Source organism: Hyperolius riggenbachi, chromosome 10 (assembly GCF_040937935.1).
Source record: "Hyperolius riggenbachi isolate aHypRig1 chromosome 10, aHypRig1.pri, whole genome shotgun sequence".
Classification (NCBI taxonomy): Eukaryota; Metazoa; Chordata; class Amphibia; order Anura; family Hyperoliidae; genus Hyperolius; species Hyperolius riggenbachi.
The window spans coordinates 129489549-129561637 of NC_090655.1; positions in this window are offsets into that span (position 1 = coordinate 129489549).

Here is a 72089-nt window from a genome sequence, read left to right on the forward strand (position 1 = left end):
ACAGTTGCCGCCGCAGCTCCGCCGCAACTGTCGCTAGTCCGTGTGGGTATGCGGACTAGCGACAGCAACAACCAGGGAATACATTCAACTTCCGGCGGGGGGAGGAGCAACAGCGACAGCTTCTGCCGCATTAGTTGCCAGGTCTCTCCGCCGTGTGTATGCGGAGGGACCTGGCGACAAGCTGTCGCCGGCCCTTTCGTGCACAAGCTCCCGTGTGCTAGCGACAGGCCAGAATGTTACCGTGAGTATGGGGCATTAGTCTTGAACTATTATAATTAGCAACTAAGTTCTATAAGTATAATGGTCGTGAAATAATTACCAGTCTATTCAACATAACATAACGTAAATTAACAAACGTTCCCTACTTTTTAAGTTAAAGTGGGCCAAAGGCAATATGCGAATACATACTCGAATTTAAAAATCACTAACAAAAGTAGTGTTTAGTGATACAACCTTCTAGTCACTCATTCAGCTATATCTTAAAACTTTTCTCTTAAAGTGAACCTCCGGACTAAAAATCGACTCAGCAGCACTGAAAAGGCTTGGTGTTTCTTTAACAGTTTCACAGCATCAGAACTTTGTTTCTCTTATACAAGCCTCATTTTTAGCTGCACAGAAGAAAACTGCCCGGGCTTTTTTCCCCTTATGCTGTGCAAAGCATGATGGGATTTCTGATGCTGTTGTTCTCGTTCTGCTGTTTTGGTGCAATTTTTTTTTTTTTTACATTTTGAATTTGACATTTGAAGCCTAGCATGTGCAGCTGGGAGGGGTAATCAGGACACAGGATAGTTGGAACTGTGTCTCCTGCTCCTTGTCACCTCCTTTCAACCAAAAAGATGGCTGCCCCCATGACAAAGATGGCAGCCCCCATGAATCACAAACATTTGCCTGTTCTTTTAAAACAGGGTGGGTAAGAAATTATATTACCTATCTATTCTAATTAACATAACTAATGTAACTTGATGACAGTATGTTTGTTTAGGCTGAAGTTCCCCTTTAAGTTTTCTCTAAGGAGATATGTTCAAACCTTTCCAATAATAAATACCTTTAAAGCTGCGACCAAGCAAAACATTCCTAAAAATAAGTTTGATATTACTTCATGACTTACTTTTTAGATGAGATGAAAAATTATCTCCTGGGAGTAAAGTTAATTGGATAAGGGCCAATGTTTCTTTTCTACATATTCTATCCCTGCATGCAAGTTTAGACTTTAGGAAAAATTCTAACCATGCTGCATTTTTAGTTCTTTCTTTTCTGAACAGCAATATATTATATTCAGTTTTATGAACTTTCTAATACAGATGAAAAATGTCTTCTGAATTCCAGTAATTATTATTTTTTTTTTTCATTATATAGTATTTATATAGCGCTGACATCTTCTGCTGCACTGAACAGAGTATGCCTGTCTTGTCACTTCTCTGTCCCTTAGAGGGGCTCATAATCTAATCCCTACCATATTAATATGTGGGCACTTTTGTGCACATTTTAATAACATGTCAATAACAACTTCTATCACTCAGACCTCTGTACCATTGTCATGCACGATAGAAATCTTTCTACCCTTTCACAATTGCCAATAATTTGATCTTTTAGGCATCACGGATTACCACAGGAGAACTGGGCTCATCTTAAAATCATGTCAAGAGGTAACTAGAAGTTGACCAGTAGTTAAATCTGCATAACAAATGTTTACCATAATACACATGACCTTAGAACACAATGTAGAATTAATATTTCCTCGACATTTTCCATACAATGCCAAGTAACCTGTAATTCCACTTTGCTTCATGCTTTGAATATATGCAGTTTTTGACTTATACATCATGTGTCGTAAAACCTTAGTGGAGCTTATCCAACACCCTATGGTCCTTTTCCATTAAACTTTTTCTTCTAAATTTTCTCCCAGGAGTTAACTTTCGTATCTAAAAACGTTTCAACACTTAGCAATTGATAAAGTAGGTTAAAAAGGAATATTAAACTTATTTTTGAGCAATTTCTTGCTTGATTGGAGCTTTGAAGAGATTTTATTTTTAAGGTTTGCACTAGTCACGGGGATGGAGAAGCACCCATGTAAGAAGACTTCGGTGTGCCTTAGCTCACGGTCACAGTACCACGTGGCCAATCAGCAAACGAATCCACAGAGCTGGCACTAAGAAATGAATAAAACAATGCTCTTTTATTTCAACGTCATTAGCCCCCTTGGCATTCTGATTATTTCCGGATTTTAAGGTCTAAAAGCGGTGAAATTTTGTTGCACCCTTTCAGACCCTAACACCTGGAAAAAAATCATACTGCCAGGGAGATCTGCTGCAGCCCAGCAATCACTCAGCTCCCTGGTTCCAGCGCTGCAGTTAAGCCTCCATCCTCCGGGTGGAGCTGCAACTCTAAAGTGAGATTGGCCTCGATTCATAAAGCATTACCTCATGCGGTAATGCTGAAAACAGCAGACTTTACCGACCACTTAGCAAAATGTCAATTCATAAAGGCTGTTACCGCATGAAAAGCTGACATTACCGACCAGGGAGCTAAATTACCGACTTGGCTGCAGTTACCGACAACACATGTCAGTAAATTGTCTGCAAATGTGAAATCATAAAGCCTTCAACAAGCGGTAAGACTGACTGTAGTTACCGACACCTCTGGTGAGGTCTTAACAAGTTACTGACAGCTCTGACAGCTCTGATGAATGCCAAAGTGCAGAGATTCGAAGTCTGTTTGAGTCATCAGTGGAGAGAGCCAGAGAGCCCTCTGTGTGAATCATTTCAGCAGGCAGGGAAAGACTGTGTGACTCATCTGTCTGAGTCATCAGTGGAGAGAGCCATCTGTGTGATTCATTTCTGCAGGGCAAAGAGAGGATCGAGACACTGCTCTACTCTACCGCTCAATGGGCTGAAGTCATTTACCGACCTCCAAGGGCAGCTGGGGAAATCTTTATGAATTAGCACACAGACCGGGAAAATACCGAGTGCGGTATTTTCCCGACAAGATTTTTTTTATTGCACTGCTGTTTATGAATCGAGGCCATTGTCGGCTGTTGTCATGACGACAGCCGGCGATCTCACCAGCAGGAAGCAGAGCCCCAGAGGAGAGGAAGAAGAATGCCAGCAGATGTCGGGATCCCCGGGAGGTATGTAGAAACACTCCCGCTGTTGCATTGCTCTGCATACAGACCTCCCGGCAGCTACCTCAAGCAGAGGTAGGGATTACCGCTCTTAGCTGCGGTATTCCACCCCGACCCTAGCTCGGGATAACCGCCAAGGAGGTTAAAATGACATCAAGTCAGTATTCATAGCAATAGCAGTATGACATCATGTCAGTATTCTAGCGATGGCGACAGCCCGCTGTTTCAAACTTGACGTCCTTTGTCAAGCCATGCTGCTATGCATAACAGCATGGCTTGTCAAAGGACATCAAGTTCGAAACAGTGTGTTGTCACCATTGCTAGAATACTGACTTACTACTGCTATGATTACTGACTTGATGTCATTTTAATGGCGCTGAAATAAAAGAGTATTGTTTTATTAATCTGATGGTGCCAGCTCTGTGGATTCATTTTTAAGGGTTGAAATTATGACTTTGGAGAAAATGAATAGGATATAGTACTTTGGGCCATAGCCTATTTTTTCTCCAAGGAAATATTTTCAAACGTTATCAATAAAATACTTTTAAAAGTTCCCACCAAGCAAAATAATAATCAGAAAAAGTCAGATTTTACTTTTTTACCTACTTTTTAGTACTTTTTCAATTGCTGAAAAGTTTATTTTGGGTTATGATGAAATTTTATTTAAAGGAGAGAACTCAAGAGAAAAGTTAATTGATAAAGGCCTATGATTTTGACTTACTGGAGGTCCAGGACTAGTGTTGCTAGAATTCAGAACTTCCTGCTTCCAAGCTGGAAGTAGGAAGTATTGGAGTTAAATGAAATGCATCCCGCTGTTCAGTGCTTTTAAAAAAAAAAATTAAATTACTGAATGCGTGTGTTTTGGTTCCGAACCACGTGGTGCTGAACTTGAACACCAACATTATTAAGCACCACCTTCACAGAGACAGTCTTGAACCATATTGTTACATATATGCAGACTAGATGAAATCATACAGTATATACTGACAGATAATGTTATTGGAATGATAAGACAGCTTTTTTTTTCTTCAGGACTGTCAGATTGCTAAATGTTTACAGCAAGATACAGACACACATTAATTAATGGCTAGTCAGCTGGACTTGAGCAGACATTGCAAAACAGGAGCTGAGCATGACAGATTTCTTAGAGCAAGGCAGTTTGATTTATAATTCTGGGTGATAGCACTTTCTTAAAATAAAACCTCCTCTGAAATACTCCCTACAAGTGTAACTATTTGGTGCCCTGTATATGTCACAAATATATCTAAGATGTTTACCTTGTTTCATTGCTAAATCTAAAGGCAATTACTTCTTAATCTAAATTCTTAACTCTAAAGGCAATTAATCATACTTTCTGATCTGTTATCAGCTTTTGACATTGTTGACTGACTTTCGCTGCTCAGATTCTGTCCTCTTTTGCCATCAAGGTTTTCTCACTCTTTTGGCTCTTTGTTTTGGTTCCAAACCAAGTGGTGCTGAACTTGAACACCAACATTATTAAGCACCACCTTTTACCTGCTGTAAATAGTCGATATGGCAGAAATCTGCCAGAAAATCTCATTGTGTGCATTAGGCACTACTCTTAGGGTCAGTTCACAGTAAGTCCTCTACGGTACCATTTTACAAATCGGACAGCAGCCCATTCACAAAGGCCATTTTCAACAGATATAAAAATGTCTGTTGTACTACACAATGGACATTCCTGCAAATGTTCAATTTAACAGTTAGTGAATGTATTTCTATATCTGATTAATTGCATCCTTCCACTCCACAGTGTTAACACCTCAATGGGTCAATGGAGTGGGTACAGCTTATCAAGTAAACTACTAGCTTCAGCTGGGTCCATTTTAATGTGTACCAACCTTTAGTTCTCAGATTCCATCTCCAGTTACACTTCTCAGTTCCAGCTTATTAACTGGTTATACTTCCAAGATTACCAGTACATTGATTACACCCAAATCTATCTCTCTGCTCCTGAGTTTCCTATACGGATTATTGAATACTCATACTATCGTCTTCTTCATTAATTTCTTCTTACTTGAACTCAATATGCCCAAGGTGGATTGTAACATTATACATATACCTCTTTAGGAAGAGGGAAGCTTCTGGATCCTCCAGAGATTTCCGGTGTCCTTCCAACCAACACCACCGCCAAGGATGCTCTTTAAATTCGCACCTGCACTCCTATTCCTGCACCAGTGTAGCCATATTGCACCCACCCGAGTAAAGCCATGCCTGTGCAGTACCACAGAATTGCTTGTGAATGAGTGGATCTGGCTTTCTAAACAGACATAGCCATAATTGCACAGGCACAGCACAGTCAAGCTCACAAACACACACTTACTCCTGGACTTCCCTGCCACCATGGTGAGGTGATTTTCAATGATTTACACATCCTGTTGATATCCGGAGCACTCCACTGGGTAGCCCTCATGGTTCTAGTACTACAACATTAGCCATACTGGTCAAAGGGCAGGGAACAGACAAAGAGCAGGTCACTTTCTAAGTCCTCAATACAAGCTCAAGTGGATGAAAATTAGCTGCTAAAATAGAATAAGACTGCAGCAGGACTGTGACCTTCAGTTGTAACTTTCCACACTATTATAAAATCAGTCCTTGTGATAATAGTTGGGATGCCATTTGGGGGAACAGTAAAAAAGGGAGCAGGTGGCTAGTGGAAAAATCGGGCGCCGCCATTCACTCCCATATTAATTATCGTTTACTGGGCGCCGAACAGGAAAAAAGGGCACCCGAGAATAATGATTTCCAACGGCGCCCGAAGATTTTTCATGTTTTATAACTGCTTGTGATGATTTACGTTTTCTATTTCAATAAAACATTATTTTAAATGTTATCCCTTAGTGTTTGTAAAACATTATTATTCACGAAACAAAGCGATCAGTACGTAACGTAAATTGTAATATATTTTATCCCTTACTGTTTCTAAAACATTATTCTACACACAATACAGTGATTACTAAGGAGGGTCTTAGGTTTAGGCACCACCAGGGGGGTCTTAGGTTTAGGCACCACCAGGGGGGTCTTAGGTTTAGGCACCACCAGGGGGGTCTTAGGTTTAGGCACCAACAGGGGGGTCTTAGGTTTAGGCACCAACAGGGGGGTCTTAGGTTTAGGCACCAACAGGGGGGTCTTAGGTTTAGGCACCAACAGGGGGGTCTTAGGTTTAGGCACCAACAGGGGGGTCTTAGGTTTAGGCACCAACAGGGGGGTCTTAGGTTTAGGCACCAACAGGGGGGTCTTAGGTTTAGGCACCAACAGGGGGGTCTTAGGTTTAGGCACCAACAGGGGGGTCTTAGGTTTAGGCACCAACAGGGGGGTCTTAGGATTAGGCACCAACAGGGGGGTCTTAGGATTAGGCACCAACAGGGGGGTTTTAGGATTAGGCACCAACAGGGGGGTCTTAGGATTAGGCACCAACAGGGGGGTTTTAGGATTAGGCACCAACAGGGGGGGTCTTAGGATTAGGCACCAACAGGGGGGGTCTTAGGTTTAGGCACCACCAGGGGGGTCTTAGGTTTAGGCACCAACAGGGGGGTCTTAGGTTTAGGCACCAACAGGGGGGCCTAGGGGTTAGGGGTAGGTACAGGGAGGGTTACTTAGTAATTTTTTTTAAACGTTATTATACGTTTCACTTTTTAAACGGAAGATTAACGTTTTTACAATTGCCGATTTCATGCACATTATTTAATGATTTATAACTTTATAAAACATTCATTTTAAACAAAATACAGTACAATATATTTTTAAACGTTATCTATGCTTATCGTTTAAAACCCCGCGTCCTTTTTTCCCAGCGCCCCTTTATAACGTACGCGCCATTTGGGCTACAGCATGTGCACATATACTAAGTTGTTACATGCAAACTGCCATCAAGGCTTCCATAACTTCTGCAGAGATTGACTAGTGGTAAAAAAAAAAAAAAAGGGCTGGACTGCTAGATCAGGAAGTCCTAAACATAGATTATAAATTAAAGTTGCTAGATAATCCCGTAACACTTGGATTGAGAAAGGTGTTTCATTTACCAGCTGTAACCTCTACTGTACCCTCTATGCTCACCCTAATGTTGGGTACACACAATGTTTTTACGGTCGATTTCTAATTCGTTTTTCCGCTTGATTTCCCGCTCGATTCTCTAATATTTTCTTATCAATTTCCATTCACTTCTATGAGAAATCGAGCGGTAAAATGAAGTAATATCGGACATGATGAAAATTATCAATCGAACGCATCTATCGAACGAAAAAAAAACGCAACGTGTGTACCTAGCATAAAGGTGAAAGAGACTTCAGGAAATGTTGTAAACTTGGGTTCTCCTTTCTGGAATATTGCATTTGGCACCATCACCTTATTGCTGTTAAAATCGCAAGCACAAAATGAATATATTCATGAAATTTACCATGACATTTCCATATGAAATAAACTTGTCTATCGACTTCCTTCCCTTTGGCATGAGCAGATGCCTCATGACTCTTCATCTCCAACTGAATGACAATCAGCCACCTTCATCAGTTCCTATGCTCAAACTTTGGCTGCTGATGAAGGTTGAAAATGCACAATTCTATGCAGACATACGGTATGTTCTGAAGAAGAACAAGCTGATTTTGGTGGGCAAGTTTGATCACCATAGGCAATGAATGTGTAGAAAATGCAAATTTCAGCAGCAACCTTCCAAAGCAGATGTGCAATGCAAACACCAATATATTGTTTTACCACAAGTACTGTTACAGATAGTGTCCCGGTTTCGTTTTGAACTAACTAGAGACCACAGCACTGTAAGGCTACATTACCATGCTGTCCAACTAAAAGTATCCTTCACAGTTTAAACACTGGCATCTCCTGGAATGAATAATCACCCACTCTTGTGATAGTGATCATTATCACTACCATTTCTAGTACTATTATACTTTGATTGACCTCGTCCTCATCCTGGTAATAATACATATGTTTACCCTATATTCTATAGATAATAATATGTATATATATATATTTTTTACTTTATATTTTTGTTCTGTATTTTTACTCCATATTTTTACTCTATATATTTTTACTCTTTGTCCTTTTAGCTGTAAATAAGTTTGTACCTCTCTTGGTGACACGTTTGCCCTCCCCCGTCTTTCTTTAAATTTAGACCCAATACTGAATCAACAGGTAGCTCCCATTTATTATTATATGCCACTTGATCCCATTAAGGAACATATTAATTTACATGCATTTATTCACCTGATCAAATGTACCTCTATTTATAACTGTTGCATGAAAAGCAAAAGGAATACAGTGGCCAGTAGAGCTAATAGGCTAAATCCTGAGTTTTCTACATGAAAATGTTCTGCATAAAATCACTTTGCATAGAATTGCATGATTTAAGAGTGTTGCATAATAAGTACCTCTGAATATGTTTTGATGTTCATATAGTTATGTTTTGACATTGAATTGTTTGTGAACATGAGCGATACTCACAAAACCTGCCTTACACTATGTCCTCTGACACTTTGTTTTCAGCTGTATGCTCCTTTTTCATTGGCCTGATGAAGCGGGATTGAGCCCGTGAAACGCGTTGCCTATTTTTACTGTGGAGTATAAATAAATTGTTGTTTGACTGTTGATGCCACAGTCCTTCCTTTGTTTGCTTTGTCCGCATGGATGGGATAGGCCCACCACTGCTCCATCGGTTTTAAGCTCGTTTAAGTGACTTTTATTCTATTGGCGCCTCTGGAAAGCTTCTACATATTGCTAAGTCCACCCTTGGTGGAGGGTTGTACCCATCTTCTTCCCATCTACAGAGAGCGACTTTTAATCCTGAGTGGGGTCAGGTTAATCTCCCCACCTGCCTTCACAGTGGTTGCCTAATGGTAACCCTGGTTTGTGAGTATTAAATGGTTATATTACTCATTATTAATTATCATCTATACAATATCACACTATTGGGCTCTTGGTGTCCCCCCTCCCTTTATCTTGTGATAGACATCCACATAACAAGCCACATGTATTTCACATCCTTCCAGTGTACAAACCACTAAACCGTCTACAGAGTTTTGTATATTCAGTTTGCTTCTGGTCATCAAAGAAGCCCACAAATGAGGGGAAGAAGTTCATGTCAAAGCCCTCACATCAATGCATTTCAAAAACGACTTAATATTCATCATAATTCTTAAAATCAACTTACTGACTCTTCTTCATGCAAACAGCAATCAGGTGGGTGGAGGTGAAGTCTGTATAGCTGATGTCAGGACCTTGGTCCTAACAGTTTCCTATCTGAGAGCCTTGCTGCATTGTGGGAAATTGTCAGTCAACTGCCAAGCAACCATTATCTCCCTCTGTGCATCTGTAAAAAAAAAAAAAAAAAAAAACCTTTAGCCTTTCGCATTGTTAGGGGGTGTGATTATAGATTGGTGCTGTCTTTTTTTTCCATGTCTGCCAGTAGTAAAGATGATTATGTGCAGGCTCATTGTGCTCCTTTATATAATGCTATGTTTATGCTTAAAGAGAAACTGTGACCAAGAATTGAACTTCATCCCAGTCAGTAGCTAAAACCCCCTTTTACATGAGAAATCTATTCCTTTTCACAAACGGATCATCAGGGGGCTCTGTATGGCTGATATTGTGGTGAAACCCCTCCCACAGGAAACTGTGAGGACCATGGTTTCCTGCCTGTGAACCTTGTTGCATTGTGGGAAATGCTGTTTACAGCTGTTTCAAACTGCCAATAAAGCAAGCAGCAACTACTTCCACTGCCATCACCAGCCAGCAGTAAAAATGTCACCATGTGATAAATGTCAGAATGTAAATTAGGAAGAGGATAGATTTTACAATGGGCAAACACTGACTAAATCATTTATACATAATTATTGTAAAAATGAAGCACTTTTTTATTATTTTCACTGGAGTTCCTCTTTAAATGTACTGATTGATGTCCCATTGTTTATATTTAATTTGTAGGCCTGGATCTTGGTCTCCACATTCAGCTACAAGCCACTGTTTTACTTCCTCTTCCTGGTTTTGTGTTCCAGGGATGGAAGTTAAGCAGTGGGCAATTTGATGCACCCTATGACCCGCCGTTCTTATGACCTTAACCACTTATGCGGTTTCAGAAGGATTATCTACACCCTTCAGGACTTCAGTTCCTGCCCAGGGAAGTGGATAACAGTCTAATGCGGCGGATGGTCGCCGCTCATTCTAATGCAGGTATTCGTCGCCTCCCATTAGAGGGGGAGGCGACTGTTATAAACTGTTCTAATCACCTTGCTTCGACACCATCGTCTCACAGACTGTGAGATCACTTGACTCTCCACACCGCAAACAGGATATAGACTTTCTCAGGCTTCTTCAATGTTTACGTTATTTATTCAGGAAACAGGAATACAGATAGATACATACATCATATCCTAGCCATGCCAATCTTCATGTTGCATTACAAGCTCGTGATTAGACTCCCTGCTGGAGTCTATCAGGTACCTTCTTCCTAACTACGTTACACTAAACTACCTATGTACAGCATACATTATATCAGATTACAGAAAGGAAGAACATGCTTAGAAGTCGTCCCAGTCAGCCTTGCTAGCTAGTGCAGAAGGAAGAAGCAGAAGCAGAAGTGACCTCTTGTAGCTCCCTCAGCCTTTAATACTGACTAGGAAAGAGTTAAATATGACATCATCTTCGCCACCCCCTAGACCAGATTATTGGTGGACCCACTCGTGGTGTCATCATACACACCTACTTGATTAATAATCAATGAGGCATTTGGCCTATATGCAGGACCGTGGATGTTTAGTAAACATGGCCAATGTTTTCTGTTCCTGTGGTTGAGGTCAGAGTAGTCCGATGGCCTTCTTTTAGGAACATGTTCTCAGTATCTGCGTGTATCCTCTGCTACACGCAGACCCTGAGATGCCTCTGCCTGCATCACAAAACCTCTATTTATTTTAAAGGCATACACTGCGGACAAGCCTTTTACATAAAACTCAGGCCATGTAACTGAGACCTACTTAAATTATAACAATCCCCCCTAAAACGACTTGACCCGCAGATCCCAGCGTCTGAACCTCCCAGTACCTGGTTTCTTTTCTTTTATGTTTCACTTCTCGATGTTCGTGCTCACACAACTTCTCTGCTCTCGGCGATTACCCCTGGAAGAGAGAGAGCAAGACCTCTTGGTCTTCCTGTAACCAGGCTCTCTGGGGAGGCTCTACTTCTAAGTCCCTCTATACCACATGCTCAGCATTTGCGTCACTTCCATATCACTCACAAACTTGCATGACCACAGAAAAGTGAAACTCGTTTGGTTGTTACTCAAGGGAGCAGTGCCAGGTGCCTTCTAAAAGAACGCCTTTATACAATCAGCTCCATCACAGGTACTACTAAACCTATACCCGTAACCCTGTATATCCCTTAATTTGAAAATATCGGTTCAGGAGATTGTTTATGAGGCACCAATCTCTGAACCAGGTTAATTTGTTTTACGTAATTTTAACACACAACCTCACCTGGATAATGATGCCTAAAGTTGTCATCCCCATCCAGACGACCAGTGGGTGTAGAAAGAACTTTGGAACCGCAGAGGCCCAGTCCGAGTGTCCCTGGAACATCACCGGAACCTTTGTCCACCAGGTCAGACTGGAACTCACCTGCTCATTTTTGTATTCTACCTCGTGAAGATCACCTGTATCATGGTGAAATCTTACCTCTAACTTAGTGTACTGTTTGTTTAACCTTTGTAACAAAATGTGGTCGTCTTGGATCAAAACCTGTTCCCCTTTGTCCCATGTCATGTTCTCTTTCAGGACGGGAACTACCCGTGAAACTTTGCACTTTAGAGTTCTCTTAACAATTTGAGAAACAACGTCATCCAACCTGGATGACTGGATCCATATGGGATCTCCGCTCCCACAATATGTTCCCCTTGGAAACTCCCCCTTATCGGAACAATTACGAGAATATACCTTGAATGTATCATTAGAACTTATGTTAAAAAACCAAACCTTTCCTTCCGCCACCGGAACTATCGGTTGGGCTTCAGGGTGGATCTTTTGAATGGTAGCCTCGCATTCTGCGTTATTGAGCCTGCAGGCTTCTTCACTAAATTTGACTTGCCCCGGCCAACGCAGGTACTTCTGCAAGAATTGCCCGCATGAGGACAACTCTACTTGCTTCACCTCCCCGTCTCGTACCAAAAAAGGTTGACCTCTCAGGTCCTGGTGTAAGACCCGGGTTGAGGTGGGAACTAAGGAAGTGGCGGTGCCTAAAGGAATGTTGCACCGTTTCCATTTGTTCACCCAAACATCTCGAAGCTGCCATGCAAAAGATCCTTCTCCAGAAAAATTAATATACCTCCCCTTGTCCAATCTCTCGCTGACAAAATATGTCCCCAGCTGTCCTGATTGGACCTCTTCCCCCCTTATCTCCTGAGGCACACTATGTACCTGAGGTCGGGAAGATTGTACTCTCTGCAATCGTTCGATTAAGAGTACCTCTTCACTTACCCAACTATCATGAGGATAAGCTGTTGCATATGGACTGTGTAATATCGTCCCCTGTTGTGACCCGTGTGGTGTGAATGGGGTTCCCTGTGTGGGCTTTCCCTCCCCCGGGACCGCTCTCCCCAACCTCTTTGTCACCTGGAAATGTGGCTTGATCTCGATTTTTACTTCTTGTTTCGAGAACCACCCACCCTCGGCTTTCCAGCCTTTACGTGTGTAAAGTTGTTTCAGAGGCACTCTCTGTTGGTAGCTCCAGAGTGTGATGTTGTCCCCCGCGTCTCTCCGGCAGGAGAATTGATGCCTCCTACTCGTTCCTCTCCAATCTGGAACCATCTCACTCTGCATAACCAAGACAAGGTACCCCTGAATCACACACTCCACCTTTTGCACGTACCCATTGTACTGCAATGTACCTTTTAACAAACCTTTGGATCGGTGCGTCGATTCTGGGAGTGTGGTATTAAATAGCAGATTTACACTGCCATTCAATCCCCACTGCCCGCACACCTGACCCTTCAGACCTTTCACCCACATTGTGCCATGCAATTTGTTTTCTCCTGGCACAAGTGCTCTTTCCCTCCATCCCTGCTTGGTCCATCTGTGCCAATCAGAGGGAGGTGTGAAAGGATCAGTACCTTTGTCACCCAACATTAACATGCTTGGGCCTTGCATTCTCATTAACCCCTTATTATACATGAGAATGTCCTCTCTTCGTTCTCCTAGGACGGAATGGCAACCTAGGATCACCATCAGCATGGTACTCTTCATTATAAAAGCACCACCTTGGGAAAGAAAAACATTAGCACTTTGCATTATGCTTTGCTCAGACAGTTTTGTTAGTCTCTTTCCGATCTCCGAAATCTCGTGTTTTAGTCTCTTTCCAATTTCAGGAATCTCGTGTTTTAGTCTCTTTCCGATTTCAGGAATCTCGTGTTTTAGTCTCTTTCCGATTTCAGGAATCTCGTGTTTTAGTCTCTTTCCGATTTCAGGAATCTCGTGTTCCTCCAAGCTTAGATTGGCATCTGGAACCTTTCGCTTATCCGACTGATATCTCCATCCTTGCTGCCAGCACTGCAGCTGTCTCCATTCCATATTGCCAAACACCTGAAATCGAAATACAAACAAATCAATTCTTATTAATGATTTGGGATTCGCCCTGCGGCTTGTACTCTTTACCCTTTAAAATGATCAATATATACCGTAATTAATCTCGTTGTTTTATGGTTCTCATGAACTCTGTTTACTCTTATTGGTAGATTGGAGTTAAACTTCACCCCCCTACCTCAGTACTATCCTCAGTACTTATCTGTTTAAAATATGCTCCCGCGGACTTCACCTTTGGAAGCTCGCTTCACCTTTGGAAGCTCTCACCCCATTGCAGCTCACTCCACATCCCCCCTCATCTGTCCATGCGCGGCCGTCGCATGCACAGATTACGGATGCCACACCTGATGCTGCTTTGCAGGTGAGCCTGCAATGCTCTTACTCATTATCGCATTTACTTATCTAGAACTTCCTCGCGATACCAGCTCTGCTAGAAGTTCTGTGTGTTGTACCCTCTGATCAATGTTTGCCGTGCCACTACCTAGACTACCAAAAAAAAAACCGGCTGCCTCCCTGTAGGAAGGAGCACTTTGCACTTAAACTACACAGGGTGCAGGGCTAAGCATACCAGCGTTGCATGCCTGTATGCAGATCCCTGAATACCCACATGGTAGGTAGTCACATGGCAAACTGCGTACTGATACACTGTCACTCTGTACATGGCAATTCTATCATCTGTATAATTGCCCCAAGAACTGCGGTCAGTTTTTGTTCTTTGTGTTACAATTGATAGGAGCTGGAAAAAACATATTTGACCAATCAGTGGACGAAAAAAAACGCACAAAAAAAAACAGCCCCAGCCCAGCATAGACCACTCAGTCAAGCTCTGGCCCTGTCCATGACAAAAACCGGAAAAAAACGTTACCGCTCTGCAGAAGTGGCGACGGAAACCCGAATTGGTCAACTCCCTTTTTTCCAACTCCGGCACCCCCCTGATGCCCTGTCCCCCCCTATACTCTATTGGGAACTCATGCTGCACCACCCATTAAGGTGCCCCACTTACAGGAATAATCCCGTAAGCAACTCAGTACAGACACTTCCCTGACCTGCACTGCTATGTGTGTCCCTGCACCTAGCTGGGACACTTTTCCTATCCGTGCTCCTGCTAATCATACAGTAATAGCTTGTTGCACGTATCCTGGCATTCCTTTCCACGGACTCAGGGAAAACCTCTGGGGAAATACTTTGAGACCCGAGACACACAGTAGCATGTCTCTGTATTTCTACCCCCCTCCCTTTCAGCTGCTCTGCCCGGAGCCGCGAGCACAGCCTGACGTGACATGGATCCCCCAGCCCCTCCTCCCCCCCTGCCATGACGTGTGGGGGCCCTGACTCTCGGGGGCGGGCTCTCTCCACTGCCGCCATTTTGAGTCCTGGACTGCCAGCTAAGATGGCTGCTCCCATAGCAGCCTCTCGTTCCTATATCTTAGGAGATAAAACAAAATACAAACAGAACAAACATTTTATGCATAATTACAAAGCATCTATCCACAATGCAGAGTAAAAAAAAAATCATACAATCCTGGATGTCCGTAAAAACCTAAGGAGAAATCCTTGGGACGTGGAAAACTCCCTCTCTCCACAAATCACCTGCAGCTTATCTCAGCCATAACTCAGAACTACTACAGCACGCCGCATAACTCTAAACCACATTAACGGCTAGTACTGCTGTGACGAACAACAGACGAGCTGGCTGAACAACATAACAGATGCGGATATGTACAAGCATGTTAGCAACTCTGACTGGAAACGCACGGAGGAAAGACAAACAAAAACCTCACCCATTATCTCAGCTGTCACTATGCGAACTTACACAGCTACCCAGAGACAAGGGCTGTCCACCCAGCTCCCCGAAAAAAAAGAAAAAAGAAAAAAAACAGCTCACCGAGAAAAAACTTACTTCTAAGTTTTACAACTGTTCTCTCCTTCCCTCTCCTGTCTACTCGGCTACCTCTCTCCCCTGTCCACCACTAACACTGTTGGTTTCCCTCTGCCGCGGGGGACCCCCCCCCCCCCTTTATCTATCATCCTGCCCAGTCTCTGGACAGGGAGAGAAAAACAAAACAAAACCCAAAGAGAGAGAAAACAAAACATCTGCCACACAGGAACATCGAATCCTAAGAAACAATCAAAGCGCATAAACTCTGAAAACACATTCTGTATTTACAAGATGCGAAACCCGCAGCCTCCACGCTGCAATTAACACAAAACACAGAACACATTATCCTCCTCTCATACAATAAAGATAATGCAACATAACAACGTAAAACATACTTGCCTGAGCAGAGGACTTCGTAAGCCTGCGAATTCGACCAGCTTATGGCAACTTTTTCACGACACTGAGTGGATCTCTGGAACTCCTGAGCGTCATCTCTGTGTACCCACACTGGCTCAGTGGATCGATATCCAGCGGCAGCTGCCAGCCGGCCTCGGAGCGTTCCAGTCACCTGCGATCCGGTTTAGGCTATGACTGATGTGCACTTACAGTCAAAGTTTAACATCCACGAGTGTCGCCGCTGGTTCCCTCGAATTGCAGCCCGTGTGTGCTCGGCTCCCACACACTCACCCCAGCTTATCAGTATCAGCTTGATAAGCTTTACAGTCCGTGTCCGTCTATTCCGCTTGTTTTGCTGTGGAATATCTTGAAAACTTCTTCGGCCCCGGCCCCGTCTGCCTGTTTTGCTAGGCAGGGAAGGGTTTCAGCGCCACTGTTATAAACTGTTCTAATCACCTTGCTTCGACACCATCGTCTCACAGACTGTGAGATCACTTGACTCTCCACACCGCAAACAGGATATAGACTTTCTCAGGCTTCTTCAATGTTTACGTTATTTATTCAGGAAACAGGAATACAGATAGATACATACATCATATCCTAGCCATGCCAATCTTCATGTTGCATTACAAGCTCGTGATTAGACTCCCTGCTGGAGTCTATCAGGTACCTTCTTCCTAACTACGTTACACTAAACTACCTATGTACAGCATACATTATATCAGATTACAGAAAGGAAGAACATGCTTAGAAGTCATCCCAGTCAGCCTTGCTAGCTAGTGCAGAAGGAAGAAGCAGAAGCAGAAGTGACCTCTCGTAGCTCCCTCAGCCTTTAATACTGACTAGGAAAGAGTTAAATATGACATCATCTTCGCCACCCCCTAGACCAGATTATTGGTGGACCCACTCGTGGTGTCATCATACACACCTACTTGATTAATAATCAATGAGGCATTTGGCCTATATGCAGGACCGTGGATGTTTAGTAAACATGGCCAATGTTTTCTGTTCCTGTGGTTGAGGTCAGAGTAGTCCGATGGCCTTCTTTTAGGAACATGTTCTCAGTATCTGCGTGTATCCTCTGCTACACGCAGACCCTGAGATGCCTCTGCCTGCATCACAAAACCTCTATTTATTTTAAAGGCATACACTGCGGACAAGCCTTTTACATAAAACTCAGGCCAAGTAACTGAGGCCTACTTAAATTATAACAGCGACGAATACCCTGTTCCCATTCATTATCTAAGTCCCCGTATCTATGATCGCCGGGATCAATAAGATGCCTGCGGTCATTGTAACAAAGGAAGTAACGTGTCCCTGCATTACTTCTAGTTTGCGCACTAATATACTACGCTAACAGGAAATAATGCGTGATTAAAAAGCCAAATAGTAAAATTACACCGACATACATTTATTTTATAAGACCCACTCACGCATTTATAATTAACCCCTTGCCTCCCACACTCTCCCATAATTAGCCAAATAAAAAACTTTTGCATAAATAAAAAAAATAAAAATTACTTAAATAGTTACCTTAGGGACTGAACTTGCTTAATATGCATTTCAAGAGGGTGTATTACTGTAAATTTGGAAAATATGTGCTTGTAATATGGGATGGACTCAAAACTGAAAAAAATGCACATTTATTTCCAAATACAATATTGGCACTATACATTTTACTTGGGAAATGTTTTAAACGTTGCAATAACCGGGACAAATGGGCAAATAAAATGTGTGGGTTTTAATAATGGTAGCATGTATTATTTTAAAACTAATAAAGGCCGAAAATTGAGAAATAATACTATTTTTTATTTTTTCCCCCGTTAAAATGCATTTCGAATAAAAATTCTTAGCAAAACGTACCACTAAAAGAAAGCTTAATTGGTGGCAAAAAACAAAACAAAATATAGATCGTTCTGTTGTGATAAGTAGTAATAAAGTTATAAGCAAATGAATGGTAGGAGCGCTGAAAGGTGAAAATTGCTTTGGTACAGAAGGGGGAAAACCCCTCAGTAGCGAAGTAGTTAAGTTGCATCAGTGCGCCGTCTGGACATGCATTCCAATGGAGCGAATGCTGACCATTGAGCCAGCCACAATTTCCCAGCGTGCTTTCCATCCCCGTCCATGGCAATGTCAAGCAGCTCTCTCTCAAGCGGCACTGCATGCCTGTTACTACTTTTAAAGTGTTCCATCAAAGTACACATTTTAATTGAGATTTGCACTTCTGCTCCAGCTTTTTGTTTTCTTGTTCTCATATTAGGTTAACGGACATCTAATGTGTCCCTCACAGATGAAAACTTAGATGCACAAAGCATGACAATTTATATCAGCAAGATTCAAATCTAAGTCCGTTTAGATAAAGATTATAAACGGAAACTTATAAAAATAGATAGTCCACCATGAGTACAAGCAAACACTATTTTAAAAGCAAGCACAATACATTAATGCTGCTTGAAGTGGATCGCCCAAGGTTGAATAAATATATTATATTTTCTACTCAGCTATTATCTTGCTTTTAAAAAATGAAAAGTAACAAGTTGTAGGCATTGCCTTCCTCCATACTAGGATGGTCACCATAGGTAAGGAACATAATATAGCATATATATTAGAGGTGAAGCCCTAGAACACCAGAGAAGTCATATGGGGAGGGAGGGGGAAAGCACAAAACAATAGGGAGTGCCCTTATTGTGTATAGGGGAGGATGGGGGCTTCCAGATATCAGGGAACTGAACGGGGAGGGAGGACCACTAGACACCAGGTAATTGTATAGGGGTTGGGGGGGGGGGGGGGCATTAGACATCAGGGGACTTTATAAGGCAGAAAGGTGACCAGTAGACATTGAGGTTGGCCCACGACTAGGTCCCAATAAACAATTATGGCCCACTTTATATTAGAGTTTGACACCCCCAGCATAGAACAATGGTATTTAAGAGGAACTGTTGTGTAAATTTTAAAATGTAAAACACATACAAATAATAAGTACATTTCTCCCAGAGTAAAATGAGCCATAAATTACTTTTCTCCCATGTTGCTGTCACTTACAGTAGGTAGTAGAAATCTGACATTACCGACAGATTTTGGACTAGCCCATCTTCTCATAGGGGGGTTCTTAGGGTTTTCTTTATTTTTAAAAGCACTTAGTGAATGGCAGTTGCTCAGTCCAACTGCCAAAATAGTGTGCAGTGAGCAGGGAGGCTGGTCAGCATCTTTTTATTAATCATTTTCAGAGAATGTCTTTATAAAGAATAAAGGCCATGCTGAGAATCCACCATGAAGAGATGGACTAGCCCAAAACCTGTCGGTAATGTCAGATTTCTACTACCCACTGTAAGTGACAGCAACATAGGAGACAAGTAATTTATGGCTCATTTTACTTAGGAAGAAACATACTTAAGATTTTAGACTACTGTGGTCCACAGATCACTTTAAAATGACTTACACGTCCTGAAGACCAGCTGCATCTATTTCTCAACCTGTAATTGTGATGATCCGCTCTGCTGGCTGCAATGGCAGACAGCTGTTTGACCATTCCTCTAGTCTGTGGGCTGCAGGTCTCTGGAAGAGAGACCTGTCTTTCCATTGCAAGTTTCTGGTCTGTTCTGCTGCTGAGGAATTTGCATACATTCGTTATGCAAATCCCCTACCTGCCTCCTTTGATGACTGGCAGTCATCCCAGAGTCCTTTGCTGGTCATTCCTTCAGGGTTTGTAGTAAACACTCCTAGAGTGTCAGCCATGCTACTTCTTGTTAAAGTTAGCTTAGAATAATTCATGGGACTGCACTAGGCAGTTTCCCTACTGCAGTTAGGATTGCATATCTGTTTGTTTGTCTGTTGCGATTGTCCTGTCCCAGCGGTGGTCGACAGGAAATCGTTCTGTGTGTCTGGGTGCTAACCGGAACAGCGGTTGTTACTGGTAGCCCCTTCTGATCTGTCTTGCCTGGATCACACTCACCTTTCTCTAGTGCTGTGGATCCTTCTGATCTGTCTTGCCTGGATCGCACTCGCCTTGCGCTAGTGCTGTGGATCCTTCTGATCTGTCTTGCCTGGATCGCACTCGCCTTGCGCTAGTGCTGTGGATCCTTCTGTTCTGTCTTCCTGGATCGCACTAGCCTCTAGCGCTAGCGCTGTGGATCCTTCTGATTTGTTTTCTTGTTCCTGAGTTTAGATCGCACTAGCCACTAGCGTTAGCGGCTGTGGATCTTTCTGATCTGTGTTCCTGCTTGGATCACACTTGCTCTGGTGGAAGACCGGTAGATCCTTTCTGCCTAGTTCTTGTTTCTCGTTTGTCTGTCTTGTCTGATACGGGCGCTTGCTGTAGGCTCGGTGAGGTAGCCGTTAAGCAAGCGTTCACGTTCTTTTTTTCGTGTTTGTCTGTCGGTTGTTAGTTAGGCGTGCTCGTGTCTGTTGTGCTTAACACGCGGAGACCGCGCGATAAACGCGGTCGCCTTTGCGAATGAGTGCGGTGTTCGCGTTTAGTTAGCGTTTGTTATTTTCTTTATCATTCTCATTGTATTATTTGCTGTGCCTTTGCTCCTCTTGTGTTCTGTTCTAGTCTGTCTTGTGTCACTTCTGGCGATCGCCTTTCTCGCGATCGCGTTCCTACTTTTGTTTCTGCTGATGTGTGTTCACCGTCGCAGGGTCGCGACTAGATTTGTGAACACACATTCGTCCTGTCCCTGTGCTCTTTCTCTTTATGGGCTGTTCAGCCCCGCATTGTCTTGATCTGTACAATCCCCATCTGGCATCTGTGGCCGTGCAGCGATTGTACTCGTCTGCACTCCACAGTGCCATCTGCCAGTGGGAATTGCACTCTGCTGGTGCATTGCACCTAGCCTGGGTTCACCCAATTATACGCTTGTGGAAGGTTTTCACTGTATCAGTGCGCATCTCGTGCGCTGACCACGAAAACAATTCCGCAAACGTTACAGTAATATTCTTTCCCATCAATGTATACTTATAATACATTTATAAAGATATAAACTTTTTTAACATTTTTTCTTTACAGCTTTACATATGCATGTATATGTGTGCACTAAACATTGCCAATATCTATGGCTACAGGGACATTTCCCAATTCTCTGTTTATTGAAAGCTACCATCAAATCCTTACATACCCTCATTCTGGCCCCCTCCGAACAAACAATTAAAAGGATGGAGCTGGGAAAAAAGGGCGCATGCCGCTAGTGGACAAAAAGGGCGCCGCCATTCACTCCCATAATAAATAGCGTTTAATGGGCGCCGAGTAGGAAAAAAGGGCGCCGGAGCTAAATAAGGTTTATAAACGGCGCCAGGAGCTAAATAAAGTTTACAAACGGCGCCCGGCGATGTTTAATGATTTATAACTGAACTTGTGGTGATTTACGTTTATAAAATGCACCCGTGCCGAATAACGTTTATGAAAATACTAAACATATTTATCTTATTTAAATAATTAAAACATTATTTAAAGTTTTATCCCTTACTGTTTGTAAAACATTATTATTCACAAAATAAAGCGATCAGTACGTAACGTAAATTGCAAAATATTTTTTGAATCCACAATTAGTAAAACATTATTATCCACATAATAAAGGGGGGTCTTAGGTTTAGGCACCAACAGGGGGGTCTTAGGTTTAGGCACCAATAGGGGGGTCTAGGGGTTAGGGGTAGGTACAGGGAGGGGTACTTAGGCAACAACAGGGGGGGTCTTAGGTTTAGGCACCAACAGGGGGGTCTTAGGTTTAGGCACCAACAGGGGGGTCTTAGGTTTAGGCATTAACAGGGGGGTCTTAGGTTTAGGCACCAACAGGGGGGTCTTAGGTTTAGGCACCAACAGGGGGGTCTTAGGTTTAGGCACCAACAGGGGGGTCTTAGGTTTAGGCATTAACAGGGGGGTCTTAGGTTTAGGCACCAACAGGGGGGTCTTAGGTTTAGGCACCAAGAGGGGGGTCTAGGGGTTAGGGGTAGGTACAGGGAGGGTTACTTAGGCACCAACAGGGGGGGTCTTAGGTTTAGACACCAACAGGGGGGTCTTAGGTTTAGGCACCAACAGGGGGGTCTTAGGTTTAGGCACCAACAGGGGGGTCTTAGGTTTAGGCACCAACAGGGGGGTCTTAGGTTTAGGCACCAACAGGGGGGTCTTAGGTTTAGGCACCAACAGGGGGGTCTTAGGTTTAGGCACCAATAGGGGGGTCTTAGGTTTAGGCACCAACAGGGGAGTCTAGGGGTTAGGGATAGGTACAGGTAGGGTTCTGTGTAAGAGTAGGCTTAGGTATAGTTTTAGTAAAATTTTAGTAATAATTACTAATGTATTACAACACTTATTACGAACGTAGTTATATTTATATCATCTTTATAAACAATATTTTCAGATTTTATTATAAGAACAAACCATAAATGACGGTTATTCACAATAATATACAATTATAACAATTAAACATATATTATTGGTTTTTTTATAAACGTAATTATAAGTTTAACTTTTGAAACAGGGAAGATTAACGTTTTCACAATTTCCGATTTCATAAACATTATTTAATGATTTATAATTTTGTTAAACATTATTTGTAAACGAAAAATAGCACACTATATTTATAAACCCTATTAATGATTAATTATTATTTAGAGTTTACACCCCGCGCCCTTTTTGTCCAGGCGCCCTTTTTGTACGTACGCTAAAAGGATCACCCAACCTGTACAAGAATCAATATAACATACATATTACTGTACAAGTTATTTTATAACTAAGTGCCATTAGATATTTGTACTATTAAATATTTTTCAACTTCACACTGCAACTGCTATTTTTTTATTAGAAAATCTGCTGTAACCATGACAACAGTATATGCCTAGGTGTTGCTTTTTACAGATTAGATATCTAATTATCTGAAAAAAAAATTGCATAAAACGGAAACACTATAAATTTGGTTTATTTTGATAGATTTTGTGATAGCAAATTCTTAATCATTAAAGTCTGTTCTTTCATCTATGGAGCTCAGGGAGGACTGTAGCAGGGAGGAGGGTAGCAACAGGCACAACACTTTGTTGTGTTGTTACTACATTGGGTAATAAATAGCAGGGGTGTCGCTAGCCCTATTTTGGGGGGGCACGTGCCCCCAATCTGTCCTGGGGTGCCACGGATGTCCGACCGCCGCTCACCCCCTCTGTCAGCACAGCCGCCGCCGCGTCACACTCAGTCAGACCTCAGCATCAGGCGGCGAGCCGGCAACCAATCGTGCGGGCGCTAGGACCCAGCGCCCGCACTGATATGCGGAAGTGACATCACTTCCGCATATCGAGCGGGTGCGTCCGGCGCCCGCTGGTACTGGTCGGGTCGCCGCTTATCATGAGGTCTGCTGCGAGGTGTGGGAAGCGGCGGCTAGAGAGGGGCCCTCCCTGTCACTCACTCACTGCCTGGGGCCCTGTCCCTCACTCACTGCCTGGGGGGCCCCTCCCCTCCCTGTCACTCACTCACTGCCTAAAGGGGCTCCCTGGCACTCACTCACTCCCTAAAGGGGCTCCCAGGCACTCACTCCCTAAAGGGGCTCCCTGGCACTCACTCCCTAAAGGGGCTCCCTGGCACTCACTCACTACCTAAAGGGCCTCCCTGGCACTCACTCACTACCTAAAGGGCCTCCCTGGCATTCACTCACTTCCTAAAGGGGCTCCCTGGCACTCACTCACTGCCTAAAGGGGCTCCCTGTCACTCACTCACTGCCTAAAGGGGCTCCCTGGCACTCACTCACTGCCTAAAGGGGCTCCCTGGCACTCACTCACTGCCTAAAGGGGCTCCCTGGCACTCACTCACTGCCTAAAGGGGCTCCCTGGCACTCACTCACTGCCTAAAGGGGCTCCCTGGCACTCACTCACTGCCTAAAGGGGCTCCCTGTCACTCACTCACTCCCTAAAGGGCCTCCCTGTCACTCACTCACTCCATAAAGGGCCTCCCTGTCACTCACTCACTCCCTAAAGGGCCTCCCTGTCACTCACTCCCTAAAGGGCCTCCCTGTCACTCACTCACTCCCTAAAGGGGCTCCCTGTCACTCACTCACTCCCTAAAGGGCCTCCCTGTCACTCACTCCCTAAAGGGGCTCCCTGTCACTCACTCACTGCCTAAAGGGGCTCCCTGTCACCCACTCGCTCCCTAAAGGGGCTCCCTGGCACTCGCTCACTGCCTAAAGGGGCTGCCTGGCACTCACTCACTACCTAAAGGGGCTCCCTGGCACTCACTCACTCCCTAAAGGGCCTCCCTGGCACTCACTCCCTAAAGGGGCTCCCTGGCACTCACTCCCTAAAGGGGCTCCCTGGCACTCACTCACTCCCTAAAGGGCCTCCCTGGCACTCACTCACTGCCTAAAGGGGCTCCCTGGCACTCACTCACTGCCTAAAGGGGCTCCCTAGCACTCACTCACTGCCTAAAGGGGCTCCCTGGCACTCACTCACTGCCTAAAGGGGCTCCCTGGCACTCACTCACTGCCTAAAGGGGCTCCCTGGCACTCTCTCACTGCCTGAAGGGGCTCCCTGGCACTCACTCACTGCCTAAAGGGGCTCCCTGGCACTCACTCACTACCTAAAGGGGCTCCCTGTCACTCACTATCGGGGTCCCTGTCACTCACTACCTAACTGGAGGCGCCTATCACTCACTAGCTAACCTGGGGGTCCCTTTCACTCACTACCTAACTTGGGGGGCTACCATATTAAGGGGGCATTCTGCCTATTTATGTGAAATGCTGTCTATTTATGTGCCTCATGACTGCTGAATTTGTCTTGTTGGGAGCCTTATGATTTGTTGGGGGCCTCAAGATTGCTGAATTTGTCTTGTTGGGGGCCTCATGATTTGTTGGGGGCCTCATGATTGCTGAATTTGTCTTGTTGGGGGCCTCATGATTTGTTGGAGGCCTCATGATTGCTGAATTTGTCTTGTTGGGGGCCTCATGATTGCTGAATTTGTCTTGTTGGGGGTTACATGATTGCTAACTGCGAGACTATGGGAAAAGCTGAATCCTTATCATATGAGACAATAGCATTAAACCTACTTTTTTAGCTTTTTAAAACAGAAAATAAAACTGGGAGGTTCTAAAAAATTGAATACATTTTTCAGGAGTAGGATGAATGAAATTGTTAATCTTCACAGTTCAACTTGGATTTTCCATAATGTTCATGTATGAGTTAAAACGTTTGTACAGTATTTAGTTTACATTGCTGTTGCCACTTTGCGATAGATAAGTGACTTTTGGGTTGCAGTTTGGGCACTCGGCCTCCAAAAGGTTCGCCACCACTGTCATAATCTAATGTCCCACCATTGCTAGGTTCATGTAAATTTGTCTCCACCCGTTACCACACCTATATTCTGGTCCATGGCCCACCCATTTTTCGGTGCGGCGCGATAAGCACGCCGCACAACGTGATCCTCATATTTTTGGCACGCTAGCTGCAGTGTGCTGAATTCTGCTGCCTACAGTATGTACAGTATACGCTGTTCTCTAGTGCCTGCACTGTGTGCCGATTTACCTCCAGTGTGTACAGTGTAAGGTGTTACTCTGTGCCTTTACTGATTGTAAACCAGCTATATTGTATGCTGATCCCTGCTACTTTCAGTATGTACAGTATTAGCTGTAAAGCCTGGTACACACATACAATTTTGATTAGCCAAATTTTAGCTCTTCATAAAATTCATTGTCTGTTGGCCCACTTACTGCACGGGGGTGGTAAAATTGGGGGTCAGTGATTGACCAATCAAAATTGTATGTGCGTATACATCTTTGATGATTGTAAATTATCTAAATAAAGGACAGGGGGCTCCATCCAATATTTCGATGGGCAGGCCCGTTATCTGTAGCTTACACCGCTGCTAAGTTCATGTACATTTGGCCCCACCCATGGCCACGCCCACTCACCTCATGGCCACGCCCATTTTTTGCCGCGGCGCGCGCAATATACCTCCACCTTCTGGTGCCCACAGGTGCCCCCGATCTCCAAGGACCCTAGAAACGCCCCTGATAAATAGCTAGCAGTGGTGGTGTTCTTATCAACATTCAGCCAAATTTCAGCTGTAATCAGGGGGAAAAATAATTCTGTATAAACATGATTTGATAAAGACTTATTTTCCTTAGAAAAATAGAGATACTCAGAGGTTTTAAAATAAGGTGCTGATCAATAATGCAGTATACTTGTATCACGGATTTTAGCCTCATTTTGCTGGCTTATCCCTAGAGATGGCCCGAACGGTTCGCCGGTGAACCAATTCGCCCAAACTTCGGTGGTTCGTGTTTGCGGTGAACCGCGAACTATATGCGAGTTCGACCCGCCCCCTATACTACATCATTAGGGTCAACTTTGACCCTCTACATCACAGTCAGCAGACACATGGTAGCCAATCAGGCTACACTCCCTCCTGGAGCCCCCACCTCCTTATAAAAGGAAGGCAGCATCTGCCATTTCACTCACTTGTGTGGCTGCAGTAATTAGAGAAGGGAGAGCTTCCTACAGAGAGACATAGGGAAAGCTTAGTTAGGCTCTTTTTAGGCTTGTTAGTTTGCTCCTTGCTGATTCTTATTACTAAAAAAACACCCCTCAACAGCTCTTTTGAGAGCTAATGTTCTTGTGATCTATTTTTTTTGTGTGTGTGTGTCCCTTAGACATTTGCATATACAGCTCTGAGAGTCAGTCGCAGCTGGCCCTTGGCAATTCCTACTGTGCCACTGCCAGGCCCAGCACATTCAGTGACTACCTGTCCACGGTACCTGTGTGATAGCTGCACATTTGTAATACCAATCCCTGCATACCTGTTCAGTGCATCTACCTACGTGACCGCACGCAGTTATATACCAGTCACTGCACCTGTTCACGGTACCTGTGTGTGTGACAGCTGCACATTGTATTGATACCAGTCACTGCATACCTGTTCAGTGCACCTATGTGACCGCACTCAGTGTTATATACTAGTCACTGCATACCTGTTCACAGAACCTGTGTGTGACAGTTACACATTTGTAATACTAGTCATTGCATAATTGTTCACAGTACCTGTGTGACCGCATGCTGTTTTGTATACCAGTCTGTGCATACCTGTTAACTGAACCTCTGTGACAGCTGCACATTGTATTGCAATACCTGTCAATGCATACCTTTCACTTCATTCCACGATATGGACAAAACAACAGGCAGAGGCAGACCCAGAGGCAGGCCACCCGGCAGGTCTGTTCGAGGTCGTGCTGATGTGATTTCGTGCGGCCCTGGACCAAAGTACAGTGCTCAGAAGAAGGCACGTCCCATCAACTCCCAAGATTGTTAGCACGTGGTTGACTATTTAACACAGAACACCTCATCTTCCGCAGCCACCAGCGCTACTACAAGCACTACAGCTGCTGCATTTGACACTTTGCAGGAGTTATTTGGTGGGGAATTAACTGATTCACAGCCATTATTGTTACAACAAGATGAAAGCGCTAAGCAAGTTACACCACCTCATATGTCCGAGTTAGGCAACACTATGGACCTAAGGTGTGAGGAGGAGGAGGAGGATGATGAAGTACCTGCTGATGGTGCAGTTTTGGAGCTGTCTGATGCAAGCAAAGCTGGGGAGGATGATTATGATGATGATGATTATATTGATACGAATCCCACGTGGGTTCCCAATAGAGGAGATGACCAAGGGGACAGTTCAGAGGGGGGGTCAGAGAGGAGTAGGAGGAGATGAGTTCCTGAAAGAAGCAGGTGGAGTTCGTCGTCAGAAACAGCTGGTGGCAGTGTCCGGCGCCATGTATCGCCACCTATGGACAGCCAGCCAACATGTCCTTCAACGTCAGCTGCTGACGCCACCATAGTGCCATCACCCCTGGGCTCAGTGGTGTGGAAATTTTTGTGTGTGTCTGCTTCAGATCAGAGCAATGCCATCTGTACTCTCTGCCAGCAAAAACTGAGCCATGGAAAGGCCAACACCCGCGTAGGGACAACTGCCTTACGAGGGCACAGAGAAAAGGCACAAACTGCAGTGGGAAGACCACCTGAGGAAAAGCAGCACACAAAAGCAAAGCCACCCTCCTTCTCCTCTTCCTCCTTCAGGGGCATCATCTTCAGCCGCTTTCTCCCTTGCACCTTCACAATCACAGCCACCCTCCTCCGCACCACCTCTCACCTTGAGTGGTTCCTGCTTCTCAGCCCACAGCAGCAGCCAGGTGTCTGTGAGAGAAATCTTTGAGCGGAAGAAGCCAATGTCTGCCAGCCAGTCACCTCCTTGCCCGGCGTCCGACAGCTGGCTTGGCGGAACTGTTAGCTTGCCAGCTGTTACCATACCAGCTGGTGGACTCTGAGGCCTTCCGAAAATTTGTGGCCATTGGGACACCACAGGGGAAGATACCAAGCCACAATTATTTCTCAAAAAAGGCGATACCCAAATTGTACCATGAAGTTGAAAGGCAAGTGGTGTCATCTCTGGCAAACAGCATTGGGTCAAGGGTCCATCTGACCACGGATGCCTGGTCAGCCAAGCACGGTCAGGGCAAGTACTTTACTTACACAGCCCATTGGGTCAACTGGTGACCGCTGGCAAGCAGGGAGTACGTGACTGTGCAGCGGACCTAGTTGTGACACCTCCACGGCTTGCAGGCAGGCCTGCTGCCGCCACCTCCTCTCCTTCTCCACCTGCTACATACTCTTCATTGTCCTCGTCCTCCTCGGCTGAGTGGCAGTGCTACTCTACTGGTGCTGCGATCTCTACAGCTACACAGCCCCTGTTCCCCAGGGCCTATGCTGTATGCCAGGTACGACGGTGTCAACCGTGTCACGCCATCTTAGACATGTCTTGCCTCAAAGCTCTCCTGGCTGTTCTTAACAAACAAGTGGATCAGTGGCTGACCCCGCACCAACTGGAGATTGGCAACGTGGTGTGTGACAACTGACAACGGCAGCAATCTCATTTCGGCTTTGAATTTGGGAAAGTTGACACATGTACCCTGCATGGCACATGTGCTGAATCTAATAATTCAGAGATTTGTGTGTAAGTACCCAGGCTTACAGGACGTCCTGAAGCAGTCCAGGAAGGTGTGTGGGCATTTCAGGAAGTCTTAAACGGCCATGGCACGCTTGGCCGATATTCAGCGGAGAAAAAAAACTTCACGGTGAGGCGCTTGATTTGCGATAGCCCGACTCGCTGGAATTTAACGCTCCTGATGTTACAACAGGAGAAAGCCATCAACCAGTATCTCTACAACTACAGTGAAAGGACATGCTCTGGGGAGATGGGGATGTTCTGGCCGAAGTATTGGACACTCATGCGAAATGCCTGCAGGCTCATGCGGCCGTTTGAGGAGGTGAAAAACATGGTGAGTCGCAGTGAAGGCGCCATCAGTGACTTGATCCTATACGCTTTCTTCCTGGAGCGTGCCGTGCATAGGAGGAGGAGGAGGAGGAGTAAGAACCATGTGGGGAAGAGGAGTCAGATGATAAGGAAGGTGTTTTTTTTTCAGGAGGAGGCGGAAGAACAATTGCAGCAGGCATCGCAGGGGGCTTGTGCTGCTCAACGTTCCCGTGGTATTCTTCGTGGCTGGGGGGAGGAGGAGAACTTACCTGACATCATTGAGGAAGAGCAAGAGGAGATGGATAGTACGTCTGCATCCAAATTTGTGCAGATGGTGTCTTTCATGCTGTCCAGCCTGTTAAGGGACCCCCTTATAAAAAAAAACTCAAGGTGAATGACCTGTACTGGGTGGCCACGTTACTAGACCCTCGGTATAAGCACTAAGTGGTGGAGATGTTACCAACTCACCTGTAGGCAGAGAACAATCTGGCAACTATGCTTTACAGTGCGTTTAAGGGTAATGTCACAGCACAACGGAATAAAGGTACCACCAGTAATCCTTCTCCCATGTCCTTGCAGGCAAGGACAGGACGCTCTAGCGATCTCATGGTGATGTCGGACATGCAGACATTCTTTAGTCCAACGCCTCGCCTTAGCCCTTCTGTATCCACCCTCCAACGCCTCAACCGGCAGGTAGCCGACTACCTGGCCTTAAGTCTGGATGTAGACACTATGAGCAGCAATTAACCCCTGGACTACTGGATGCGCAGGCTTTCCCTGTGGCCAGAGCTGTCACAATTTTCCATCCAACTTCTGTCTTGCCCTGCCTCAAGCGTCCTGTCAAAAAGGACCTTCAGCGCAGCTGGAGGCATTGTCACTGAGAAGAGAAGTCGCCTAAGTCACAAAAGTGTTCAGTACCTCACTTTTATCAAAATGAATGAGGCATGGATCCCGGAGGGCTACTGCCCGCCCGAACACTAAGTCAGTCCCCACACACAGCATCTCTGCCTGCACGCCGTGTGACTGGCTGCCTGCCCCAAGACTAAGTCGCTCCCCACACAGCATCTCTGCCTGCAGGCCGCTTGACTGCCTTCTACGCCACCACCAACAGGGTCCGGGACTCCAGGCGGATTCCTGAATTTGTAACCACCCTAGCGTTCTATTAAATGCGCCAGGGTGGCGGCGCAGCAGTATTTTTTGATTTTTTTTTTTTGTAGCTAGCTAGTTAGGCTAGCTACATGATTCTCCCCTCCCTGCAGCATCCCTCCCACCCCTCCGATCCCCGCCGGCACGTATGCCCATAAGGAAATCCCGTTCTTAACAGGATTTCCTTTAGGGCTTCCCCCGTCGTCGTGGCGACGATATCGATGTCATCAATGTCGTGACGTCATCGGGAGTCCCGATCCACCCCTCAGCGCTGCCTGGCACTGATTGGCCAGGCTGCGCACGGGGTCTCGGGGGGGGGGGGAAGGGGCCTGTAACGCGGCGGGTAGCAGTGCATCAGCAGGTAGCGGCGGCGATCGTCCTAAACACGCAGCTAGCAGAGTGCTAGCTGCGTGTTTTTTAAAAAAAATGAAGAAAATTGGTCCACCAGGGCCTGAGCGGCACCCTCCGGTGGTAATGGACGAGCTCAGCTCGTCATTGCCGCCAAGGAGGTTAAGGCCGCTGCTAGCAGCAGCCGCTAACAAAACCAATAACAATTTTTTCTGGTGTGTGTACATGCCTGCCTAATTTTTCTGGCTGTGCTGCAGCTGCAATAACAAAACAAAAAGGCATGTACAGGTGTCAATTCCCCTTCGTGATCGTTACCTTGCTGCAGTGAAGGGGCTTGCGTATCACAATGAAGCAATGCCTGCCGGCTATACGAGTGTCTCGGGGGGGGGGGGGCACACCCAAGATAATAAGGTCTGCGGGGGGCACACCCAAAATAATAAGGTCATTGCTTCATTGTGGGCAGACCAAATTCGATCAGCTGGACAGTCACTGTTGTTCTGTCATTGAGCTACCTCAGCACGGCGACCATATGGGCTTGAAAACCGCTATCGCCTGCACTCTGGCCATGGTGCTCACCAGTCCAGCACGGCCATCACTACACAAACAGCTTTTTGCGGTGCGTTACACAATGAGCTTGGTCTGTAAGTGTGAAGCAGTACACAAATTACAGTACCTGATTGATGTATACACATGCAAGATGTTTTAAAGCCCTGCAATTTAGCATGCAATGTGATTTCTGCCCTTAAAATGCTGCAGTGCTTCAAATCTGGATTTTTCCCCGGGACTTTTGGTGTGTATCCCACTCCGCCATGCCCCCCTCCAGGTGTTAGACCCCTTGAAACATCTTTTCCATCACTTTTGTGGCCAGCATAAATGTTTCTAGTTTTCAAAGTTCGCCTCCCCATTGAAGTATATTGCGGTTCGTGAAGGTTTCGGGCGAACCGAACTTTTGTGGAAGTTTGCGTTAGAGGTTCGCAAACCGAAAATCGGAGGTTCGTGCCGTCTCTACTTATCACCTACATAGTGTTCAGTATAAGCCCCCTTCCATTGCAAATCATTCAATGCAAACACATCATTACTAAATTAGGTTGATTTACAAAAATGAATAATTTCTTTTACCCATTTTTCACCTAATTTACAGTATGAAAACTTCAGGACTTTCCAAGCAAAAATCATCATTAAAAATAAGTTCCTCCTGATTGACGCAACTTCAATATTGCTTTCCAATCCTTATTTTAAGTACTTTTTTGCTTGTTGATGCTTGAAAGTTTTTTTTTTCCTTTTCCAAAGTTTACTACCATTGTGCAGCTCCCATTAGCACCCAGGAATAGGAAACTAGTGATGAGAAAAGTATTTGTTAGAGCCCTTTCCCACAGACCTAAATTCGGATCAGACATTTTTTTATGCTTTGAAAATTGCAGGAGCACTGTCATTATCAAGGTAATCACAGTTCCCGGATTTACCTCACAGGAGCCTATAGGCACAGATGTCCTGGTACTTCCATGAACCTACAAACCCCCACCAAACTGCAGCGCAACTGTGTTGGCTGTCCCAGCTGTCACCTCTACTTACCAGTCATAGGTACCTACAGGCCCGCCATCAGGGGGGGGACAACAAGGAGTCCCGTGACAGGCCCGGGACCTGCAGGGGGGCCCCGCTTGCCTAAACACCCCCCCCCCCTCGCCGCTGGACGCCGCTGCGCTGCCTGTATCAGACCTCGATCAGCGGGCTACCACTGTGCGGGCGCTAGGACCAAGCGGACACTGCACTTATATACGGAAGTGACATCACTTCCGCATATATAGAGCATGGTGCGTCCGTGCGCCCGCTCTAACTGGTCGGGTCGCCTGCTGATCGAGGTCTGATGCTGGGTTGCTGCTCGGAGGTAAGAGGGGAGCCCGTCACTCACTATCTAACCTGGGGGTCCCTGTCACTCACAATATTACCTGGCGGGTGCCTGTCACTCACTATCTAACCTGGGGGGGGTCCCTGTCTCTCACTATATTACCTGGGGGATTCCTATCACTCACTATCTAACCTGGGGGGCCCCTGTCACTATCTAACCTGGGGGCGCCTGTCACTCACTATCTAACCTGGGGGGCGCCTGTCATTCACTATCTAACCTGGGGGCCCCCTGTCACTTACTATCTAACTTGGGGGGCCCCTGTCACTCACTATCTAACCTGGGGGGCGCCTGTCATTCACTATCTAACCTGGGGGGCGCCTGTCATTCACTATCTAACCTGGGGGGCGCCTGTCACTCACTATCTAACCTGGGGGGCGCCTGTCACTCACTATCTAACCTGGGGGGCGCCTGTCACTCATTATCTAACCTGGGGGGCGCCTGTCACTCACTATCTAACCTGGGGGGTGCCTGTCACTCACATATGTAACCTGGGGGACGCCTGTCACTCACTATCTAACCGGGGGGGCCCCTGTCACTCACTATCTAACCTGGGGGGCCCCTGTCACTCACTATCTAACCTGGGGGGCCCCTGTCACTCACTATCTATCCTGGGGGGCCCCTGTCACTCACTATCTATCCTGGGGGGCCCCTGTCACTCACTATCTAACCTGTGGGCCCCTGTTACTCACTATCTAACCTGGGGGCCCTGTCACTCACTATCTAACCTGGGGGGTGCCTGTCACTATCTAACCTGGGGGCTCCTGTCACTCACTATCTTACCTGGGGGGCGCCTGTCACTCACTATCTAACCTGGGGGTCCCTGTCACTCACTACCTAACCTGGGGGTCCCTGTCAGAATTCAGAATCCAGGTGAGAGGTGTCTATCATATTAAGCCTATTTATGTGAAAATGCTGTCTATTTATGTACCTCATGACTGCAGAATTTTTACTTGTTGGGAGCCTCATGATTTGTTAGGAGCCTCAAGATTGCTGAATTTGTCTTGTTGGGGGCCTCATGATTGCTGAATTGGTCTTGTTGGGGGTCACACGATTGCTGACTGTGAGACTATGGGAAAAGCTGAATCATCATCATATGAGACAATAGCATTAAATCCACCTTTTTAGCTTTTTAAAACAGAAAATAAAACTGGGAGGTTCTAAAATAAATGGAGCACTTTCTCCTTCCGGCTTGAAGGAGGAAGTGCTCCATAGCGAGGCTTGCAACGCGCCCTTGCACCTCGTTGAAACGCTGGGCGGAGAGTGGCGTTCTGGGTAATTAATTCCGCCGCATCTAGCCGCTCAGCTGCGGCAATTAGAGCCAATTTGAATCATGAGTATCCACCGTGGTTATTCGTGAGTAATCTGTGGAGAGAAAACCTGCAACTAGCTCTGCCAACATGTAATGGCTACGCACATTTCTCATTTCGTGGGGGGGAGTATGCCCCAGGACTGATGATTTGTGAGGGGCCGCAACATGTGCCTCTTAGCATTAGCCTGCCAGAAGTACCCTCAATATTAAGTAGCTAGAAGTGCCCCCAAGTATTTGGTAGCTAGAAAAACCTCAGTATAAAAGAGAACCTAAACTAAGAAGCATATGAGGTTTTCCTTTTAAAATAATAACAGTTGCCTGACTCTCTTGCTGATCCTGTGTCTCTAATACTTTTAGCCACAGACCCTAAACAAGCATGCAGATCAGGTGCTCTTACTGAAGTCAGTCTGGATTAGCTGCATGCTTGTTTCAGGTCTGTGATTCAGCCACTTCTGCAGCCAAAGAGATCAGCAGGACTGCCAAGCAACTGTTAATGTTTAAAAGGAAACCTCCATATCCCTCTCAGTTAAGGTTCTCTTTAAGTAGCCACACTCACCAGGACTTAGGGAAGGAGGTGCGGGATGGGAAGTGAGGCGCCTGTCCACCATCAGGCACCTGTAGGCACGTGCCTATAGTGCCTTCGGCTGGTTTCACAACAGGACGTTGTGTTTTAGGGGACGTTAAGGTCGCATAATGTGCCCCTAATGCAACGCCTGGTGGTGTTGGAGCAGGACGCTACCAAGAGCCGCGTTACAAGCAGCTCTTGGTGCGCCTGCTCTATTGGAGGCACTGCGGAGACCACGTGAGCGGAGCTCTCTGCATCACGTGGTCCCGCCAGCCAATCAGCGGCCGCTCCAAGAAGAAAACACTGCCAGTGCAGTGAATATTAAGTAGCCATGTGCCTGGCTACGTAGCGGCCTCTCCCCGCCTCCTCTCCGCCCCCAAAATAAAAAACCCACCCGTACTGAGCATGTGCAAACAGTCTAACGCGGCTTCGCCGCATGTAAAGTACTGCATGCAGTACGTTATCAGGACGTGCTGCGTTACAATGTAACGCAACGTGGGCACTGAACAGCCCATTGATTTTTCATTGCTGTGCGGTGGGGTGCGTTACAGGCTGCTTGTAACGAAAAATCTGCAACGCCGGATGGATTGCGGAAATATGGTCGCATCCAGTCCGGCAAGCGGGCCTTCCAACGCGGGATGCGGAAATTCGTCCGCATCCACTGCGCACACCCGTCCGAGCACTCTGCTCCAAACTCACCAACATGCTGTTCACCAGGGTTCTGCCATCTTGCCTCTAGGGGGTGCGGCCGCACGCCAGACACGCCTTTATACTCTTAGAAAGCGTGTCAGCTGACCTGGAGGTCAGCTGACATTTTAGCCTGCTCTGATTGGTTGCTGCCTGGGGTGGAGACTTCTCTCCCAGGCAGTATATAAGGAAGTGCTTTTCAGTCACACTTCGTCTGTGTTTGCGATACCCTGTGTCAGCACTCAGACCTTAGACTAGATCCCAGGTGTTGAAACCAAGGACTTCACACCTAGACTAGGAGATTATTATTGTTATTGATTCTCTGTGTATGATTCTGTGCCTGTCTTGACTTCTCTTCTGCTTCCTGATTCTGTACTCTGCCAGCCCGTACCGTTAACGACTATTGGCTTGGTTCCTGACTATTCTCTCGTCTCACGTCTCTGTACTGTTGCCGCCTGTACTGTTGCCGAACCTCTTTCTGTCTGACCTTGCTCCCTTCAGTGGAACGTCTCCCACTGTTGGGTTATTATCTGAGGCTTGCCTCCCTGAGACGCCGGCCCTAGCAGACCGTTACTGCCAGAGGCCGAGATTCCTCCACTGCCACTTTGGGGGATCTCACACACGGGGTTCCCATTCAGAGGTAACCACACCTCTGAGGAATTGCCGTGTGGTGGATATTTCCACAACTTTGTGAATATTTACTGCTTTGTTTATTTCCATGTTGATCGTGTGTCCACTGCTTTACATCTACCCGCATTATTAGCAATTCCGCAGATTGCTATATAATCGGGTCTATCCTTGTATTATTGGCGATACTGCGGATACCCAATAATCAAGGTTCGGGGTGTGACACTGGTCTGAGTAGATCATTTCAGGCACTTACCGTGTTAGTGAGCCTTCCGCTGATTTACCATCAGGAAGATACTGACTATTTCACTCTAACATATCTGCATTAGTGGTGATTCTGTATATCACCACTTAATCAGATATTTGTGCCTCTTGCTGACACCAATCGTTACAGAAACACAGACCATAAAGAAGTAAGATGGAGGGGGTGATAAACCAGCTTCAGACTGTAAGGGCAGAGTTAGAACAGCTGAAGATTACTGTAACTGCACAGCAGGCTCAGATTACTCAGTTAAATGAGACTGTCCAAAGGTTGCAATCACCACTTAACGTTCTACCTCCCCCGGCTCTTAGCGAGCCTAAAATGAACATTCCTGAGAAATTTTCAGGCACAAGGTCAGATTTCCAGAATTTCCGTCACAGAGTGCTGTCTTACTTTGAGATGAAACCTGTGTCCTCGGGAACCGAGGCTCAGAAGGTCACTCTTATCAAGACTCTATTGCATGCAGATTCCCAGACGTGGGCTTATGGCTTACCTGATGAGCATCCTGCTCTGTCTTCTGTCCAGGAGTTTTTTAAGGCCATGGCGGTCATCTACGATGATCCAGATAGGGCCGCCACGGCCGAACGTAAGCTCAAAAACCTTAGACAAGGACGCAGTACTGCTGAGGAGTATGCGTCAGAGTTTAGGAAGTGGGCTGTGTCCTCTAGATGGGAGCGATATGCACTCTTGGATAGATACCTAGATGGGTTGTCAGAAGCAGTAACTGACGTGATGGTTAGTCATCCGGAACCCAAAGATCTAGATGAGGCTATTACGCTGTCTATTAAAATAGATAGGCGTCTGAGGTACAACAAGAAGGGCAGGTACCCCATGTACTCTAGGACTTCTGGGGCCAGTAGCTCGGCAGCAGTTGAGACTGAGGAGCCGATGCAGTTAGGCCACGGGCGCCTCACGGAGGCGGAAAGGTCAAGAAGACGCAGAGAGGGTCTTTGCATGTACTGCGGGGAAAAGGGCCACATTGCACAAAACTGTGGTAGGAAGTCGGGAAACTCCTCGGCTTAGGTGTGGTAGGGGGTACCACCCTAAGCGGAATTGTTTTACCTCCAAAACAAGAAAAAATTTTATTGCCCTGTTCCCTAAATTGGGAAGGGCAGAACTTTCCTACCACAGCATTTGTAGATTCCGGGTCAACAGCTAACTTTTTAGATTTAAGCTTTGCTTTAAGTTTAAATATCCCTGTACTTCCGGTAGGAAGACATTTATATGTTACAGCGATTGATGACACTCCTTTGCAAGGAAAGTCCCCACTGTGTCAGACACCTCCCCTCTCGCTGCAAGTGGGAGCTCTGCACAGGGAGGTCATACAGTTTTTCGTTTTAAAGATGTCTACCTCTACGGTGATACTAGGGTTGCCCTGGTTACGATTACATTCTCCTCAGTTTGATTGGGGGAATGGGCATTTGACTACTTGGTCGCCTTATTGTACACAACATTGTTTACAGAATGTAGTTTTGTGTTCTACTAAGATTCAAGTGGAAAGAGTACCTCCACAATATCAGGAATATGCTGATGTCTTTTGTCCTAGGGCAGCAGATCAATTACCCCCCCATAGACCTTTTGATTGCCCAATAGATTTGAAACCAGGAACCATGCCACCCAGGGGCCACCTATACAACCTCTCGTCCCCGGAAAAATTGGCCATGGATGAGTACATTCAGGAAAATTTGCAGAAGGGTTTCATCCGCCCTTCAAGATCTCCTGCAGGAGCGGGATTCTTTTTCGTTCAGAAAAAAGATGGTGGTTTGCGCCCCTGTATTGACTACAGGGGTCTAAATAAGATCACGATTAAGAATCGGTATCCACTACCGCTAATCAACGATTTATTTACACAGGTTCCCGGGGCTTCTGTTTTCACTAAGTTGGATCTAAGGGGGGCCTACAATTTGATCCGTATCAGGGAGGAAGATGAATGGAAGACGGCATTCAACACTCCCAAGGGGCATTACGAATACTTGGTGATGCCCTTTGGGTTGTGTAACGCTCCTGCAGTTTTTCAAGAGTTCGTCAACGAGATTTTTAGGGAGGTACTGGGTCGCTTTGTAATCGTCTACTTAGATGATATCTTGATATTTTCTAAAAATATCACGGAACACCGCCAACATGTAAAGTATGTGTTACAAAGACTCAGGGAGAATCAATTGTTTGCGAAATTAGAGAAATGTGTTTTCGAGGTAAAGGAGATTGCCTTTCTTGGTTACATTATCTCTACATCAGGGTTGTCCATGGATCCCAAGAAGGTCTCTGCTGTAAGGGATTGGCCACAACTAGTGTTGGGCGAACATCTAGATGTTCGGGTTCGGGCCGAACAGGCCGAACAGGGCCGCGATGTTCGGGTGTTCGACCCGAACTCCGAACATAATGGAAGTCAATGGGGACCCGAACTTTTGTGGTTTGTAAAGCCTCCTTACATGCTACATACCCCAAATTTACAGGGTATGTGCACCTTGGGAGTGGGTACAAGAGGAAAAAAAAATTAGCAAAAAGAGCTTATAGTTTTTGAGAAAATCGATTTTAAAGTTTCAAAGGGAAAACTGTCTTTTAAATGCGGGAAATGTCTGTTTTCTTTGCACAGGTAACATGTTTTTTGTCGGCATGCAGTCATAAATGTAATACATATAAGAGGTTCCAGGAAAAGGGACCGGTAACGCTAACCCAGCAGCAGCACACGTGATGGAACAGGAGGAGGGTGGCGCAGGAGGAGAAGAAGGCCACGCTTTGTGAGACACAACAACCCCGGCCTTGCATGAGGGCAAGAAGCGTGCGGATAGCAGGCTTTGTACCGCCATGCAGTCATAAATGTAATAAAGATAAGTGGTTCAATAAACAGGGACCACGCGGCAACGCTAACCCAGCAGCAGCAGACGTGATGGAACAGGAGCAGGCGCAGGAGGAGAAGGCCACGCTTTGTGAGACACAACAACCCAGGCCTTGCATGAGGGCAAGAAGCGTGCGGATAGCATGCTTTGTACCGCCATGCAGTCATAAATGTAATAAAGATAAGTGGTTCAATAAACAGGGACCACGCGGCAACGCTAACCCAGCAGCAGCAGACGTGATGGAACAGGAGCAGGCGCAGGAGGAGAAGGCCACGCTTTGTGAGACACAACAACCCAGGCCTTGCATGTGGACAAAAAGCGTGCGGATATAGCAGCAATGCTTTTTGCCGCCATGCAGTCATAAATGTAATACAGATGAGAGGTTCAATAAACAGGGCCCGGAAACGCAACACCATCCCAGATGTTCATTGGTCATGTTACTTGGTTGGGGTCCTGGAGTGTTGCGTAGTCATTTCCAATCCAGGATTGATTCATTTTAATTTGAGTCAGACGGTCTGCATTTTCTGTAGAGAGGCGGATACGCCGATCTGTGACGATGCCTCCGGCAGCACTGAAACAGCGTTCCGACATAACGCTGGCTGCCGGGCAAGCCAGCACCTCTATTGCGTACATTGCCAGTTCGTGCCAGGTGTCTAGCTTCGATACCCAATAGTTGAAGGGTGCAGATGGATGGTTCGACACAGCTACGCCATCTGACATGTAGTCCTTGACCATCTTCTCCAGGCGATCGGTGTTGGAGGTGGATCTGCACGCTTGCTGTTCAGTGGGCTGCGGCTGCATGGGTGTCAGAAAATTTTCCCACTCCAAGGACACTGCCGATACCATTCCCTTTTGGGTACTAGCTGCGGCTTGCGTTGTTTGCTGCCCTCCTGGTCGTCCTGGGTTTGCGGAAGTCAGTCTGTCTGCGTACAACTGGCTAGAGGAGGGGGAGGATGTCAATCTCCTCTCTAAAGTCTCCACAAGGGCCTGCTGGTATTCTTCCATTTTGACCTGTCTGACTCTTTCTTCAAGCAGTTTTGGAACATTGTGTTTGTACCGTGGATCCAGAAGGGTATAAACCCAGTAATTGGTGTTGTCCAGAATGCGCACAATGCGTGGGTCACGTTCAATGCAGTCTAGCATGAATTGAGCCATGTGTGCCAGAGTCCTACCAGAATCCTCATCATCCTCTTGTGAGCGTTGTGATAGTTGTTGTGATGCATCATAGTCGTCACCTTCCTCCTGGTCTGCTTCTGCTGACCATTCGCGTTGAATTGTGGAAGTCCAACGTGCACCGCTCTGGCCCTCGTCAGTGGTGGCATGAAATTCCTGCTCCAACTCCAGCTGTTCCTCCTCCTCTTCTTCGTCATAGCTGCTGGGGCCAGCGTTCCCTGAGGCGGATGGCCTGATGTTGGTACCATCACGCTGATCGTTTTCTCCTTCAGATTCCCCCAGTTGCATCATGACAGCTGTTTCCTTGATTTTTAACATCGACCTCTTCAGTAAACACAGCAGTGGTATGGTAATGCTGACTGAAGAGTTGTCACTGCTCACAAGCAACGTGGATTGCTCAAAATTTTGGAGGACTTGGCAGAGGTCCAACATGTTGGCCCAATCGGATCCACAGAAGCTTGGCAGCTGGCCGGATGCGCCTCGGTACTGCGCCGTCATGTACTGGACCACTGCACTCTTCTGCTCGCAAAAGCGGGCTAGCATGTGCAGCGTAGAATTCCAGCGCGTAGGGACATCACACAGCAAGCGATGGTGGGGGAGATTGAAGCGCTCCTGCATCTTGGCGAGTGCCCCCGAAGCAGTACTGGAATTTCTACAATGTTTGGACACTCGACGCACCTTCAACAGCAGATCGGGCACGCCTGGGTATGTCCTCAGGAACCGCTGAACTACTAGGTTCATCACGTGCGCCAGGCAAGGGATGTGTGTCAGCTTAGCCAACCTTAAAGCGCGAATGAGATTACTCCCATTATCACACACAACCATGCCCGGTTTCAGGTCCAGCGGTGCCAGCCACAAATCCGTCTGTTCCTTTATTCCCCTCCAAATTTCCTCCCCTGTGTGCTGCTTATCCCCAAGGCAGATTAGCTTCAGCAACGCTTGCTGACGCATGCCAACAGCTGTGCTGCACTGCTTCCACGATCCTACTGCTGCTGGGTTAGCGTTTCCGGATGAGGTACAGCTTTGAGATGCGTTGGAGGAGAAGGAGTCAGAGAGGTAGGTGCTGCTGTTATCCAGTGGGAGGGACGGCGGTGCAGCTGTTTGTGGCGTGGGCAACACCCGTGCCGTAGCAGGTGAGGAATCGCTGCCAGGCTCCACAAGGTTCACCCAGTGCGCGGTAAGGGAGATGTATCGACCCTGGCCGAACGCACTCGTCCAGGTGTCAGTGGTGAGGTGAACCTTGCAGGCAACGGCATTCTTCAAGCTTCGGGTTATTTTGCTGACCACGTGCTCATGCAACTCAGGCACTGCAGAGCGTGCAAAGTGGTAGCGGCTGGGAACCACGTAACGTGGGATGGCCACTGACATCATGCCCTTGAAGCTGTTTGTCTCCACCAATCGATATGGCAGCATTTCGCAGGCCAGAAGCTTGGCTATGCTGGCTGTTACTGCCACGGCCCGGGGGTCATTTGCTGGCAATTTCCTCTTGCGCTCAAACATCTCCGACACAGACAACTGAACCGTAGCGCTGCACACGGAAGGGCTGTTGGTTGTTGTGTTTGATGAACACTGGGAGACCTCAAGAGCACTACTCCGGAAAGTGACAGTGTCAGCGTCGTCTGATGTTTGTGAATGTTGTGAACCACGCAATGGCTGGGCTACTGCTGCTGCTGAGGCGGGTCTGGTGGTGAGTCTGGTGAACCCAAGGGAGGCAGTGTTGTTGCTGGTACCCTGTCCTGACGCGTTTGCCCAAAGAGTGGGATGTTTGGATAGCATGTGACGGCTCATGCTGGTGGTGGAGAGGTTGTTAATATTTTTCCCCCTGCTCAGGCGGGTCTTGCACACCTTGCAAATCGCCATGGTAACATCCTCAGTGCAGTCTTCAAAGAAAGCCCAGACTTTGGAGCACCTGCCTCCTTGCTGGCGATTTCTGTTTGCTCCTCTTTTGCCTCTCACTTGAACTTCCACGCTTGTGGTGCCTGAAATTGCGCGCCGCCTACCTTGTGGCACAAGGCGAACTCGTGCAGCAGTGTGTTCTTCAACAGACTCATCTGTGCTGCTGCTACGACGGCGATGTTTTCGTTCACAAACAAAATCTGGGTCTCTGTCCACATTGTCCATACCCTCCTCTTCCATCTCCTCAAACTCGTCATATGTCATTGTGGGCCACCGCCGTGGAGTAGAGCTCCCCACAACAACCTCTGCGCAGCACACTCCAACGTCGTCTTCCAGATCTTGTCGGCCGACCTCCTGCAATTGCAACCCCTCCTGCCCAAATTGCTCTGGGATTTGGGTTTCCGAGTCCTCTTCGGACTCGCCTTGTATTTCAGTGCGCGGTGCATTTCCCACAGTTAACGGTTGTGAATCCAGGCACAACATTTCTGGCTGTTCCTCCATTGACCTTTGAAAGGTGGAAGTTTGTTGGGCTGGGAATAGCTCCTGCGAATACCCCATTGTGTCCTGAGGTAATTCATCGGACTGGTTATCTGGCAGTTGTGTGCGTGGTGTCGCTGCCGGTTGTGTCAGCTTTGTGCCCACTGGCTCCTTGTAACTGGCTGAGGACTCGGACCTCGTGCGTGATGTGCTGGTGCTGCTTAACCCACTGCTGGACGCTTGAGAGGTCATCCAAGTAATTATCTGGTCCTGTTCTTTTGGATTTGTGAGGGTTGTTGTCCTGGACAACATGGGCGGTATTGAGTGGGTTTTCTTGGGTGCTCCCCTGTGGCCTGTACGTGAACCGTCAGGGGAAACACCTCTTCCCTTGCCCCTCCCTCTTTCACCGGATTTCTTCCTCATTTCACTTATCCTTACAGTACACGCTGACTGGCAGCAGTACAGTGGCAGTACAGAAATGCTATACAGTACCACTATTCCCAGCAGCGACACAGAGCACAATGCTATACAGTGACGGGTGAGCGGTGTACCACTATTCCCAGCAGCGACACAGAGCACAATGCTATACAGTGACGGGTGAGCGGTGTACCACTATTCCCAGCAGACACAGAACAGTACACAGAATGCTATATAGTGTGGCTGAACGAGCGGTGTACCACTATTCCCAGCAGACACAGAACAGTACACAGAATGCTATATAGTGTGGCTGAACGAGCGGTGTACTACTGTTCCCAGCAGACACAGAACAGTACACAGAATGCTATATAGTGTGGCTGAACGAGCGGTGTACCACTATTCCCAGCAGACACAGAACAGTACACAGAATGCTATATAGTGTGGCTGAACGAGCGGTGTACTACTGTTCCCAGCAGACACAGAACAGTACACAGAATGCTATATAGTGTGGCTGAACGAGCGGTGTACTACTGTTCCCAGCAGACACAGAACAGTACACAGAATGCTATATAGTGTGGCTGAACGAGCGGTGTACTACTGTTCCCAGCAGACACAGAACAGTACACAGAATGCTATATAGTGTGGCTGAACGAGCGGTGTACTACTGTTCCCAGCAGACACAGAACAGTACACAGAATGCTATATAGTGTGGCTGAACGAGCGGTGTACTACTGTTCCCAGCAGACACAGAACAGTACACAGAATGCTATATAGTGTGGCTGAACGAGCGGTGTACTACTGTTCCCAGCAGACACAGAACAGTACACAGAATGCTATATAGTGTGGCTGAACGAGCGGTGTACCACTATTCCCAGCAGACACAGAACAGTACACAGAATGCTATATAGTGTGGCTGAACGAGCGGTGTACTACTGTTCCCAGCAGACACAGAACAGTACACAGAATGCTATATAGTGTGGCTGAACGAGCGGTGTACCACTGTTCCCAGCAGACACAGAACAGTACACAGAATGCTATATAGTGTGGCTGAACGAGCGGTGTACTACTGTTCCCAGCAGACACAGAACAGTACACAGAATGCTATATAGTGTGGCTGAACGAGCGGTGTACCACTGTTCCCAGCAGACACAGAACAGTACACAGAATGCTATATAGTGTGGCTGAACGAGCGGTGTACTACTGTTCCCAGCAGTGACACACAATGACTGGGGGGGACCCTGGCTAGCGTGGCTGGAGCGCGAACTACCCTGCCTGCCTACCCAAAGCTAAACCCACAGACAAATGGCGGAGATATGACGTGGTTCGGGTATTTATTTACCCGAACCACGTGACAGTTCGGCCAATCAGAGCGCGTTCGGGTCCGAACCACGTGACCCGTTCGGCCAATCACAGCGCTAGCCGAACGTTCGGGGAACGTTCGGCCATGCGCTCTTAGTTCGGCCATATGGCCGAACGGTTTGGCCGAGCACCGTCAGGTGTTCGGCCGAACTCGAACATCACCCGAACAGGGTGATGTTCTGCAGAACCCGAACAGTGGCGAACACTGTTCGCCCAACACTAGCCACAACCATCTGGGCTTAAAGCACTACAGAGATTCTTGGGATTCGCAAATTATTATAGAAAATTTATCAAGGGGTTCTCTTCGGTGGTGTCTCCGCTTACTAATTTGACAAAAAAAGGGGCTGATGCCACTCATTGGTCAGAAGAAGCAGTTGTGGCATTTTCCTCTCTGAAAGAGGCATTCTGTTCTGCTCCCATATTACGTCATGTAGATGTTGCTTACCCATTTATAGTGGAGGTGGATGCCTCGGAGGTTGAAGTAGGAGCAGTATTGTCTCAACGTTCAGGACTTCAGGGCAAGCTTCATCCCTGTGCTTTTTTTTCCAGAAAATTCTCCCCTGCCCAGAGAAATTATGATGTTGGAAACAGGGAATTATTAGCCATCAAGCTTGCTTTTGAGGAGTGGCGCCACTGGTTAGAGGGGGCGGAGCATGTAATTACTGTGTACACGGATCATAAAAATTTACAGTACATTGAAAAAGCTAAAAGACTCACCCCCAGACAGGCTAGATGGGCTCTCTTTTTCTGCCGTTTTAATTTTATAATTACATTCACACCAGGGAGTAAGAACGTTAAAGCGGACGCCCTTTCTCGTTGTTTTGAACCTGAAACTGCTCCATCTCCTTCCTCAGATTGTATTCTGTCGAAAGAGATCATCCTGGCAGCCACTGAGATAGTTGAAGACCTTCCTAGCCTCTTAAGTCCTTTTCAATTAGAAGTCCCAGAAGGGAAACCAAGAGGGGTTCTTTATGTCCCTTGTACTTTACGTCCCAAAGTGCTGCAGTTGTTTCATGGACACAAGAATGCTGGACACCCTGGCATTACCCGAACCCAAGAATTGTTGTGTAGATCTGTCTGGTGGCCATCTCTACAACAAGATTGCAAGGAATTTGTTAAGACCTGTACCGTCTGTGCCAGGAGCAAACGCTCCCGACTGGCTCCAGTTGGAACTTTGCAGTCTCTGCCCTCCCCTCAGGAGCCATGGACACATATTTCCATGGACTTCGTGGGAGAACTTCCAGATTCCAATGGAAAGACTGTCATATGGGTGGTCACAGACAGATTCAGTAAGATGGCCCACTTTGTGCCTTTGAGTGGTTTCCCTACTGCTCAAAAACTAGCAGATCTTTTCATTCAAAATATCTTTAAATTACACGGCATTCCAGAGAATGTTGTCTCAGACAGAGGGGTCCAGTTTGTCTCTAGGTTCTGGCGGGCCTTCTGTAAGGGGATGGGTATGTCGTTGTCCTTTTCATCAGGTTACCATCCACAGACCAACGGCCAGACAGAGAGGACCAATCAATCATTGGAACAGTTCCTGAGATGTTATGTGGCGGACGCCCAACACCAGTGGGCGGAGTTTCTACCATTTGCTGAGTTCGCACATAACAATCTCAGGAATGAGTCCTCTGGTTATGCGCCTTTTCAAATTGTCAATGGGAAATCTCCCAAGTTTTCTCCTTTGCCAGTGTCGACCTCTCCATTCCCTGTCCTGGAGGAGTGGCAGGAATCTTTCAAGAGGATTTGGGCTAATGTCGGAGAAAATTTAAAAAAGGCTTTCATCATACAGAAGAGGCAGGCAGATAAGAGACGGTCTGCGGAGTGGGAGTTTAAACCAGGAGACAAGGTTTGGGTATCAACTCGTCATATAGCTCTGAGGCAGCCATCCGCGAAACTGGGGCCCAGGTATATTGGACCATATCCAATTTCCAAAAGGGTTAATCGTGTTACTTACAGAGTCAGGTTACCGCATTCTCTAAAGGTGGGGAAAGCCTTTCATGTGTCACTCCTGAAACCAGCTGTTCAGGTGGACTCCCTCCCGCCTCACCCTGTCATGGTTGATGGTGAGCCTGAATGGGAGGTTGAGGAGATCTTGGACTCCAGACGAGTTCAGGGTTCAGTGCAGTATTTGGTGCATTGGAGAGGGTACGGTCTAGAGGAAAGATCCTGGGTCAAAGCAGGTGATTTACATGCTGATAAACTTAGGAGACAGTTCCATGAGCTCCATCCTGACAGGCCAGGTGGGACGTGTCCGGAGTCCACGCCTAGAGGGAGGGGTACTGTAACGAAAAATCTGCAACGCCGGATGGATTGCGGAAATATGGTCGCATCCAGTCCGGCAAGCGGACCTTCCAACGCGGGATGCGGAAATTCATCCGCATCCACTGCGCACACCCGTCCGAGCACTCTGCTCCAAACTCACCAACATGCTGTTCACCAGGGTTCTGCCATCTTGCCTCTAGGGGGTGCGGCCGCACGCCAGACACGCCTTTATACTCTTAGAAAGCGTGTCAGCTGACCTGGAGGTCAGCTGACATTTTAGCCTGCTCTGATTGGTTGCTGCCTGGGGTGGAGACTTCTCTCCCAGGCAGTATATAAGGAAGTGCTTTTCAGTCACACTTCGTCTGTGTTTGCGATACCCTGTGTCAGCACTCAGACCTTAGACTAGATCCCAGGTGTTGAAACCAAGGACTTCACACCTAGACTAGGAGATTATTATTGTTATTGATTCTCTGTGTATGATTCTGTGCCTGTCTTGACTTCTCTTCTGCTTCCTGATTCTGTACTCTGCCAGCCCGTACCGTTAACGACTATTGGCTTGGTTCCTGACTATTCTCTCGTCTCACGTCTCTGTACTGTTGCCGCCTGTACTGTTGCCGAACCTCTTTCTGTCTGACCTTGCTCCCTTCAGTGGAACGTCTCCCACTGTTGGGATATTATCTGAGGCTTGCCTCCCTGAGACGCCGGCCCTAGCAGACCGTTACTGCCAGAGGCCGAGATTCCTCCACTGCCACTTTGGGGGATCTCACACACGGGGTTCCCATTCAGAGGTAACCACACCTCTGAGGAATTGCCGTGTGGTGGATATTTCCACAACTTTGTGAATATTTACTGCTTTGTTTATTTCCATGTTGATCGTGTGTCCACTGCTTTACATCTACCCGCATTATTAGCAATTCCGCAGATTGCTATATAATCGAGTCTATCCTTGTATTATTGGCGATACTGCGGATCCCCAATAATCAAGGTTCGGGGTGTGACACTGGTCTGAGTAGATCATTTCAGGCACTTACCGTGTTAGTGAGCCTTCCGCTGATTTACCATCAGGAAGATACTGACTATTTCACTCTAACATATCTGCATTAGTGGTGATTCTGTATATCACCACTTAATCAGATATTTGTGCCTCTTGCTGACACCAATCGTTACACTGCTCTAACGTGCGCCTGTAACGTCCCACTGTGAAACCAGCCTTAGGGTAAATATGTCCCTGCCCATCCCTTATTTATGGAAAGATGCAACTGAATAAACTGTCACACAAAAATTGTGCCGCAGCACATGGAAAAAACATATTTATAATTACTTGCAAATTACAACCACATTGCAGTACATTTGATCAAACCACATTTGACTGCCGATGTAACATCCCAGTGGCTGACAGGGTGTTCAGGCCAGTAAGGGCCATGCAGTTTGGGCCCATTCATGAGTGATGCATCAGCTATTGCCACAGTGATACATCACTGAGGGAGGAGGCAGTGAGGAGTAAGAGGTCTTCATTCTGCACGGAACCTTATCCTGGTACTTCTGACTGCACTGTATGTTTAAATATGTAATAACCTGTATTTTTCAGACCGTAAGACACACTTTATCTCCCCCAAAAGTGGGGAGAAAAGGTGACTGCATCTTATTGTCCGACTACAACCTCAAAGTCATGCAGTGTAGGATGAGAGAGGCTGCCAATATGGCAGCAGCCAAGCTGTGCGAGCAGGAGAGGAGAGCTGGAGAGAGATCTGCACTGGTAAACTAGATCTCTGCTATCCAACAAGCTCCAGATGCACTGCCTATCTTGGACAATCACGGCCACCCACTACTTCACCCAGAGTCTCCATAATGTACATTACTAACCGCGCAGCTGAAGAAAGGACATCGGGTGTCCTGCAGTCTCGCTTCTCAGATGTGGAGGAAGCTTCTAACATCAGTGCAAGAGCCACGCAGAGCAGTCACTAAGGAAGCGTCTTAATCCCCGCTCTGCAACTGTAACTTTAATTGCGGATATTCTTTTTTTCACCCCCAAGCTCAGCCTCCCCACTGGGTTATATTCTGATTAGCATAAGGTATTTGCCTTAGGTCAGGTACTGTTTGCATCATTGCTTGAAATAAAACATTTTTTTAATAATCAAAGCTATGAATAATCCAAATAGATATCACAAAGCTAATATAATCTCTGAAACAGTACCTTTTCAAATTAGGAAGTGCAAATAACCCATTGCGCCCCCCATTTCTCCACCCCCAACCCCGCTCGACCCAAGCATCTTTCATACATAGCCCAACTGACACTCCACAATCACATCCTTCCAGGCTAGATTAAACCATCCCTAAACCATCACTCAGATGGAATACTGATCACTAGTCGTCCATCTCTCAATATCCATGCCGGAGCCCTCAGCCTTAACCTATATATAAATTGTGGATATTCTACTGGCTCAGATGGTCTCTCTGGCACGACCACAGCTCTGTCTTCTGGGCCAATCCCTGCATTCGCTTGTGCAAGCCAAGGCACTTGGCTTCCTGACATATCTACAATGGCTTGCTCCAATTATTGCCTGATGAAACAGGATCGAACCTGCAAAACGCGTTGCACTGTGGAGTATTGTACTGTGACTAAAGCTACATACTGACAAAAAAAAAAATCAACGGAATTGTGTCTACCTTGGGGAGGTAAGTCCACCACTACCCTCCTCTTTTTAAACGTTTTTTATATATTTTATAATTGTACTGGCGCCTCTGTTGCAACCAGTTGAACTGCGTACTATGTTGGCGCATTATAAATTTAATAAATAGATAAATGTGGTTTGAATTTGTTTTAACTACTTACTACAGTTTATACAGTACTGTAGCATTAACAAAAATAAGTAATGACAAAAACAGCACTGCATTTTGTACATGGAGACAACTTTGTATGTATGAAAAATTGTAGTTCTAGTCGTAAGTAGGGAATGGTCTGTATACAAATTAAGAAGAAACTTAGTAAACTATTACTCTTGTCCTGGCAAGAGCACCATAAATTCCTTTTGCTGCTACCAAACCTTTGATAGATGGTGAGGTGGGGAAGCATTCTTTAGCCATCAACACTGGAATAAGGGTGGTTGCCAAAGGAGTGAGGAGGGGGGGGGGGGGGGGGGGTGAGGATGTCACCCTTAGCTGCAATGTACATTAGAGGCTGGCATCGGATCGGGTACCCGAAATGTGGATCGGATCTTAGGTACCCGTATGGATTCTAAATGGGTTGTGGGTAGCAAGCTGTGGGTCAGGTTGCGAGGTAGAGAAAGCTAGCATAAAAGCTGCGTACCCACCTAGCAATTTTCCTGACAGCTGGCGCTTTTTAAACGACGTCATGAGGAGGGTACAGGCACATGATTGCGAACATCCCCTAGCATCGCGCCAATGATGGACCGACACGGCGGATCGGATCTTTGAGATCCCTGACACCGCACAAAGTACCATTGTCACGGAAGTCTCCTTGCGCCACCGTGTACGTCGTATGACCTTGCGCTTTAACCCGTCAACAGGAAGTTGCATCGCTAGCAACCACCAAGGGAACGTCGCTGGACTCATCAAACGGTGAGTTTGATGGGTCCAGACAATTCTGTTTCTTTTGCTTCCAAAGCATCTGCAATGGCTGCTGGGAGCTGAATACTTACTTGCTACTCAGCAGACTCCTTCATGCTCTCAAGCCGAGACCTCCGCTCCCACCATACTAGTACATATCTAACTGGTAACATGCCAGTGTAAGATTTAAAGTGTACCTGAGATGGGCTTAATAGCTTCTTTATACTTACCAGGGGCTTCTTCCAGTTCAATGAGGTCTGTGGGCTCTCACTATGCTCTCCAGCCGCTGCAATCAGCAGACATCCCTCCTGGTATTCTGGCTTCTATATACCTATACTGGAAGCTCCTATACCTAGCAGCACTTATAGCTAGATATTTATACTGGGGGCAACTATAGCTGGCTACTTATACTGGGGGCACCTATTGCTAGCTACCTATACTGGAGAAACCTATTGTATGCAAGGCTACCTATACTGGGGGAACCCATACCCGAATAACTATACTGGGGGCATAGTTTGCCCTGGGTGCAATTTCGCCTACAAACTGCCCTGCCCCAGGTAAATGTAAATACAGGTATTAAGTCTTAGGTTCTCTTTAAGATGTGTTTTTCATAGATGGAAAAAAATAATTTAGTAATTCGTGCTCTGTAGGAAGGAGAGGGGTAGGAAGAAAGTTAGTGTGTTACTATGTTAGTGACTGGGGATCAGGGCCGGCCCGCCCATGAGGCGGGGTGAAACTTTTGCCTCAGGCGGCACTTCTGGGGGGGCGGCACCCGCCCGTCCGTGGGTGTGAGGGGCCGCCCGAGCTGAAGGGGATAGTGGGCAGGAAGGGGGTATTGGGCCTAGCGGCGGGGAGGGGGGGGTCGGACCCCCCTCCCTCGCCTGGGTCCCCCGTCCTCCGCTCCCCTCCAGCTTTAAAAAGTTGCGTGGCTGGCTGCAGCTGTAAGAGGCAACGGGCGGGGATCACTCACCTCTTCCTCGTTCCAGTGTGCGCTCCACTGACGTCACTTCCTGCGGCGTAGCAGGAAGTGACGTCAGTGGAGCACAGGCTAGGCTGGAACGAGGAAGAGGTGAGTGATCCCCGCCCGTTGCCTCTTACAGCTGCAGCCAGCCACGCAACTTTTTAAAGATGGAGGGGAGCGGAGGACAGCGGACCCAGGCGAGGGAGGGGGGGTCCGACCCCCCTCCCCGCCGCTAGGCCCAATACCCCCTTCCTGCCCGATATCCCCTCCAGCTCCGGCGGCCCCTAACACCCACGGCTTGGGGAGGGGGGGGGTGATTTGCTTAAAGCTTGCCTCAGGCGGCAAAAAGTCTAGGGCCGGGCCTGCTGGGGATATTTGATTAGACAAAAGCTAGAGAATGTTCTGGGTCTGGGCATGTTCTCTTAAGCTGGAGGGAGGAGACGCAAGAGCACAGGCCAGGCAGAGCAGCTCATGAACTAAAAGAGCTGCTGAGAGACAGTTTAGCTGCATCCACAACCACCTAGCACACAAGTATGTGTTTGCTGGGTGCATATTTCGGCACCGCTCAGTTCAGCGAGGTGATGGTCGAATGATGGCTCTCACTGCTGCCGCTAAACTTAGAGATGGAGTTAAAAACTATTCCCCTCCGATGTGTCGCAACTCGGAGGGAGATGTAATTCGGGGTCTGGCAGCCGCCAGAGCCCTGAATTACCGTGTTGCCCCCACGCAGCACAGCATTGCTGCTATGGGGCGCCCAGTTTCAGCACTTGGCTCTGAGAGCCGCGTGCCGAAATAAGCTGATCCGTGTTTTTGCTGCATATGACAAGAACAGCTCAAGAAAGCCTTTTAGGCCTGGAACCCACTAGCAGTACATTACTAAGCCATTTCTGAGCATTTTAGATTTGAAAATCTCTTGCTGATGTAATGCTATATGGGTGCGATTCTACTTGAGCAATGTTATTTTATAAAAATCCCCCGTAGCATTGCATTAGCAAGAGCTTTTCAAATCACTAGCGCTTAGAAAAAGGCTGCTAGTGGGTTTGAGCCCTCACTATCAGACAGGTACAATACATGGGAGCAAATTTAACACCACAAGTGCATGCAAACTGGAGGCAAAACTATACACAGGGCATGTTCTCTCATGAAGCAAGGTGAAACATTTTCATCAGGGGCAGCATTTTTGTACTGTGTGTTCTGAGGAGGAATGGAGTGGCTGAGGGTGAGCAGTGTGTTTGTTACAGACTCACAGCCAGCCTGTGTGATTGTGTTGAGCTGCAGCATGTCATGTGAGAGCATTACATGAAGCAGAGTAAATTGTTGGGTGCTGTTCGATCATTCCAAAATCAGGGGGGGGGGGGGGGGGGCGCATCCTCAAGTTTGCCTAAGGCAGCAAAAAGCCTAGAACTGGCCTTCACCACACAATAGTGAAAGCTTTCACACCAGTTTTGCTGTTTCTCTTTCAGTTAAAATAAATCTGCTCCAATGAACTTAAGGTGGCCACACACTGTACAATAAAAAATCCGATTTTAAACCAATTTGATAAAAAAAAAAATATCGGTTATACAGAAATCTAAAGTTTTTCTATTTCTTATAAATAAATTTTTTTTATATGTCACTTTGGAGCGGCTGATTTTTCTGATCAATTTTTATGAAAATTTAATGGTGTAGATTGTCAGAGTTACCATTCATAATTGGGGAAAAATTGAGCAGATTTTTCAAATGTTATAAAAAAAAATGACTGAAATTCTTAGATTGAAAACAAATAAAGAAAAGTGTGGTGTGTGGCCATGTTAAAGCAGTTGTGAGTTGAAAAAAAAAAAGTATTTCCATTTACTTACCTGGGGCTCCTTCCAGGCCGTACAAGTGTGTGCGCCCCTCGCCAAAGGCCTGTGCTGCTCCATCCTCCTGCTGTGAGGTCCATTTTGGCATCGATGGCTTCTGCGCATGCGTGGAACTGTGCATCTTTCACCAATGCACCCCCAATGCTGGGAGAATGCTGCACCTGTGCAGAACGCTTCTAGTGGCAGGAGCATGATCGCGAAAGCCGTGCATGCGCAGAAGCCGTTGACCCATCACTACAGACCTCACAGCGGAGCATGAAGTGGCAAGGGGCACACATATACAAATATATACACAAGTAGACAGTACCCCGTTAAACATGATAGAGACTGTAGATTCGTTCATAACCTGAATTTGTTCTGAAAGAGAACCCAAGGTGGGTTCTAAGAACACTAACTGCACACAGAGGCTGGGTCTGCATACACTAACCAGCCTCTGTTGCTATACCGATCCCCCGACAGGCCTCCCTGCGCTCTGCTTGACCCCCATAAATCATACGCCGAGCTGTCAACACACAGCTTGTCGCAGCCGGCTGTTTACCTTTGCATCTGTCAGTCTCAGCGCTCCGCCGCCTCCTCCATAGCGCCGGTCCCCGCCCACATTCCTTTCCCTCCCCGCTGATTGGAGGGAAGGGACGCAGGTGGGGACAGGCACTATGGAGGAGGCGGGCGAGCGCCGAGACTGACAGATGCAGATATAAACAGCCGGCTGCGACACGCTGCGTGTCGACAGCTCGACGTATGATTTATGGGGGTCCTCATTTGTCTCTAATCACAAGTAATTTGATCTCTCCCCTGTGTCACATGCTTGCCATGGCAGAGATGGCAGATAAGCTCATTTGAAAGCAAAGGATGTTGTCAATATAGCCTTTTGGTTCCCAACTGCTTCTGAACTAAGTGCTTCTGCTTTACTCTCCATACTCACCATTCGACGGGTCCTGCACCGTCCCTTTGACGACGGTCGTCAGAGACACCTCTTACTGCCGGCGTGTATGCACGACATCATGTGACATTACATTGTGGGAGCGAACGAGACTTCAAGTGATCATGGTAATTTGTGCGGGAGTCAGGGATCTTAGCAACCTGATCCGCGGTGACCGTCGTTATTACGGCACAACATTTGCCTGGTAGTGAGCCTGTATCCCTGTTGTGATATCACAGAAATGACCATTCGGTGCTCTAAAATTGTCGGCGGTGGCATAATCTACTCTGTCTGCCACCTGTACCAACCTCTGCCTGGATTTTGACTACTCTCTGCCTGTGGCCTAAGAATGATAGAAAAGGGAAAAAAAGTTTGAAAGGAATCGCGTTTTTACTGCCCCAATTGAGAGATCGCCCACTGTGTCATTCCCAGTTTCAAAATATACCTCACGCGGGAGGTGTATTTGATATATATGTACATACTGCCTAGTCTGGTGCCTTATTTGTACAGTTTCACTGTTTAAGTTTATACATAAATTTAATTACTTTAGCAATTTTGTGTTCTAGTCTTATTATACGCGGGATATCTACAAGACCTTTATTCTGAAATTTTGTAGAGTTATGACTAAGGGCCCATTTCCACTTGTGCCGCACACGTCTGCGAGCCACACGGCAGCATTACCGGGTCTGCGGGTACGCAGACGAATCCCATCAGCCGTGCCATGCACAACTATGGGATTCGCAGCCTCCCGCACAACTTAGGATGGAAAAGCCAGACGAATCGCTAGCGCAAGCGATTCGGCCGGCGGCTCTATTACTCCCTATGGTAGAGATTCCAACCGCACATAACCTGCGGGGAAACTCTGCGGATTCGGCGTGGAAACGGCGCAAGTGGAAACAGGCCCTTAAAAATTGGAGGCCTAAAATTCTTGAAAAAAAAAAAAATTACCGCTTTAAGACCCATAATCCAGAAAGAAATGAACCGACAGGGAGGTTAATAATGGCGTATAAAAATGCTTATACTGAAGCCTACAAGTTTTTGCACAGAAAGATCTGCCAATCACCTTCATTTAGCAGTAGGTCATCGTAGCTCTCATGAACAAAAGGTGAAACATTTGCATCAGGCACAGGGCCGGTTCAAGTAACAATTGGGCTCTAGGGAAAAATTAGCCTGGGGGCCCCCCAACAGACATCCCCCAACCAAAAAGCACCATTAGAGGCCCTTTGTTGCAGCCAAATTTCCCTCCTGGGGCCCTGAGCTGGCTGATGATGACCCTCCCCCAATCACCTCTCAACTTAACAGACTCTGCAGAGTCCCTGGGGAGCAACAGTTAAAATGGGGGAGGGACACCTTGGGGCCCCTACAGGCTCTGGGGCCCTGAGGCAATTGCCCATTTTTTCCTATGGTAGCTCCGGCCCTGATCAGGCACAGAGATTTCAGGGACAGCATTTGTGTACTGTGTGTACCTTCCTGAGGAGGAATGGAGTAGCTGAGGGTGAGCAGTTTGTTAGTCACAGACTCACAGCCAGCCAGTACGCTATTGTATTAAGTTGTTGCATGTCACGTGAGAACATTAAATGAAGCAGAGTAAATTGTTGGGTGCCGTGCGATCATTCCAAATCAGTGGGTGGGGGGCGCATCCTCACAAGTTTGCTTCAGGCAGCACAAAGTCTAGAACCGGCCCTGATCGTAACAACTAAAGGTTCTAAAACAGGCATGTCAAACCGGTCCTACGAGGGCCGAGATCCTCACACATTTTTTATACAGCTCAAATGAATTGATGGGTATGAATCAGGAAAGGTGTGGTCCATTAGGTAGAACACATTCCTCTCTTTCTCAGTCTATCCTAAACACTGGCATGGATCCGGCCCCCCAGGCCTGGAGTTCGACACATGTTCTAAAACAAAGTTGTTGCTTTTAGAGCACAAACACTCCCTCTCTCCTACAACCTGTTTAAAATATTCAAAATGGGTTTGCCCTCATACTACATGGTAGGGGTAAAATAAGCCAATTAATATTGTGTGTGCACCCTTACACATAGGGCCCAACCGTCCTGTTTTCCTCGGGACTGTCACGATTTTGGGGGGCTCTCCCACTATCACGGTATGAGCCCCCCCCAAGTCCCGGGCGGCAGTGGGCAGTGAGGGTAAAAAAAAAAAAAAATGATCGAGGCGCCAGCCGTGGGTAAGTGGGATGCGGGACGCATGCATTCCATTACTACCTCCCTCCCTCCCTTGGAATCTGGCCCCTGTGTGTCCCCCCGTAAGCAGAGTGCGGAGCGGGCTGTCATTACGTGCGTCCATGTGTACCGATGTCCAGCTTCATTCTGCTTCCTGTGACGTCACAGGAAGCAGGAAGGCTGAATGAAGCTGGACATCGGTATGCATGGACGCAGGTAATGACAGCCTGCTCCGCACTCTGCTTACGGGGGGACACACAGGGGCCAGATTCCAAGGGAGGGAGGGAGTTAGTAATGGGATGCACGCGTCCCGCATCCCACTTACCCGCGGCTGGCGCCTCGATCATTTTTTTTTTACAGTGGCACCCATCCTCACCCTCCTCACCACCCACGGGCACCCTCACCCTCCTCCCCACCCACGGCCATCCTCACCCCCCTCACCACCAAAGGGCACCCTTACCCTCCTCCCCACCCATGGCCATCCTCCCCACCCACGGGCACCCTTACCCTCCTCCCCACCCACGGGCACCCTTACCCTACTCCCCACCCACGGGCACCCTTACCCTTCTCCCCACCCACGGTCATTCATCCTTACCCTCCTCCCCACCCACGGGCACCCTTACCCTCCTCCCCAGCCACAGGCACCCTCATCCTCCTCCCCAGCCACGGGCACCCTCATCCCCCTCCCCAGCCACGGCCATACTCATCCTCCTCCCCACCCACGGGAGGGAGGTAGTAATGGGATGCACGCGTCCCGCATCCCACTTACCTGCGGCTGGCGCCTCAATCACTTTTTTTTTTTTTTTACAGTGGCACCCATCCTCACCCTCCTCACCACCCACGGGCACCCTCACCCTCCTCACCACCCACGGGCACCCTCACCCTCCTCACCACCCATGGGCACTCTCACCCTCCTCACCACCCACGGGCACCCTCACCCTCTTCACCACCCATGGGCACCCTTATCCTCCTCCCCACCCACGGCCATCCTCACCCCCCTCACCACTCAGGGGCACCCTTACCCTCCTCCCCACCTACGGCCATCCTCCCCACCCACGGGCACCCTTACCCTCCTCCCCACCCACGGGCACCCTTACCCTCCTCACCACCAGGGGTGTGGCAGGGGCGTGGCTTAAGTGTCCCTTTTTCTCATCTCAAAAAGTTGGGAGGTATGCTTACATCTGATAATTGTTTATATGAGCCTGGACTCTGGTTACAGCTCATAGCTCCAGCGGAAGTGTTGCCCTGGCAGCCACAATGCATGCCAAGAGGAGAGAAAATGTACTATATCTCCCAGTGGGCATTGCAGTGGCCAAGGTAAGACTTCCACAGCTGGAGCTATGAGCTGCACTTTCAGAAGATGGAGCTGTGCATTGACATGGGGAGCAGCCCCCTGAAGGTAATTAATGCTTTAAACCCCCATCTCCTGTTTGAGCAGAACTGTTACTAATAAATGTTAAAAATAAATCTTCAAATCACTTATTAGGCTTTGGTTTGTGTCTAAAAATAGGATTCATTTACTTTACAATGAGACTTCAAATATGTATTTTAGGAGAAAATTGTAAAAGCGGGATTGTGGGTCCAGAGGCTTGCAGGTCAGGTGCAGGTATCAGATTCACCAAAACACAAATTGTGGGTCAGTGCAGGTAGCGGGGATGTGGGTCAGGCAAATTATATCTGCGCAGGCCTTTAATGTATACCCCATTGTTGAAAAGCTGTGGGAGGATTATGGCTTATGGGGGTCTATGCACTTGGTGACTACTACAGCGTAAAGACCCAACTTCCATAGTTAAAGGACAACTGTAAGCTTAAAACAAAAAATAAAGAGTTTAATTTACCTGGGGCTTCTACCGACCCCCTGCAGACTTCCTGTGCCTGTGTTGGGACGAAATTGTCCTCCGGAGTTATACTGAAAGTTGTCCTTTAAGTACATGTAACACCGCCAGCATTTCAGTTGGGTAACGGGCGGTGCCGCTAGTTCTAGTACTAGTAATTTACATTTCCGATATTTTACTACAGACTAACCCAGCCCCATTCTCACACGTACCCCTCCCCCTCCTCTCTTAGTGCTATACACTAATCTCCCAAACTAATGCCTATCACTAACCTTCCTCCTAGTGTCTAACACTAACCTCCACCTCATACCTAGCACTAATCCCAACTCACTGCCTGGACGCCTGATTACCGATAAATTGTATTTGCATCTATTAGGCACCTGCCGATCCCTGAACCCAAATTACCTGATCTGTCCATGGTTAGTTAGGAAATCTATATACCTTAAACGTAATCTTGTTATATTCAATACAGGTTGCACTGAGAAGTTGTAAACATTTTTCCTAACAATATCCAAGTTTGTAAAGCAGCACTGTGCCAACTATTTCCTGCCAATCACTGTAGTTATCTAGTGGAACATAAAAGCCTGAAGTGATGGCCAGGGATCAGTGAGCGAATCCCCAAAGTGTCATCATGGGCACGCTCGCTGTCTTATTCGTTTAATAAATTTGTGATCAAGATATTTTTCTGATTGCTTGCCATCGCCGCTCACCTTGGCAATCACAAAGCAAGTCCATGGATTATGGGACTTCATGAATAATTTATTTTGTGTAAACAGTGTACATAACATGCCAGTATTTTGCCATCACTTTAAAACAGACTTAAATCAGTAATGCAAAGGAATTCCTTTTTTACATCAAAGCATATTTTAAAGCATTTTAGCCTAGTATAAGCACACTAATGTTTGAAGGATAAGTTTGTTTTAACATCATACACCACCAGGTAGATGTGATTATGAAATATAATGCTAAAGCATCAGGGTGATAAGCGGTGCTGAGGGTGCAGGTCTGATAAATCCCATGAATGTGGGATACAAACAGCCCTGCGATACTTATTTGCCAGCTGTTCTTTTCACAGAGCATGGTGTTAGAAATAAAGTAAAGCTTTGTTCTATGTCTGACCCTGTATTCGATTTTATTGTCGTACATAGATGCAGAAGGCAGTCACCATCCAATGCACCGAGTGATTGTGTAGCAATCAAAAAACATCCAGCAAATCTTTAGACAGTCATACAGTAACAAGCAGCAGTGTGTGTCACTGCGCCTTAGGGCCTGTACACACTGGCTGCGTTGCGTTTTTTTCAATCGCAAAGCCTTTTTAAAAATAATGGAAATCGCGATGAACCATACACAGTGGCGTTATTTTAGAAAACCTTAAACGCATCACGAAAAAAAATAAAAATCAAGCATGCAATTTTAAAATCACACCATGTATAAAATACAAGTGTCCCTGCGTCCTGTCCCCGTTACAGGGTTTTTGCGCAACTGCGAATGTCCTGCACCGGCACAGCCATTGGGGCGGGACGGGGCAGGAGGCGGGCCGAGCGGGGGGGAGGTGCGCGTGGCGGGCTAGTGCGCGCGATGCATGCGCGGCTTGCGGGTGCACGTGATGGTTGTGCGCGGTGGTGAAAGACCTAGAGCCTGTTTTTAAACGGGCTTAGGTCAGCTGGTTAGATTATAAAATCATATTGCGTTTGCAATGTTCATTGTGTACTGGCCCTTACACATCATGGTGGTTGGGCTCATTCTGCCTTCCTTTTTCAAGCTGGAGCATAACAATCAGTGATGCTCGGATACCCCTTTTTATTATTCAAATTAGGTCGAATTTCGAATAGTAATTTATTAGAGTTCGGTCGAATATTCGAGTCGAATAATTTTTACTGTTCGATTCGACCTCGAAATTCGACCTCACTATTCAAGTCGGTATTCGAGCTCATTATTCGAGCTGACTATTCGAATTAAATAAGCTTAAATAGCTTCCAACACTTGTTTTGGGGGTGAATGATGCAAGAAACATCTTTTTTTCCAAGTAACAACAGCAAGTGATTATGTGGGGATGTTCCTTTAAAAAAAAAAAAGTGGAAAGAGAAGTTGTGTCCAAAATTCTGTTCAGTACTGTCTTCTTCTCCTTCTCCTTCTCCTTCTATTATTTTTCTATTTCTTCTTCTTCTTCTATATCTTCTTTTTCTATATCTTCATCTTCTTCTTCTTCTATATCTTCTTTTTCTATATCTTCTTCTTCTTCTATATCTTCTTTTTCTATATCTTCTTTTTCTATATCTTCTTATTATTATCATTTTTCTATTTCTTCTTCTTCTTTTTCTATATCTTCTTATTATTATTTTTCTATTTCTTCTTCTTCTTCTTCTCCTTCTTCTTCTTTTTCTATATCTTCTTCTTCTTCTATATCGTATTCTTCTTCTTCACTTATTTCTCTTCTATATTTTTTTTAAAGAAATGCAGCTATTTTTGAGCGTAATAAATAGCTGGTGGCGCATGATGGAAGCGCCATTGTATGTGCTCCCTGGCAGTGGAAACACACAGACAGCAGGAGGTAAATTCAGCAGCAGCAGCAGGCGGAGGATGATTGTGTGGCAGTAGGCAGTCAATGAGGCAGGCAGCGAGACATAATAGGCTGTGGTACCTAGCGGTGGTACCAGGCCGTAAATACACAGCATGAGGTTCCAGACAGCGGTCGTGAAGCCCACATCGTGTCCAATACACAACTGGGACAACACAGTTTTCAACCCGGACACCTCTAAAAATAATATCACAAAGTATTAAAAAGTATACAGTGGTGTGAAAAAACTATTTGCCCCCTTCCTGATTTCTTATTCTTTTGCATGTTTGTCACACTTAAATGTTTCTGCTCATCAAAAACCGGTAACTATTAGTCAAAGATAACATAATTGAACACAAAATGCAGTTTTAAATGATGGTTTTTATTATTTAGTGAGAAAAAAAACTCAAAACCTACATGGCCCTGTGTGAAAAAGAAATTGCCCCCTGAACCTAATAACTGGTTGGGCCACCCTTAGCAGCAATAACTGCAATCAAGCGTTTGCGATAACTTGCAATGAGTCTTTTACAGCGCTCTGGAGGAATTTTGGCCCACTCATCTTTGCAGAATTGTTGTAATTCAGCTTTATTTGAGGGTTTTCTAGCATGAACCACCTTTTTAAGGTCATGCCACAACATCTCAATAGGATTCAGGTCAGGACTTTGACTAGGCCACTCCAAAGTCTTCATTTTGTTTTTCTTCAGCCATTCAGAGGTTTATTTGCTGGTGTGTTTTGGGTCATTGTCCTGCTGCAGCACCCAAGATCGCTTCAGCTTGAGTTGACGAACAGATGGCCGGACATTCTCCTTCAGGATTTTTTGGTAGACAGTAGAATTCATGGTTCCATCTATCACAGCAAGCTTTCCAGGTCCTGAAGCAGCAAAACAACCCCAGACCATCACACTACCACCACCATATTTTACTGTTGGTATGATGTTCTTTTGCTGAAATGCTGTGTTACTTCTACGCCAGATGTAACGGGACACGCACCTTCCAAAAAGTTCAACTTTTGTCTCGTCGGTCCACAAGGTATTTTCCCAAAAGTCTTGTCAATCATTGAGATGTTTTTTAGCAAAATTGAGACAAGCCTTAATGTACTTTTTGCTTAAAAGTGGTTTGCGCCTTGGATATCTGCCATGCAGGCTGTTTTTGCCCAGTCTCTTTCTTATGGTGGAGTTTTGAACACTGACCTTAATTGAGGCAAGTGAGGCCTGCAGTTCTTTAGATGTTGTCCTTGGGGTCTTTTGTGGCCTCTCGGATGAGTTTTCTCTGCGCTCTTGGGGTAATTTTGTTCGGACGGGCACTCCTGGGAAGGTTCATAACTGTTCCAAGTTTTTGCCATTTGTGGATAATGGCTCTCACTGTGGTTCGCTGGAGTCCCAAAGCTTTAGAAATGGCTTTATAACCTTTTCCAGACTGATAGATCTCAATTACAGTACTTTTGTTCTCATTTGTTCCTGAATTTCTTTGGATCTTGGCATGATGTCTAGCTTTTGAGGTGCTTTTGGTCTACTTCTCTGTGTCAGATAGCTCCTATTTAAGTGATTTCTTGACTGAAACAGGTGTGGCAGTAATCAGGCCTGGGGGTGACTACAGAAATTGAACTCAGGTGTGATCAACCACAGTTAAGTTATTTTTTAACAAGGGGGGGCAATCACTTTTTCACAAAGGGCTATGTAGATTTGTTGTTGTTTTTTTCTCAATAAATAATAAAAACCATCATTTAAAACTGCATTTTGTGTTCAATTATGTTATCTTTGACTAATAGTTAACGTTTATTGATGATCAGAGACATTTACATGTGACAAACATGCAAAAGAATAAGAAATCAGGAAGGGGGCAAATAGTTTTTCACACCACTGTATATATTTTTTTCGTTTTTTTTAAAGAAATGCAGCTATTTTTGAGCGTAATAAATAGCTGGTGGCGCATGGTGGAAGCGCCATTGTTTGTGCTCCCTGGCAGTGGAAACACACAGACAGCAGGAGGTAAATTCAGCAGCAGCAGCAGGAGGAGGATGATTGTGTGGCAGCAGGCAGTCAATGAGGCAGGCAGCGAGACATAATAGGCTGTGGTACCTAGCGGTGGTACCAGGCCGTAAATACACAGCATGAGGTTCCAGACAGCGGTCGTGAAGCCCACATAGTGTCCAATACACAACTGGGACAACACAGTTTTCAACCCGGACACCTCTAAAAATAATATCACAAAGTATTAAAAAGTATATATATTTTTTTCGTTTTTTTAAAGAAATGCACTTATTTTTGAGCGTAATAAATAGCTGGTGGCGCATGGTGGAAGCGCCATTGTATGTGCTCCCTGGCAGTGGAAACACACAGACAGCAGGAGGTAAATTCAGCAGCAGCAGCAGGAGGAGGATGATTGTGTGGCAGCAGGCAGTCAATGAGGCAGGCAGCGAGACATAATAGGCTGTGGTACCTAGCGGTGGCACCAGCCCATAAATACACAACAGGAGGTCCCAGACAGCGGCCGTGAAGCCCACATCGTGTACAATACACAACTGGGACAACACAGTTTTCAACCCGCGCACCTCAGAAAAATTAAACCTTTTTTTTTAATGGTTTTTTTTTTACAGCAAATTACACAGATATAGCTATTGTTGGACGTAATAGCTGGTGGCAGAGTGGCAGCAGAAGGTAAATCTGTGTACCCTGGCAGTGGGAAACACAGACCGACAGCAGCAGCAGGAGGAATGGAGGAGTAGTGTGAGTGTGGCAGCAGGTAGGCAGCGTGACATAATAGCCCTGGTACCTAGCGGTGATACCAAGGCTGTAAATAAACACAACAGGAGGTCCCAGACAGCGGTCGTGAAGCCCACATCGTGTCCAATACACAACTGGGACAACACAGTTTTCAACCCGGGCACCTCAGAAAAATTAAACCTTTTTTTTTTTTTTTTTTTTTTTCTTTTTAACCTCCTTGGCGGTCTGATTCTTTCCAGATTTTAGGGTCTAAAAGCGGTGCAATTTTTTTCCACTCTTTTAGACCCTAAAACCTGAAAAAAAATCATTCTGGCAGGGAGATCTGCAGCAAAATAAAAAAATTTTACCATTCTGGGCTCCTGTGCTGCAGTTTTCTCTTTGCCCACAAGATGGCGCTAATATACATATAAACAAACTTCTCTATATTTCTCTAATATAGAGAAGTTCGTTTTCAATATTAGCCCCGCCCCCGATGACGTCACGCTGCCACCACCGCTCTGCTGCCACCACCACGGCTGCGCTGCTCCAACTGGCTGCCGGGTCCCCGGAAGAATAGCGGGGACATGGGGGATCCCGGCGGCCAGGGAAAGACCCCACACTGCCGGGGAGAGAGGCTGGAGTCCCGCTGCGCAGCGAGATCGCGTGCGGGACTCCACAACTTCAGGTAAAGTGCTGCACTCCCTACCCCGACCTGAGCTCGGGATCACCGCTAATAGCTTCTTTTTTCTACCCCGAGCTCAGGTCGGGAAAACCGGCAAGGAGGTTAAGGCAAATTTAACAGATAGCTATTGTTGGACGTAATAGCTGGTGGCAGAGTGGCAGTAGAAGGTAAATCTGTGTACCCTGGCAGTGGGAAACACAGACAGACAGCAGAAGGGCAGTACACAGCAGCCCCCTGTAGGTGTAAAATGTGTGGCTACAGGCGACGCAATAGTCAAACTGAACCAGGCTGGCTTAGTAGTGAGCAGGAGCCAGGAGGTGGTAAAGGGTGGTAAGGCATATTAGGTTAATGATGGTTCCGGCAGCCAGTTCATGTCCCCCTCTCGCCGACAACAGGGGCCAGGAACTCGCCTTCCACCCACGCCTGGTTCATCTTGAGAAACGTCAGTCTGTCCACAGACTTGTGAGACAGACGTGAGCGTTTCTCGGTGACCATGCCACCAGCTGCACTGAAGCAGCGCTCGGACAGCACGCTGGAAGGGGGACAGGACAGCACTTCCAGGGCGTACTGCGCCAGCTCGCTCCAGATCTCCAGGCGCTTGACCCAATACTCCATGGGATCAACAGGGGCATCGCTGTCAAGCCCGCTGTAGGACCCCATGTAGTCAGCCACCATGCGGGTCAGGCGCTGGCTGTGACCGGAGGAGGATGCTGCTGCATGCACCTCCTCTCTAGTCACTGCTGGAGCCTCTACAGTCCTGTAGAGCTCGTTGCTGAGAGACAGCAGGTCTGTGGGGCGCTTGCTGCTGCCTCTGTGCTGGCTGGACAGTGGGGGTGGAAGGCTGGGGGAAGGCTTCCTCCAAGCGCTCAACAAGGGCCTGCTGCAAGCTCCTTATTTGTTGCGCTGGGTCTCCTCCTGTAGGAGGCAGGAATTGGCTCAACTTCCCCTTGAGGCGCGGGTCCAACATCATGCTGATCCAGATGTCCTCCCTCTGCTTCATCTGGATCACCCTGGGGTCCCTGCGCAGGCACGTCAGCATGTGCGCTGCCATTGGGAAGAGGCGGGCCACGTGTGCTGGCACATCGACGGCAGTGCTGTCCTCATCCTCCTCCTCTGCCGCCTCATCCTCTCTCCACCCCCGCACCAACTCAGCTGCACTGTGCTGATCCCCCTCATCAGCAGCAAGGTCAGGGACCTCCACCAAGTCCTCCTCCTCCTCCCCCTCAGAGGTGGACTGTGCAGCTGCATGCCGCTCCTGCTGGGCCAAGGCTGCCGCTCCCTGTTCCAGCAAAGCATCGAGGGCCCTGTTCAGCAGACAAACCAGGGGCACCCACTCGCACACCATAGCATGGTCCCTGCTCACCATGTTGGTGGCCTGCAGAAAGGGAGCCAGCACTAAGCACACCTGCTGCATGTGCCCCCAGTCGTCATCGGGGACGATGGACGGGATGTTGCTGGTCTTGTCCCTTTTCTGAGCGGCGGACACAGTGGCCAGGGCAAGGTACTGGTTGACAGCGTGCTTCTGTTCAACCAGGCGCTCCAACATCGCCAGAGTGGAGTTCCAGCGAGTTGGAATGTCAAGGATCAGCCGATGGCGTGGCAGCTCCAGCTCCTTTTGCACGTCTTCCAGGCTCGCAGAGGCTGCAGGCGAGCGCCGGAAGTGACGCACAACATTCCTTGCCGTTTCCAGCAGTTCGCCCATCCCCTGGTAGGTGCGCAAGAACTTCACCACCAGGTTCAGCACGTGGGCAAGACAGGGGATGTGGGTCAGGTTTCCCGTCGATTGCGGCAACCAGATTGGCCCCATTGTCGGCCACCACCTCTCCGACTCTGAGGCCTCTGGGGGTCAGCCAAATCCTCTCCTGCTCCTGGAGTTTGGCCAACACATGGGTTGCCGTCAGTTTGGTCTTCCCAAGACTGACCAACTGCAGCAGCGCTTGGCAGTGGCGTGGCTTCACGCTGCTGCTGAGGCGGGGGGTTTGGCCAGGTGTGCCGGAGGATGGCAGAGGATCGGAGGAACCTGCTGCAGTTCCCCTGACCCTGCGGGGTGGCACCACCCACTGTGTTGCTGCTGCTGCTGTGCCCGCTGCTGCTCTCCCATCCTCACCCCCTTCCACCAAGCTGACCCAGTGGACAGTGAAGGACAGGTAGCGGCCTGTCCCGAAGCGGCTGCTCCAGGAGTCCATGGTGACGTGGACCCTTTCACCAACCGCATGCTCCAGCCCTCGCTCCACATTGGTCATCACAAAGCGGTGCAGTGCAGGCATGACCTGGCGGGCGAAGAAGTGTCTGCTGGGGAGCTGCCAGTCTGGGGCTGCACAAGCAAGCAGCGCATGTCGCTCCCCTCCTGCACGAGCGTGTACGGCAGGAGTTGGGAGCACATGGCCCGTGCCAGCAAGCTGTTCAGCTGCCGCACACGACGGCTGCTGGGAGGCAGAGCCCTAACCACCCCCTGGAAGGACTCGCTCAAAAGGCTCTGGCGTCGCCTTTTGCTAGCACGGGAATCAGCGGAGACAGCAGAGGAGGCCACTGAGGACTGGCTGCCAGAACAGGCCTCAGTGTTGGCGGCAGGAGTTGCAGAGGGGGGAGGAGCAATGCGTTTCTGCACTCCTGCTGGTGGTGCTGGAGGAGCAGGAGGGCGGGTGGCTGCTGTTGCTGCTGCTGCTGCTGCTGAAGGCAGTGCAGTGATGGGTGTGGTGCCACTGCCAGCACCAGATGCCTTCAGCCTCTGGAACTCCTCATGCTGGTGGTAATGTTTAGCAGCAAGATGGTTGATAAGAGAGCTGGTGCTGAACTTTAAGGGGTCTGCACCTCTGCTCAACTTCTGCTGACAGTGGTTGCAAGTGGCGTACTTGCTGTAAACTGTGGGCATGGTGAAAAATTGCCAGATTGGTGACAAGAAAAACCCCCTATGGCCTGGAGCCGCTGCTGCCTGTCTCCCTGTGGTGGTTGGGGGGGGGGGGCTTGGGTGCGGCTGGTGGTGGTACTGGCAGATGATGCTGCTGCTGCTGCTGAGCCTGAGACACCAGCAGGCTGTGGGACCTGCCTACTGCTGCCAATGCTTGCAATGATGCGCCTCCTTGCAAGGCCCACAAGCGCATCCTCCTCCTCCTCCTCAGAGCTGCTGATGATGACATCCCCAGGTGCTGGTGGTGGCACCCAGTCTTTGTCCGTCACCCTGTCATCAACATCATCATCATCATCCTCCCCCTCCTGAAACATGTCCTGCTGGGATGATGACCCCCCAAACTCCTCTCCTGATGCATGGATGGGCTGCTTGACTGTCGCCACAGTCTTGCTGTCCAATCCCTCCTCCCCCAAAGTGCCCATCAGCATCTCCTCCTCAAAATCGCCAACAACAGCAGACAATTTACTCATGATGCCTGGGTCAAAAGACTGCTGAATGACAGATCGCCAACTGACGGTGAACTGGCCTCCTCCCCAGGCCCTGCTGGGCGGCTGCTGTGAACAGGGGTGGTGGTGGTGGTGAGGGTGGAGGCCTCGGATGCAGAGCTAATGGTGGGCTGCTCATCCTCCGTCATCAGTTGCACCACAGTGGCTGCATCCTTTTCCTCAATGGGACGTTTCCGACCCGGCTAGAGGAAAATAGGAGCAGGTACTACACGCTGCTGCTGCTGTGTCTCTGCAGCGTGAGTTGCAGATGCTCCTGCTGGGCGCCCAAGGCGTCCACGGCCAGTGGCTATAGGCGGAATGTTAGCCACTGACGCAGCTGCTGCTGCTGGGGAACTGTGCATGGTGGCGCGGCTTGCCACAATGCTGCTCCCTCTCCTCCTGATTCCCTTGCTGCCCTTCCCTTTGCCCAAACCGCGCTGGCTGCCACTTCCAGACATCTTTCATGTTTTTGGCGTAAACAAAAAAGTTTTTTAAAAGGGCGGGTGAAAAAGTGGGGTACTTTAATGGAGTGGGTTGGTGGGTGAGGTGACACTAATCACTAAGTGATTAGATCGCTAAGTGATTACTAGTACAGTACAAATACAAAATACAATAATCAGTAATCAGTAAGTGTGAACAGTAAACAGTAAGTGTGTCCCCTAGTACCTAGGTTCTCAACACGCGGTACGCGTACCCCAGGGGGTACTTCTGATGGGTCCAGGGGGTACTCGGGCTTGATATACTTAACCAAGAATAACAAATTTAGAGATTTAGAAAACTATAATTCTTATTTAAACAACACCAAATTAGTATTTTAGCTAATTAAAAGCAATAATAAATGCTTGCACATTGTTTACAACCAATTATCATGTACTACGATTAAATATATATTTGTCAAGGGGTACTTGTGATAATGTTTACTATGCTAGGGGGTACTCGATGAGTACAGGGTTTTAAAAGGGGTACACACTAATAAAATGTTGAGAAACACTGCCCTAGTACACTAACTAGAAAATACAATAATCAGTAGTAATCAGATTCAGTAGAAGGAAATAGAATGTGTGTGCACTACAGACAGTGTACGCACACACACACGTAGGAGCTAGCCTATGAACAGTGACTGAGTGTCCCTAGTACAGTAAGCACAACTAGAAAATACAATAATCAGATTCAGTAGTAATCAGATGATTCAGTAGAAGAGAATACTGTGCACTGTGTACACTACAGACAGTGCACGCACACACACACGCAGGAGCTATGAACAGTAACAGTGAGTGTCCCTAGTACAGTAGTATAACTACAAAATACAATAATCCCTCAGTAGTAAAGGACAAGACAGGGTAGAATACACAGCAGAAACACTGGTATAGATGAGAAATAAACTAACAGAGGACAGGAGGACAGCTGCCCACAAAGGCAAGGCCCTGAGGCCTAAAGCTGTGTAAGCTTGCCTGCAGCAGCAGCTGTCTCTATGTAACACACAAGCTACTAACTAAAATACAATCTCTATCTAGCTAACAACAATATAGGTGTATATAGCAGGTGTATGTGAGCTACAACGCTAGGTGATTGACCACAATAGAGCACTTGCTAAGCCAAAGCACAAAGGAGCAGATCTCTCTCTGTACAAGTCAAACAAGGACGGAAAAACCGAATATGGCGGCCGCTATTTATAGGGTAGGGGCTGGCCAGGGTCCCCCTCTGTGATTGGCTGCCATCAGAGGGCCTGGGAGCTCTCTGATTGGCTCTAAGGACATCAATCTGGGCTAAGACGCTATTCGAGCTCGGTATTCGAGCTCGAATAGCGCTGTTTGCTCGAATAGCGCGAATAGTGAGTGGGCTATTCGAGTTCACTCGAATAGCCCATTCGAATAGCTGCAGCTATTCGAGCTCGAATACCGAGCTCGAATAGCTGAAAAAGAGCTTGAATATTCGAGCTACTCGAATATTCGAGTTCTGCTGAGCATCCCTGATAACAATGAGTCCAATCAGCAGAGACAGAGCCGTTTAAAGAGACCCCATAACAAAATTTTCATCCCTTTTTCTTCTATCCTACAAGTTCCTATACCTATTCTAATGTGATCTGGCTTACTGCAACGTTTTTTAAATGTCCCCTCTGTGAAACAACTCAATGTTTCTTCATTCTGTCGGATTTGTCCCCTTCTATCTGGAAGGGGCTGTCTCCTCAGTAATGAGGACATGTTATGCACGCCCCTTCCATGCCCTCCCGTGTGGTGTATTTGCATTGCACCTCCTGATGAGTGAGGGAGCTGTGGAGACAGAGAGTGTGACAGGCAGAGGCTGGAAGAGCCTGTGTAACGAGCTGAAGGCTCCGATAAACAAGCCTGTCACGCTTCATTGGATCACAGCGGCAGGGGGGATAGAAGGTAAATACCGACTTCACATGTCCGGCTGCAATACTTGTGAGTTTACAATGAATAATCTTTGTATCTGTCCCCCTGCGGCTGTGATCCAACGAAGCGTGACAGGCTAGTTCATCGGAGCCTGCAGATCGTTACACAGGCTCTGACAGCCTGTCACACGCACACTCTGTCTCCGCAGCAACCCTCCCTTCTCCACCTCACAGAACGATAAGAGAAGGTAGGATGTGTAATGTAAACAGAGAGGGCAGCTGATTAGGATCCAGCAGCACAAGAGGGCATAATGCACATGCAGTAACCTACGCTCCTCTCGTGCTGAGATTTCCAGTGGACTGACGTACTTCCGGTTTTGGCGGCCATTTTTTTGTTTATAAACAAACTTTATAAAACAGTTTTTTATGATGTTTAATGCGGCGGGGAGGGGCGAAATTATGACAGAGGGGAATAGGAGAGTTCCCTGAACACATAGGTATGTTTTTTTATGCTGCACTTTTTTAATACAGATTCTCTTTAAGGCCCGTTTCCACTAGTGCGGAAAGTTTCCCCACAGGCAAATTGCACAGGGAAACTCTGCCATAGGGGATAATGCAGTAGCCATCCGAAACACTTGCCATAGCGAATCGGAGGACATTGCAGCATTTTTCAGCGTGAGCACGTCTTCCGGTATTTGGCTGCGTACTCACACAACAGGAAGAGCTGCCTCGTAGGACGTGCAGCAACTAGTGGAAACTGAGCTTGACTTATATCTGTGACAGCCACACTACCCATCCTTTGTCTTATGTATTGACTTGTATAAGGTTTGCTGTGGAAAATCCTTTATGTAAAACTATGTAAAACTGAACCATGCCCATGTTTTTCTTGGGTTTATAGGAAAACTAGCTCATTTTTTTCAATATATTTTATTCATTATTGAAATAAACTAAAATATAAACTGTTTCGTAGATTCTAGAACAGAGCCTGTGAAGTTTTTGTGTGACATAAGACAACATATCGAGCATGAGGAACAACGTTTCAGATTAGTTCTCTGGTTTTCATATCCAGTTTTCCTAATTAGCAGGTCAGTTGCATAAGAAGGGTGGGCTGACCTAACAGTGTCAGCTCAGTACTGTTACCCATCATGTGGTGTGCAGGAAGTAGGGAATCTCAGCTCTTCTGGGAAATGAGAGAAACGCTTCACAAATTGGTCTGATTCATTGAGTGATGTGTTTCATGTGTGATAGCACACAGACAGAATATCGGTGAATTTATTTCCCATTAGAGCTAAACAATTTCACACATCTGGTGATACTGCTTTTCACCTCATATTGTCCTTTGATGTGAAAAGTGTTTCTGTCCCTTTTGTCATAGAGGCTCCAGTCTCATTCTGTTCTTCCGTTTCTTTGATCAGTTCTATGCACCCATATTAAAACAAAAACATGGGTTGGTTTATTGACTCCCCAGAGCATTTCAGACAACTGTATTTTTACGATACTGAATGTAACCAGGGCTGATGCTCCCATTTGGGGAAGGGGAGCAATTGCCACAGGGCCCCCCAAGCGCTGCGGGATCCCCAAGCTCTGCTGCCAACCACCCCCTTCCCCAGCTTTCCCCCTGCTTCAGGGATTTCGTCCCTGGAGCCCCTGCACTGTTCTGAGCAATATCAACGTACCTGTCCTGGTGCTGGTCCATCCGTGCTCCAGTCTTCCTCTTTCCACACTGGCTGCCTTTTCTTAGGGATCCAGCATGTGTTATTGTGTAATATTATGTGCCGTGTCATTAGGAAGAGGCAGCCAGCATGGATCGAAGACAACAGGAGCAGGACAGACCAGTGCTTAGACACGTGAGTTGATATTGCCTCAAAACACTGCAACTGCTGGGGCCCCTGGGATGACATCCTTGAAGCAAAGGGGGGCGGGGAGGTGGAATCAGAAGCTAGGTCGGGAGCCAGGGGTTCAGAGGCATGGGCGACCGCAGAAAATTTTCCAGGGGGGCAAAAAGGTGGGGAAGAAGTGTCGCGGTGTGCCCCCCCCTCCCAGATTAGGTAGTGACAGGCACCCCCCCAGGTTAGGTAGTGACAGGCACCCCCCAGGTTAGGTATTGACAGGCATTTGTCAGCTGTGCAATATTGCGAATGAGGATCATGTTGGGTGATTATGTTGTGGCCTTAGGGTTTTAAAGGGGTGGTGCAATACTGAGGGATTGTGATGTTATAGAGTGTAAATGTGAGGTTTGTCATAATACACTTTTTTGTTACATCATAATAAATCCCTGAGTGGTTTGTTATATAATAAGGTATTGACAGGCACCCCCCCAGGTTAGGTAGTGACAGGCACCCTCCCAGGTTAGGTAGTGACAGGCACCCCCCCAGGTTAGGTAGTGACAGGGACCCCCAGGTTAGGTAGTGACAGGGACCCCATGGTAGATAGTGACAGGTGCCCTCACTTACCTCCCAGCAGCAGCAGCCCAGCATCAGACCTCAGTATCAGCTGGCAACCTGACCAGTTACAGCGGGTGCGCACGGACACACCACGCTGTATATGCGGAAGTGA